At 35.3% G+C, this 72,089-nt stretch overlaps 7 protein-coding genes and 1 long non-coding RNA gene across 8 annotated transcripts in view; 1 reads left to right on the forward strand and 7 right to left on the reverse strand.

Moving 5' to 3' along the window:
- Nucleotides 1-3,735: 3,735 nt before the first annotated feature.
- On the reverse strand, nt 3,736-5,287 carry LOC110916647. Its single transcript, XR_002579898.2, has 2 exons — nt 5,018-5,287; nt 3,736-4,514 (listed from the first exon to the last, which is right to left on the reverse strand). It is a non-coding gene; the product is annotated as an uncharacterized LOC110916647 (long non-coding RNA).
- A 6,246-nt stretch (nt 5,288-11,533) lies between these two features.
- Nucleotides 11,534-14,060, forward strand: LOC110918536. Its single transcript, XM_022162839.2, has 2 exons — nt 11,534-11,912; nt 12,896-14,060. Exons 1-2 carry the CDS (start codon nt 11,657-11,659, stop codon nt 13,900-13,902), a joined length of 1,263 nt encoding a protein of 420 aa, XP_022018531.2. The 5' UTR covers nt 11,534-11,656; the 3' UTR covers nt 13,903-14,060.
- A 213-nt stretch (nt 14,061-14,273) lies between these two features.
- LOC110918537 (craniofacial development protein 1) lies at nt 14,274-16,994 on the reverse strand. The gene is made up of 4 exons (XM_022162841.2): nt 16,624-16,994; nt 15,568-15,707; nt 15,309-15,494; nt 14,274-14,791 (listed from the first exon to the last, which is right to left on the reverse strand). Exons 1-4 carry the CDS (start codon nt 16,688-16,690, stop codon nt 14,426-14,428), a joined length of 759 nt encoding a protein of 252 aa, XP_022018533.1. The 5' UTR covers nt 16,691-16,994; the 3' UTR covers nt 14,274-14,425.
- Nucleotides 16,995-26,031: 9,037 nt separating this feature from the next.
- LOC110918538 (ketol-acid reductoisomerase, chloroplastic) lies at nt 26,032-30,411 on the reverse strand. Its single transcript, XM_022162843.2, has 10 exons — nt 30,040-30,411; nt 29,873-29,965; nt 29,710-29,775; nt 28,628-28,768; nt 28,267-28,494; nt 28,068-28,185; nt 27,307-27,446; nt 27,029-27,196; nt 26,703-26,858; nt 26,032-26,607 (listed from the first exon to the last, which is right to left on the reverse strand). The coding sequence occupies exons 1-10, from the start codon at nt 30,325-30,327 to the stop codon at nt 26,239-26,241; spliced, it is 1,767 nt and encodes a 588-aa protein (XP_022018535.1). The 5' UTR covers nt 30,328-30,411; the 3' UTR covers nt 26,032-26,238.
- Nucleotides 30,412-33,200: 2,789 nt separating this feature from the next.
- On the reverse strand, nt 33,201-55,152 carry LOC110920156 (trigger factor). The gene is made up of 5 exons (XM_022164388.2): nt 54,946-55,152; nt 34,096-34,168; nt 33,882-33,990; nt 33,725-33,787; nt 33,201-33,421 (listed from the first exon to the last, which is right to left on the reverse strand). The coding sequence occupies exons 1-5, from the start codon at nt 55,150-55,152 to the stop codon at nt 33,349-33,351; spliced, it is 525 nt and encodes a 174-aa protein (XP_022020080.1). The 3' UTR covers nt 33,201-33,348.
- A 6,340-nt stretch (nt 55,153-61,492) lies between these two features.
- Nucleotides 61,493-62,089, reverse strand: LOC110918541 (signaling peptide TAXIMIN 1). The gene is made up of 2 exons (XM_022162847.2): nt 61,925-62,089; nt 61,493-61,790 (listed from the first exon to the last, which is right to left on the reverse strand). The coding sequence occupies exons 1-2, from the start codon at nt 62,032-62,034 to the stop codon at nt 61,667-61,669; spliced, it is 234 nt and encodes a 77-aa protein (XP_022018539.1). The 5' UTR covers nt 62,035-62,089; the 3' UTR covers nt 61,493-61,666.
- Nucleotides 62,090-64,724: 2,635 nt separating this feature from the next.
- On the reverse strand, nt 64,725-65,843 carry LOC110920157 (F-box protein At5g07610-like). Its single transcript, XM_022164389.2, has one exon. It carries the CDS (start codon nt 65,624-65,626, stop codon nt 64,949-64,951), a length of 678 nt encoding a protein of 225 aa, XP_022020081.2. The 5' UTR covers nt 65,627-65,843; the 3' UTR covers nt 64,725-64,948.
- A 5,382-nt stretch (nt 65,844-71,225) lies between these two features.
- The window catches only part of LOC110918539, a 1,242-nt gene continuing 378 nt past the window's right edge, over nt 71,226-72,089 (reverse strand). Inside the window, exon 2 of the mRNA XM_022162845.2 lies at nt 71,226-72,069. Within this exon, the coding sequence (XP_022018537.1) occupies nt 71,691-72,069 (379 nt within the window). The 3' untranslated portion in view covers nt 71,226-71,690. The remainder of the gene's footprint in view (nt 72,070-72,089) is intronic.

Raw genomic sequence — 72,089 nt, forward strand, 5'->3', positions numbered from 1 at the left:
ATTAATAGACCGAATTTCACAATATGATATATGTTCCCGACTTTTGATGCTACAATACTTTCAATTGAGTTTCATAGTCTAAAGTTCATATGATATTTATATGCTCCGAGCTTTACAAGTGATGTATAACCTGAGTTTATGATAAACACCAGTGTTAAAGCTTACTGTATGTTCTGTATATGACTGTATGCTATTGAATGTAACTGCATGATCCTGTATGTGTGAACAATCTCATCATATCATTCTGTACACAACTATCACACGAATCACAACTGCTTAGATATCAAAGACTTGTAAACCCTAATTGTTTGCAAACACTTACATCGAATCATGTGCAATGTATCCTAGGTCGTGTGTAACGGACTTAGACCTTTAATTAACCCTAGAAGCAATAACATACCGAGCAAACCAAGGTGATTTCACACTCTTACTAAGGCATGGGATTCCCGGGGTATAGGGAATGGGTTGAATGATGGAATTGAAAAATTACGCGTACATACACGGTTACTAGACTATCTACCATGGTCCTCGGATTAAGCAGGACACTTACGTAAAACCTACGTAAACAGGAATATGCTACTGTCTTCCGGAGTCAGGAAGGACACTTACGTAAAACCTACGTAAACAATAACATGCTACTGTCTTCCGGAGTCAGGAAGGACACTTACGTAAAACCTACGTAAACCCCACGCGTACCACTGTCCTCCGGTACAGAAGGACACTTACGTAAAACCTACGTAAAGCTTGTACGTACTACTGTTCTCGGTTGTGAAGAACACTTATGGTTACGAATAGTCTAGTGGATATACAACATGGGAAGCCCCCTTCAATAGAACATACTATCGGCCCAGTAGAGCCACGTGTTATAAACGAACTTACTATTACGCACTTACTTTCTGTAAACTCGCTCAACTAGTTGTTGGTCCTCTGTTACATGCCTTGCAGGTCGTTAGGTACATGGAGCTTGCACAGGGAGGAGCTGGTCGTTGTGGACACGAATCGTGAATGTTTCGTTAAACACTTTATGACATTTCATACTTTATTATGTTGGGTTTTATTTATACGCTCCGCTAAACAGTGATAACATACTTATATTTTGAACACCTTTCATATTGGTGGTTGAACGGCATTTACTTTTACGTATTAATTACATGTTCAATATGATTGGTGGGTTGATCCTGGTCAGTCACGCTCCCAAGCGGTGATACTCCGCAGGTGGATTTTGGGGGTGTGACAAAAACGAAGATTGAAAAGACAAAAAAGCCCCTCATACCCTGGTTATATCTCACGCCACGTGTTCAATCAGGATGCGTTATCACACTTTAGGGTGTTTTCTCCTGATCCCATTTCTATCTATATATATATATATATATATATATATATATATATATATATATATATATATAAAGTATATCGTACATTATGGCTTAACATACTTCACGTACAACAACGTGCGTGATTTGTTCTATAACATGCGTGATTAATGTTTTCAATATGCGTGATTATTGTGTTTCAACATGCGTGATTTTGGATTTATGAGTTATAACATGCGTGATTTTAAAATGAACGTGCGTAATTACCTGTCGTACGTGATGTACGTTAAGCCGTAATGTATGTTAACCTTCCCCCCCCCCCTCTCTCTCTCTCTCTCTCTCTCTCTCTCTCTATATATATATATATATATATATATATATATATATATATAAATCTTAAAACACACTGCCATCATCAACATATTCAGATGTCAAAAAAAGAACCCGATTCAATGATAGATAAAAAAAATTGAAACAGGTATGAAAAACAACAACCGATAGGGAAACATCACCGGCCGACCAACGATTAAAATCATCATCTTCCTCATAATATAATATAAAAGAAGAATGACAAAATTAATAACTTACAATCTTCCTTATTCACGTGATGATGATTAATACTTGATATGATGTTGCCGCTAATATGAATGATGATCATGTTTTTCTTCTCAAAAAAATCGTGCCCTCCAAAACCTGTTGTCGATGATGATGTATGATGTTGTCACAACATCTGGCTGACGTAAAAAACAAGTGTTGATGATGATTTTGTGATTGTTCCTAGAAATCCTGGCATTTTCGCAACACACATCGCCATCGAGAGAGAGAGAGAGAAAGAAAGAGGAAATCCCATGATTTAAGGGATTGGTTATTGATATGGCAGTTTCTTGATTTAAAACACTTACAATTACCAAAATACCCTCACTATATTAAAAGTCTCTAATTATATAACTAAGATATTACAAAAATGCCATCCATTTGATCTAAGCCATTAAAAACACCAATCGGAGTGCCCAGATCGCTTCCTAGACTTTCTAGGAAAAATGCACTTTCCGCACAACTCCTACTCTATATATATATATATGTGTGTGTGTGTGTGTGTGTGTGTGTGTGTGTGTGTGTGTGTGAGATGGATGATGAGAAAACTAGTTTAAATCAGAAAACAAAAAAACTGACTAAAAAAAACCCTAAAAACATACCGATTTTTTTAATAAAAATCGCTAATTTTTATGTATAAGAAAAGCTTTTTTTCAAAAAAAAAAAAAATTGTACTGCACATGTGCATTAATACGAAAAAACTTAAACCACCCCTCACCCCACCGACACCACCCAAAAACCTACCCCCCCCCCCACACACACACACACACACACAAAAAAAAAAAAAAAAAAAAAAAAAAAAAAAACTAAAACTAAACCCTAAACGTGAACCCCCTAAAAACCTAACCATGAAAGCTAAACTAAACTCAAAAGCTAAACCTAAGCATATAATGCATATGTGCAACATGTACATATAATGCACATGTGTAGTAAAACATTTATTTTTTTTTAAAAAAAAGGTTTTTTTATTCATAAAAAGTCGTGATTTTTGAAAGAAAAAATAAAATTTGTTATGTTTTTAAGCTTTTTAAGTTAGTTTTTTTAGTTTTCTCATTTATATGTAGTTTTCTTATGATCCTACCTCTATATATATTGTATCTAAATCTTCTTGTTTTACAAAAAAAAAAAAAAAAAAAAAAAAAAAAAAAAAATCTTAAAGGAACTAGATTTATAAACCATAAATGTTTTTGAGCCTTTTCAAAATTCTGGATTTGTGATTTTGCGGTCCAATTTGCCAGGATTTGAATGTATGGAGATCTGCGAATAGGGCCCAATTTTTTTATATTGCACAGAGCCATATTTTTGTGATTTTCGAAAACAGCTCTGTTTATAGACGTATAATCAACTCATTCAGAATTTTCAGGTAACTCATTTCATGATCTTCTAATTTTTAGAATTATCATGATTATAAACTATAATACACTCATTTAGAATTTTAGATTGCTTATTCCATGATCTTCTATTTTTTAGAATTATGTATTTATTTCTTAATACTCTTATTCACTTGTGATGGGAAATAACATCACCTATAATTACACGTTAAGGAATCATATCGATTTTCATGAGAAATGACAACACTAAATAAGTGTCCAAACAACAATGATTGCACGACACATTTTTCTTACCAAGTAGTACTACATCAAACTTTTAAATGCACCCATCTACCATTCACATGCATATCGTATTCCGCTCTTATTATCTCAAAACCTACATGTTACACCCTTATTTCACATTCGAACATAATAATAATAATGACATACTAATTTTAACAAAAATTGGGCATAACCCGTTCGTATTATAAGTGATTCCCTGTTTTTACCAATCATCATTCAAATAAATTCTACGACACGTTACAAAAGACATAAAAGTTGTAACCATTACATTATAACATAAACAAAAACATCCATTAACCAAAAGACCCTATCACCCTTTAGAACTTGACGAGCGAAAGCAATTAAACGGCGCGATGTGTGTTCGTTCCTCCGGTCCAAGATTTGCTCCAGAGGACTATTTACATATAACATTCTTAACAAGTCAACTAAATATGCAAAACAATAATCTAACATATTCATTCTTTTATTTCAACAATTATCATTCTTTTGTTTTTTTATCATATATACTTTTCCATCTAACGGGTCTTTATGATTAAACCAAGTTCGCACACTAAGACTTGATCAAAGACCTGTCTAACTTTATAACATTCTCCATTAATTCGACCCGTTCACACGGTTCGACTACGTGACATTCCAACATACATTATATTAGTACGAACCGTTCATATGGTTCGACTACATAACATTCCAACATACATTCCATTAGTACGACCCGTTCATACGGTTCGACTACATGACATTCCAACATACATTCCATTAATATGACCCGTTCATACGGTTCGACTACATGACATTCCAACATGCATTCAATTAGTACGACCCGTTCATACGGTTCGACTACATGACATTCCAACATACAATCCATATCACAAAAAAACATCAATGCTCAATCAAACTTTAATATCTATATTTTCTACTAGTTGAGTAAGTATTAAACTTACATTTGTCTTGTCTTGTTTGCGTCCCGGCTGACTCGAGCCGCCTTCTTTAAATCCTACAATTCCAAACCAACATTCTTAATTCATATCATTTTTATTCATCCATTTCATATGCTACACATTTTTGCAAAGCACTATGTATGGATAACTATTTCATCACTTTTTAGACATTTCATCGAACACATGGCGTGCGTACAAGGTTTCCAGCCATGGGGACAAGCAATTAAAGCATACTTTTTCCCAATTTATATCAAGAACCATTATAACCAACAAAATCGCTTTACCATTGCATCTACATCACGATTAAATACCAAAATCTACCATTTATCATACTATACATTAACCTAAACTAAGTTCTTGATAATTTCAAGTTCCATCATCATATCATCATGTTCATTCAAATGGGTTTTACCCCAAATCATCATTATAGACAATTTCAAGCATAATTTACATTCCTAAGTGTTCATAGCATCTAACATACATGTTTAATTTCATACATAATCATAACTTCCACAACCCACTTTATCAAAGTTTACCAAAAACATAAAATTAAACTTACTTGATACCAAATTCACTTAGAGGATGAACATTCCTAACTCATGCATTTAGAATTCAGTTCTTAACCTTCTCAATTTGGTCAATTTGTAGGATTTTTGGATGAAGGGTTTCTCCCCTGCCCCTTTCTTTCGATCGCACACACACACCCATATTCATATACTGATCAAATTTTTTTGTTAAGTGTTTTAATTCCAAAATTTTCATTTCCACCCCCTCATTCTTTTAGAACATGACACTTTCCTCAGATTTACATACTAACCTAGTTAACTTTCAAGTATACATAAGATTTAGATTTACTAAAACTTATAAAACTTTAGAAATGGTAAAAAACTATATTTACCATTTCTTATCATCAAAACCTTACAATTAAAATTTTATATTATGACATACGAAATTTGGGGTGTTACACTACAAGTTATAGCAATGAATCGAATAGAATGGTGATCGATCTTGAAGAGAAACCCTGCAGGCTCCTGTATCTTTCTCCCTCTCTCTCTGTTCACTCAGGCTCCCTTAAAAATAATTGATTTCACACAAAGAAGCAGACAAAGACACGCCCAGGGACAAGTGAGTAACATAAATTTTTGGTCCAATGATATAGTGGCAGATGGAAATGGGACCAATAAAAAGTAAACACATAGAAATCATCGCTTATTTCAATATCTCTATTAATAGATATAGATTATATTAGATTGATGAATAACATTTTACATGAATTAAGCATCTATTGTTTTTTTTTTCTAATGCGCTGATTATTCCATATATAAATTAGTAACTTTCTTGTGCATCATGACTTGTACATCATGCTTTGGAACTTTTTCAAACAAAAAAAAAACTTCATTTTCCACTTTAAACCTTAAAGTTTTTTCTTTTACATTTTAACCCATTTCAAATTTTTACTTTTAACTCAAACTTTTTTATCTTTTGTAATCTAACACAACACTTTATTATTTAAAACTTTGGTCCCCCATACTTTTTGTCTTTCGCAAGTTTTTTCGTTTTACGTTTCGTTCTAAATTTTGCGAGTTAACATGTCATAGCGTGCATGTGAGGTTCAATGTTTTTTGCTCTACTTTTCCATATTTGACAAACCCATCGCAACGCGTTCATTTTTTCCCTTTTGAAAAGTTCGTCGCAACGGGCGGGTCCAGATCAACTAAGTTATTATTTTCTACGTTTTACGTTTCCGATTAATTTCTTCGCATTAACACACTGTAACGGATGTGCGTAGTTCAACGAGTTTAGTCTGCTTTTCATTTAGTGTAATTTTTACCATTTTATCTACTTTTTTTACGATGTTAAGAGTCGATGTCGTTGTGGCATTGGTGCTATTTGGCACGGTTTTACGAACGTTTTTAACCTATTAAATTGTTTACTAATATTTTTTTTGGTTTACCCCTATACTTCCTTTTAAAAACTATTTTTTACATGCATATTTTATGTACGTGTATGTATAAATATGATTTGTTCTACATTCCAACGTAAACTTTGTTTATAGACGAGCCAGGTCAAATATAATACGTTTTCGTTTAAAGAAACCATTTTTACGTGCATATTTTTATGTACGTTTAGGTATAAATTCAAGTTGTTCTGCGTTTACGTAAACTTTTTTAGGAAATGATTCAGGTTAAATATAATATGTTTTTCATGTTTATTTTATGTATGTTTCGTAAAGTTTGTGTTCTTGTTTATTACATGTGCATATTTTCCTTCATATCCTTTACGTTTTCTATGTATGAGTGGGTCACATATAATACGTTATGATTGTTCGATATGAATTTGATTTACTTTACGTTTGATCCAATCACAATGCTTATACAGGTTACATTAAATTCAACTGGATACGTCGAAATGTGAGTTTTCATATGGTTATGTATCATATAACGTTTGGACTAATCCATTCAATGTTTACGATATACCCGCGCCGCAACGCGGGCGGGTCTTAACCCTAGTTATATATATATTGTTGTTGAGCAACGATGAATAGTAACTTAAATTTATAATAAAATATAGTTTTTTTAATATTTATTATTTTAATATTATACTTTAACATGTTTTCTTTTTTCTAATGATATTTTTTTCCAACGATATTTTCTTTTATCATTTACTTTTTGTTTTTCATAATTCTTTTTTCTGTTTTTCAAAAGATATTTCCTTAGTCAATTAATTTCATATTTCTTTAATTTGTTTTTGAGCAGTGATGAATAGTAACTTTAAATTTATAATAATATAGAGCTTTTTTAATATTTATTATTTTAATATTATACTACTTTATTATTATATTTACTATTAACATATTTTCTTTTTTTTTCTAGCTATATTTTTAATGATATTTTTTATCATTTAATTTTTATTTTTCATAATTCTTTTTTTTTTCAAAAGTAATTGCCTTAATCAATCAATTTAATATTTCTTTAATTTGTTGTTGAGCTGGTAACTTTAAATTTATAATAATATATAGTTTTTTAGTATTTTATTATTCTAATATTACACTACTTTTTTATTCTATTTACTTTTAACATATTATATTTTTTTTCTAACGATAATTTTTTTTCTAATGATATTTTGTTTCATCATTTAGTTTTTATTTTTCATAATTCTTTTTTCTCTTTTTCAGAAGATATTGCCTTAGTCAATTAATTCAATATTTCTTTATTAAAAACTTAAGTATGCTTATTTTTCCTCTGCACATTCCGATATAAGTATTGTTAAAAATGAAGTTGTATTCAGAATAGAGTATTTATTTTTTATCGTTTTTACTATACGATGATAAACTAAATCGATTCTGCTGGTTTGGCTTTTGAAACAACATGCTATATTTTCAAATAACGTTTGTTTAACATTATCATTGCTCTGTTTTGCAACAACGTGCGACATCAATATGTAACTAAATAAGTTTCCAAACAACAATGATTACGCGATACATTTTTCTTACCAAGTAGTACTACCTCAAACTTTTAAATGCACCCATCTACCATTCACATCCATATCGTATTCCATTCTTATTTTCCCAAAACCTACAAGGTATATCAATAAATCGAATAGAATGGTGATCGATCTTGAAGAGAAACCCTGTAGGCTCCTGTATCTATCTATCTCTCTCTCTCTCTCTCTCTCTCTCTCTTTCTCTCTCTCTCTCTCTCTCTCTCTCTCTCTCTCTGTTCACTTAGGCTCCCTTAAAAAGAATTGATTTCACACAAAGAAGCAGACAAAGACACGTAACACCCAGGGACACGTGGGTAACATAAGTTTTTAGTCCAATGATGTAGTGGCGGATGGAAATCGGACCAATAAGAAGTAAACACATAGAAATCATTGTTCATTTCAATTGCTCTATTAATAGATATAGATTATAGAGTTAATTGCCAAAATCGTCCCTGAGGTTTGGGCAGGTTTGCCATTTTTGTCCAAAATGACACTTTTGTACCAAATTGCCCCCAACGTTTGTAACTTTTTGCCATTTTCATCCAAACCACTAACTTAGTTTATTTTTTCTGTTAACTTGAGGATATTTGGATGAAAGTGGCAAATATAAAACCACAGCGACGATTTTGGCAATTTACTCAAACTCTTTTAAATTTCTTTTATTTAATTAATTTTGTTACATATATAATAAAAAAGAATATACATGCAATTTTTATATGAAAAAAATAATAGCTTTGTCACATATTTTTTTATAAATTTTCATCCAACCGCTAACTAAGTTAATTTTTCTATTAAGGCGAAGGATGTTTATAAACTAAGACAGAAATTAATTTTTAATTTTTTATATAGATCAGTTTTATAAAAATAAAATCTACTTAAATCTCTAAATTTTATAAAACTAAAATGCTGGTGACCTTATTGAAAAAGGTCAAATAAAAAAATCTTATCATATGTACTAAGTTCGTAATTCATCTTCTACTCTTTTAAATTCGCTCCTAAGGAAAAACAGAAGCCAGTGCCCCCCCCCCCCCTTTCTATCAAACAAAGTATCATTTTCAAACCTTAAAGTTACCCACCAAATTGTAATTATAATGCTATGAACCAAAAGTTTCTTTACTCAAGCCACTCAGAATAAGTATTAGTTAGTTACCCTCATAATTGTAATTAAATAAATATTAATTTCTACCAGCATATTTCTTAGGTGCTCAACACATTTAAAAAATATGTAACATTTTACAATTTTTTTCTATCTCTACAACTGATAAATACTAAAAGTTGTAATTGATTATGATGTGTTGCACACCAATGACGTTTTCTCTTTATAAAACTGATTTATATAAAGAAGCTGTAAATTAATTTCTGTCTTAATTTATAAAATTTAAAACATCCTTCACCTTAACAGAAAAAATAAACTGAGTTAATGATTTGGATGAAAATTTATAAAAATTATGTGACAAAACTATTAATTTTTTTTTCTAAAAACTCCACGTATATTCTTTTTTATTATATATGTAACAAAAAATAGTTAAATAAAAGAAATTAAAAAGGGTTTGAGTAAATTGTCAAAATCGTCCCTGTGGTTTTATATTTGCCAGTTTCATCCAAATATTCTCAACTTAACAGAAAAAATAAACTAAGTTAGTGGTTTGGATGAAAATGGCAAAAAGTTATAAACGTTGAGGGTAATTTGGTACAAAAGTGTTATTTTGAACGAAAATGACAAACATGCCCAAACCCCAGGGACGATTTTGGCAATTAACTCTAGATTATATTATATTGAAGAATAACACATTACATGAATTAAGCGTCTATTGTTTTTTTTTCTAATGCGCTGATATATATAATTTTTTAACTAGATTGGTATCCTTAAACTTGCTAGAGTGATGGTAGAAACAATGAAACATAGATTTTTTTTCCATGTCAATGAAGCTTGTGAAGTCATGTTTGTCCGATTGAATTGGTCATGATTGTTTGAACGTTTGTATTATTTGTGCTAAGAGTTTCTAAAAAGATGAAAAGACGCTTTAAAGTGCATTTTTTTGTCATATAATGAAGTATAACTTTAAAATTATATTAACTCGTTTTATGTTGTTTGATAGTTGTTTTTTATCCGTCTAAGTTTAGATCCTAACCATAATTCCTGATTCCGCGACTAGAAGTTCTAACATCACCTATGATCACACATTCATGTATGGTATGACATACGATAAGTGCATTCATGACGATAAGTGTTTTATGCTAGAAAAAAAAAATCCAAATTGAGTTTGGTGTGACTTGCCAACCCAATTATCATGACAACAAAGGTAACCTAATACGTCTTCTTAAGGGAAAATTAATTTATGATTTAGCATCAAAGATAAAAATAAACTTTTACCGATGTTACTAATTTTGATGTAACTTAATTAGGCTATAGGGCGTGGTCATGCCCCTTATGACTACCATGACCCTTTACGTCAGTGTCATATCACTCACCTTTAATCCACCATCCAAAACCAATACTCTAAGTGTGTGGTCATGACCCAAACCACTATCCCCTTATTTATTTTAACTTATCTTTGTCTAAAGAAAAAAGAAATGATCTATTGAAAAATGGAAAGGATGACCATGGTTGTCATAGTTTAATCCATGCAAACCATGGTAGATCATGCAAGGGGGTGGTCTAGTCTTTCATTCATGTCCTACGTGGCGAATCATGTCTCAACCATGACCCCACACACTTTAGCCTAAGTGTTTACAAAAAATTAATGGTGTTACTAATTTTGACCCCACACACTTTAGCCGAAGAGCCAGGGAAGCTAGAGCTCGGCTTGGTTTGGCTTGATTTTGAAATGAAAAATTAATACATAACTTTTAAAATTTAGTAGTCTAAAATATTTTTCAATAGTATAAAAGAAAATATCCAAAATAAGCTCAACTTAATAAATTACAAACCAAAATCAAGTTCAACAACACAAAATAAGTTCTAAATTTCAACGAAATGCAATATAAGTTCATTAGCATAATAATAAACATTCAAATATGCTACAAATATCAAATTACACTCTTAAATACATTAAAATAAAAATATTTTTTTGTGATATATTATAATGTATATGAAAATAAACTATATTAAAAGTAAAATAATCCGAACTAAGCTGAGCCGATCTAGCAAGCGAGCCAAACCCAGCCAAACCCAGCCAACCTGGCTCGTTACGAGCCAAACCGAGCTAAGTTCACTTTCTAACCGAGCCGGCTCGGCTCCGTTTCAAACCGAGCCGGCTCGGCTCCGTTTCAAACCGAGCCATATCAAATGAGCTTTTCCGAGCTAAATGATGTGAACTCCAAGCCGCGAGCTTTTTGTACAACCCTAAATAAAGTATACCTTTTAAGTTATATTAACTTATGTCATGTTATTTTATCATAATTTGTTACTCATTTTAACCCCTAATCAAAATTCCGTGTAAACACATTCATGAGTGTCATATGGTTGAAGAAAAATCCAAATTTAGTAAGGCATCACTTGACACACAATTGTCGAAACAAGAAACATTTGTTGACACGTTTTCATACCAAACGACACTAAATTGGATACATATAGATGCACTCATCTACCATTCACATGCATATCTTCTTCCATTCTTATATATCTTGATCCCAATCCCAAACCATAGTCACAGGAAACGCTAAAATACCTGCGTATCGCGTACCAGATCGGTCGTACCGAATCATCACAAACATGCCAACTTCATCATCTATCTCTCATGCCAACAACAAACACCTACATGATCTCATTGAATCATCTCGCCCGTTTCTCCGCGAAGACATCGAGTCAGTCGACAAAAACCTGCCAACCCTCTTGACCATCTTACGTTCAGCCGGTGCAGGCGAGTGCTGGCACCGGTTAGGAACCTTCTCTGACCACCTCTACCACGTCTACCGCATCCTCAAGCTCTGGAAGGCACCCGACTCCGTTTGTCTTTTCGGTCTTTTCCATTCGGTTCAGTGGCGGACCTAGAAATTTTTTTTATGGGGTGCGGAAATTTTTTGTATATCGTTATATATTAAAAAAATGCTCCGCTTCGGGTCGGGTCACATACTAAAACGATAAAATAAAATAAAATTTTAAATAAATAATAAAAATTCACCACTTTCATTAGAAATACACAGTGGAAGTACAATGTATACTTTCTACAGATTTTTTTTGGAAATCTACCCTGAAGGTAACATAAATTTAACTTCATTTAGGTAATAAAAGTAGGTGAATTGTCACAATACACACACATACAATATCCTTATAGTTGCTCTCTATGAGTTCCATGAAACATAAATATTACAGTAGTAAGACTACTAAATAACTCTTTTTGTAATATAACAAATAATCATATAAAATAATAAACCTTAAACTACATTGTATTGTCATTTACTTAATTTTATCTATCCCTCTTATTCTTTTATATTTCGGTTTGTCTAATAAAATAAGTTAGGTTTTTAAATTATTTAATAATAGCTAAAAATGCAACAATATACATAGTAAGTTAATATCCTAAAGTTAATAACCTAAAATAAGTTAGATTTTTAAATTATTTAATAGCTAAAGCACCACCCTATTTTGAATTCTTTACACCTATTCAACTGAAAACAACTAAAAAGTAAATAACTTCTTTTTTAAAAAAAGCCGGACTTCAAAAGATAATTAACAGGATTGGATAATCATTTAAATTGCTTTGACTTTTGGGTCATTCCCTTCATCTTCCTCTCGTTCCCAAGCTTCTGTGAGCAGAACAGGTTTGCGACTTGAGTCGGAATTTCTTTTCAACACTTTTCAAGCTGTTTTCACTTTAGTTTCTCAATTCAAGGGGTGCGATTACAAATTTTTAAGGGGTGCGTTTAGGATTTTTGCGTCCCTGTTACACTAATTTTTACTTTTTCAAGGGGTGCGGCCGCCCACCCAACCTATGCTTTCGGTCCGCCCCTGATTCGGTTTACTCCAACTCCTATCACAATCTTGCAATCTTTGACCCGGTTACAGACCGGGAAACTGTACGTAAACATGTCGGTACTGTCGCGGAGAGTTTAATCCACTTGTTTTGCATTGTACCTCGCCACACTCTCATTCATGATGATCTCGTGTTTCGGTACACTGATTCGGAGCTCAGAGAACACCTCCAAGCTTCCGAACATTCGTTGAAATGTTCATTGAAAGGCGGTGTGGGAAAAGAAGAGAACTGGAGGAAGAAGCTCCAGGAAATTGTTCCGGCCACCGGAATAATAGTGAAACACATCAGAACCGGCGAACCGGTGGTTCTTCCGAGAAGGGTGCTAGCTGTTTTTCTCCTCATGACCATAGCAGACTTTGGTGACCAGTATTATGGTTATCAGGACGAGTTATACGATAACACTGATGGACGTTTAGAGTTTACTGGAAACACCAACTTTGACGTGTTATGGCCCGGAAACGGGAAGCCAGGACTATGGATGAATCTGATATCGAAAATGGCAGCTATATACACTTTGTTGGTGCGAGAAGAAGAGGTCTTCACACAACAACAACCCGAGCGCCACGAAAACGGGTTCGAAGATCTCGAGCTAGTGATTCCGCCGGTTTTCGACCGGTGCACCAAGATTCTTGACCCGAGTGAGCAGATAGTGGCTAGAGACTTGTACTGGGAGGCTGTTTATGAGCATGGGTTGAATAAAGAGAAGGGTGAAGAGTTGTTGATCAAGTGTATTGAGAAGAACCCATTTGTGGGTGAACCACATGTGTTGTTGAGCCAGTTTTATGTGAGTAGAGGGAGGTTTGAGGAGGGTGAAACAGAGTGTGAGAAGGGTTTGAGGCTGTTGTTGGAGTGGGGGTGTCCATGGGACAAAAGGGTGTCATGGGAAGGGTGGGTTGCTTGGAGTAGGGTTCTGTTAAGCAAAGCAAAAGAGAGGTCTTGGCCACATACTTCATGGGGGATCATTAGTTTGGGTCTTGTTAAGTAGATTCTAATGTTTTGTTCTTTTGTTTTGTCACCTAAGGTTTGTACTTTGGTTAGCATATTTGCCAGTTGAAGGTTTAACCATTCAGCTTTATATAAAAGTTGTGTTTGGCTGAAATGGACCACTTTGCTCTAATGTAAGTTTGCAATACTTTGATAGCATATAGATATATTACTCTTATTAAAACTTATTTGGAAGGGTATAAAGCTGTTCATGATTCAGTTTTGACGGTTTTTAGGCCAAATCATAAGCAAAACTGTTGGTAACCGATGACAGATTCAGATAGTTTGACAAGTTTAGACCAAACCAAACCATGAACACCGTTACGCAAGGCCATTGGAAGTTTCATGTTTGGACCAGATTTGGATCTGGAGTGAACCAGAAACAAAGTCAATAGCAAATAACTAATCAAACAAAATGTCTATTGAAACAAAAAGGAAACACTAGAACATTTATAGTCCGAACAGCAAGATGAATAAATATTCGGTTATACAAAGAGGTGACACTTGCCAGGTTTGTTTTGGATTTAATCATCATCTTCTCGCATATCGGATTTCCTCTTAGCTTGCGCAGCCAAACGCACATCTCTTTCCCGTTCAAATTGACGATAATCCGCACGCTCCAAGAAAGAAACTTTATCTAGATACTGATTTCCACTCTTCTTGTAAGTTTCAAGCTCTTCATCCAAACGGTTTTCTTCCTTGAACTCGCCCCAATCTTTTTTCGTCTTATCAAGAACACTTAGTTTCGGTTTCTTTTTAATTTGCTCAAGAATTGCATCAACTGCAGAAGGCGCACCACTTTTATCTTTTTCTAATGCTTCTGACGTATTGGCGTCAACTAGCTTTTTAACTTCAATGGATTCCCCTGCAAAGTCTCTCACTTCCCTCACCTGCAAAATCAAAAAAGTTAAACTACATTCAAGATTTAGAAAAGAGTAAAATGCCATTGTTGTCCCTGAGGTTTGGCCAGTTTTGCGACTTTCGTCCAAAGATTTGTTTTTCCGCATCCAAAAGGTTTAAAATCTTGCCTTTTTCATCCAGCTCGTTAACTCCATCCATTTTTCTCCGTTAAGTCGGGGCTATTTTTCTCTTTTTTGTTAACTTAAAGGCAATTCGGTCTGTTTCATTTCAGGTATATTTAATCCTTTTACATAAAGTGAAAAAGACTGAATTGCCCTTTAAGTTATCAAAAAAGACGAAAATACCCTTGCCATAACGAAGAAAAATGGATGGAGCTAACGAGCTGGATGAAATGGCAAGGTTTTAAATCTTATGGATCCAGATGCGGAAAAACAAACCTTTGGATGAAAGTCGCAAAACTGGACATACCTCAGGGACAAAAATGGCATTATACTCTTTAAAAAATTTAAACTGCTATCTGAAAGACTGAACCAACAAGAACACTACCTCGATTTTTCCTCTTCCTGCAAGAGCAGCCATATTGGCAGCATCCTTGGCGGCAGAGAGAGCGGCTGCTGCAACCTTTAAGGCGTCTTCACCAACACCGTCTTGTTTATCTACTGGTTTTGAAATAGGTACCGGTTGGGTGGGTGAACTCGTCTTTGGACCGAGTCCAAGAACTGTCATCCAACTCTAGTGAAGATGTATATATGAATACGTTGAGTCGAAAATAGTTTCGTTATAAAGTATGTATTGGAAGACTTACAGAAGACGAAGGTTTTGAAGATGGTTTAGATGACTTTGTTTTTGGATTTGTAGTAGACCTTTTGAGAATAGAATTCAGCTTATCTGTAGAAATTCCTTTGTTCATCTGCTGCCATACAGCATCAACTCTAGCGTTTTTGTCTGGGATTATGGAATACGATTTTAACCAAATAAAAAAGTAAACTATTGGAATAAACATAGGTGAGACAAAAAGATATCTTGCAGAACAGAGAGAAGATTTATGAAGGCATTGCCTAGGTAACAAGAAGCTGACTAGAATGACAAGTGTCTAGATCGATGATCTACTTGAAGAAAACGGCATTTGTCCTTAAACAACCAAACAAATAAATATAACTTACTATCCTATAACTATCAAAACCTGAAAATTACTATTTACAGGAACCGCTGGATCCATTTTTTGAGTAATTCATTTACTTTTCATCACATAGAGCCAGCGACAATAGTTTGTATGAGCTCCCTGTATGTCAAATAAGCTCTTGATAATCCGCACTCATGCAGTGGTGACATCGTTTATTTCTTATGAGACAAAGCAGTTGATTACATCAAAGGCTTAAACTTGTGCATATGGTTATGTTGGTAGTGCAGCTGTTTTTTAACGACAATCTAATCAACTCCTACTTCTAAACCGTTACTCGAACCCTCGACTTCTTGGAGACGGGCACAATTTTACACACCTAAATACCGTCGTTCCGCTAGGCCAAAAACCCTTTAATGTGCAGCTGCTGTTCTATGTTTAAACAGTCACGTGCACTCATTCCATGTTTCCCCAAGTCATCTTACATTTCTTATACAAAAGAATGCGGCATTTCATCGAACACTTGGCGTGCAAACTTACAGACAAGAAAAAACCCCAAGAGTGTATACGAAAACTAAACACCATATAAAATTAATCACTAATTCTTTTCAATCATCTTCTCTAAAGCATCTTATATCACAAAGGTCATTGATTTCAAGCCCTAACCTGATTCTATCACAAAGATCATCAAAAACAGTGAAACCCAATATACAATTATGACAAACAAATCATTTAACATACCTGTAGTAGGCTGCGGCTGTTGATCTCCGGAAGAACCAACGGCCGTGATCTTCTCTTGTTCACTCATTGTTTTTGAAAATTTGAACAGAAATTGGAACCGAAAGAAGGTCGTTCGTCGTCGGATTCTTAAAGATTTCAAATTCGTTCGGGTATCCGTCTGTGAATCGGATCTTTTGTGTAGAGATGTTTGAAGATTTGCGGACAGTAAGTAGAGAATTTGAATGTGGGTGCGAGAAGTTGAGGGTTTCAGAAGTAGCTGTCAGTGAGGATGACAATAGCTTCAAACCTAATATATGTTAGCAAATCGATAAAACTAGTTTTTCTTGCGAGCCGCGCGTTGCGGCGGCGCACGACAGGACGAACGTGTAGTACACCGAGTGTAAAACACAATGTGTTACAGACGATTTGTTCAAGTGTTAGGTGATACGTAAATCATACGAAAACAGGTGTTTCGACATATCTGATTGAACTCAATGTAACCTATATAAGTATTGTGATTGGATCATAACGTAAAGTAAATTGAATTTATCTCCTACAATCATAACTTATTCTATAAGATTAATTAAAGTTTTGAAACAAAAGAAAGAAAAAAAAAGAAACGACAATTTGACTCCACTCTGTTAGGAACAAAATTTATGAAAACGTGCGTAAAATAAGTAAAAAATGTATCATATTAAAAAAAAAAACTATATCCAAATGTAGACCAACTCGAATTAATATAAACGCATACATAAAAATATGCACGTAAAAATGGTTTTTTAAATGGAAACATGTTATATTTGACCTAACTCGTTCCATTAAAAGTTTATGTATGTGAACAGATTGTTCGAAATTACTTGTGATTGAGAAATAATAATGCAATAAACAATACTAACGGCCATTAAGATGTAATCAAAAGCATTTTGATCCAGCTACAAACATTGCAAACCTTCTATATAAGACAAAAACGGAGATATTGTCGGTGGCAAAAGCCATCGAATTTGTCTTTTAAGTAAGTTTACTATTTTTTTATCCGTCGCGCGTTGTGGCGGCGTCATACGCGACGTGATAAATTATAGACTACAATCACCCTGACTCGTTTTTGGACTAAATTTATGTCGAAAGGTAGAGTAATTCTAATTCATATAGTTAAATGAAAATTTGTTATATTTAACTTGAGTTGTTTCCAAACAAAATTTATGTCGAAACATAGACTAACTCACAACGTACATAAAATAAACACGTGTGGTCGCATCGTATGTGTCGTGATAAAGTATAGACTACAATTGACCTGACTCATTTCCAAACTAAATTTACGTTAACGTATAATAACTCAAATTTATATTGTCGAATGAAAATGTATTATATTTGACCCGATTTGTTTCCAAACAAAATTTACGTCAAAACGTAGTCCAACTCAAAACTTACATAAAAATAAAACATCTTATAATTGACCTGACTCAAACGTAGGTGAACTCGAATTTATACCGAAACGTACATAAAAATAAAAACAAAAGAAATTGGTTTTAAGGTAAACTCGATTAACCCCCATCCATGGTAGGGACTATCCGAGAATGAATGTGCAAAACTTAAGGACTATAGCTGTAATTTTAAAACTATAAGGACTATAGGTAAAACCGAAGCAAATCAAAGGAACTATCTGGGTACTTTTCTATGACTTTTTCTCATCGTGTTAACTGTTACTACTTTTGAGTATTGGACAAAGAGTGTTCCGCCAACACAGTTCTCTGGTCCTAGCGGGCGCGAAAGATGAAAAGTATAAATGACAAAAGTTGTGAAGTTAAATTGCAAATAATGAAAAGTTTTGGGTTAAAGTCAAAAAATAAATTATCTAGGGTTAAAATTGTAAAAGGTAAAAACATTTGGGTTAAAAGTAAAAAATAAACTTTTTTTTTTTGAAAAACACCCATAGCACAATATACAACTAATGAAACATTTACAGAGTTAAAGGGTTACTTTTGCCATTATAGCAAAGTTTAGGGGTGGAATGGGTAGGTGGCTTTGCCACCGACCTTTCTTTTCAAATATATACCCGCGTATTCAACCTGCGCGTTGGCACCGACCTTTCTTTTCAAGTATATACTCGCGTATTCAACCTGCGCGTTGGCTTAAGGACACGGTGGGAGTTCTTTCGGTTTGGCTTAGGTCGTTATAATACCGGCACACGTCATAGTAAGCGAAAGAAAAAGCAAAAGAATATAGTCGTAATATGACCAAAGCCGATTTGTACGTGCATTCGGTTTGTTGTTTTTCCGATTCTCGTAACAGTACCTATTTTATTTAAAGCTGAATATACATTTTTTATTTGAAGCTGAAAAGAACATGAATCTGTACATACAAATCAAATCAAATAACTTATACATTTAAAACCTCATAACAATCTGATGTCTTAATTTGATATTGATCTAGCAAATTTGATAAAAGTATCACCTCGATGTACCAGCATCAAAATTAAATTCTGTTCATACAAAATAATATCCTATTTATAGGGTGGAGATACAATAGGAAGTTTATTTGGCTAGGAAGGATAGGAAGTGATCTTGACCATTCATTAAGTTAATCAAGGGCTAAGATTAAATCAGGGAAATTGAAAAGAATAAAAGAGGCGCGTGAGTTTGTTCAAGGGCATTCTAGTCAATCCAAGTCAATAGTTTCTCTCTCCTCCAATTCCCCCCCATTTTTTAAACGTTAATAACTCTTTCATACGACATTATTTTTTTATAAAAATTGCACCAAAAAAACGAGCGTTTTTTTTTCTTTAAAACGAGTATACTATTGCTATATTTTAAAAAAAAAAATTAAAACCCAGTTGCGTAAAACGCAATAGAAAAACCACCAGTTACGTAAAACGCAATGAAAAAAAAAACCTAAAAAATGACATTTTTCTAAAACGCAATGCACCAAAAACACAAAGAAATGACTTATTTGTAAAACGCAATGGCCAGAAAACACACAGAAATGTCTTATTTGTAAAACGCAATGGCCAGAAAACACATAAAAATGTGTTCTACCTAAAACGCAATGCACCAAAAACACAAAGAAATGACTTATTTGTAAAACGCAATGGCCAGAAAACACACAGAAATGTCTTATTTGTAAAACGCAATGGCCAGAAAACACATAAAAATGTGTTCTACCTAAAACGCAATGCACCAAAAACACAAAGAAATGTCTTATATGTAAAACGCAATGGCCAGAAAACACACAGAAATGTCTTATTTGTAAAACGCAATGGCCAGAAAACACATAAAAATGTGTTTTACCTAAAACGCAATGCACCAAAAACACAAAGAAATGTCTTATATGTAAAACGCAATGGCCAGAAAACACTTAAAAATGACTCATTCTAAAACGCAATGGACTGAAAACACCTAAAAAATGTGTCACTGTGAACTGTCTGAATTGTCTACGAATTACTGTCTTCGAAATGAGCCAATTTATGGAAAATTAATTTTTCTGATGCGTTTTTAGTACAGCAATTTAATCGAAAAAAAAAACCCCAGCCAGGGGCTCTGCCCCTTGGACCCCGCCAGGGGCTGCCGCCCCTGGGACCCCGCTACCGGGGGCTGCCGCCCCCGGACCCCCGCAAAGATTGTAAAACGCAATGACTAAATCAAAAACCCAGATCATGAAAATGAAATTAAAGAATTTCTTACATGGATCGAAGCCGATTTCTTCATCAATTGACAAATTTTGAATGATAGAAACACTTATCAACGCTCGAATCGAACGAATCGAGTGATTATCTCCAAAATCACCGGAAAAAACGAGATTTTTTTATGAAATTAAACTGGGTTTTCTTCAAAAAAAGCTAAAGAACACGTTGATCGGGTTCTGAATCATTGATTGGTGATGAAAATCGCACTATAATGTAGTGATTATTGAGATAGAAAGTGAAGAAATAGTTGAAGATGGTGGGTTTTGAAAATGGTGGGTTTTTGAATTTACTGGGTTTTGAAAAAGGAAGAAGAAGGAGTTGGATTGACTAAAATACCCTTTCTCTTTATTTTAAAATTTGCCACATGTCATAATCATATGGCTTCCTATCCTTCCTAGCGAAAATTAACTTCCTATTTGATCTTTTCCCCCTATTTATATACCAAAAGGTTTTTCATTTTTTTTTGTTTTGCCAGCGTTTTTCATTTTATTGATTGATGTAGAATAAAAAAGGTAAAAAAAATGTAATTAAACTATTAAAGTAATTTTTTATTTAATAATCAGATAATCTTCTTTATGCTTCGTTTCAAACTTCATTTTCTCAATTCCTCACACATTCTCTCTCTCATCTCACCTAACCACAATAACTCGTTCTTTTCCTCACCGAAACTCGCCGACAACCACCACAAATTGAGATGGATGTTTCTCCGGTGAGCCCTACTCTCGTCGCCGGTGAACCGTCATTGTCGGTTGGTCTAAGAATTAAGATCTACATAACCCTATTCTTCTACTCTCTATTTCCGGTCGCCGGTCACGACACACCGACTATCTCGATTTCATCAACGGCAACTGATTACATCTCCTCCTTCCTCGCTTCTTATCCCATCGGATCTCTGTTGGATGTTTTACCACCGTCATCATCGTCGCCGGTTGGCTTCCTCTTTCTCTCCAGCATTGCTTTTCTCATGTGCATCCCGTTGTACTTTGCGATCCATGGGTTGTGTACCAATCGCAGATCTCTTGTAATTCCCCTTGGCATTGCGGAAGAAATACACGGTGAAACCATGAAAAGAAGACGCGGGGGCAGTTTTGTCTTTTTGTCGGTGGCTATTTCTCCTTTAAGATTATAGATAATAAAGAAAATAATATTTACAGTATTAGGGAAAAATCACCAAAATTAGGAATAGCCGAATAGACATGTTAATTTTAAAAACTAGTAGACATACCAAGATAATAAAGAAAATAATATTTATTAAGGAAAAATCACCAAAATTAGGAATAGACATGTTAATTTTAAAAACTAGTAGACACACCCGTGTTATTCAGCGAGGTTTCGATTGGTATCGGTTCACTTTAGTTCGATACTAATGGTGGGCATAGAAACCGAAAGAACTATGCCAAAGAAGATATTGATATGTATTCTGCACCGATCAAAAATCATAAAAATAATTTTACATTTGAACGGTATCGTTGTGGCAAAGACAAATATGACCTGATTTACCCCTAAGGAAAATGACAAATGCAGGATTTTATAAGACAAATATGATCTGATTTCATTTTTGGACCAAAATGGCAATAAAACTGAAACCACATGGACCCAGATGCAAAAAGTTTGAGTTTTGGACTAAAGTGGCAAAAGTGACCAAACCACAGGTACCAAAATGGCAGTTTACTTTTTAAAAAATAATACTAATAAAGCATTCTTTAAAATAATATGTTTTTTTGAAATGCTAACATCTCTAGTGGTGCGAAGGTTGACGTTGGCTTCGAATCGATAGAATTGTTTGTGACGGGTTTTGAACTCGTAGCAAGAGCCACTTTAAATTTATTTGAATTTAGAAGCAATTTAGATATAATTTATATCTTTAAAAATTTGGGAAAAGTAAAAAAAAAATCTATTTAAATTCATATGTCCTAAGTCAATGCGTAGTGGGGCGGTATGCCCGTTCATGGCGCCGGCAAAACGCCGGGCACACCATAACGTGGGGCGCTAACAAAGAAAAAGAGGGGTGTGGCGCGATTAATTTAGCGGCATGATGAAATGGTTTTTTAAATTTTTGACCGTTAATAAACGGTCATATTCTTTAAAAAAATTCAATTTTTTTTATTTTCACACTATAAATAACTCCCAACTCTTCCATTTTTTTAACAAATCATACTCAAATATTCTCTCCTTCTCTATATATTTTTTAAAAAGTTTTGAAGCTACTCCCACCCTATTCAAAAAAATGGGTTCCCCGTCGGAAGACTCGTTCACCGATATTTACCGAAGATGTTTTTCACCCGAAGAAGACGCGGAGGAGGAAGAAGCGGTTACGATGCGACACCGGTTCACGGGCCCAATGTTTTTAGACGACGTTTTCGGATGAGCCAAAGGTTATTTTTGCGCATTAATAATGATTTGGAAAATAAGTATGATTTCTTTAAGCAAAGAATGGACGCGCGAGGATATTTAAGCTTTACCTCAATTCAAAAGGTCACATCCGCATTACGCATATTATAATACGGAAACACGTACGACATCAACGACGAGTACTTAAAGATGGCGGAGAAAACAACCCGAGATTGCTTGGAACATTTTTGCTATGGTATTATTTATTTACTTACTTTTATATATTTATTTTTTAGTAGCTTACTAGTAAAACGTTCATATATTAAATTATATTTTAGGTATATGCCAGTTATATGGAAAACGTTATTTGAGAAATCCCACTTGGAACGACCTTCAACAAATATATGAGGTGCATCTAGAAAAGCATGGAATACCCGGCATGATTGGTAGCTTGGATTGTCGTCAATGGCGTTGGTATAATTGTCCAACCGCATGGCGAGGTCAACATACACGGGGTGATCGATTATTTTTAAAACGTTTTCTGAAACGTTCGATGAGAAAAGAAAGTATTTTAAAAAATTACAAGAGTCTTCAAGAAAGGATATCGAGAGGTGTTTTGGGGTTATACAGCAACGATGGCATTTTATCAGAAATCTTTGTCGCATGTGGCATAAGGATAGAATACGAATGACCATGTATGCTTGCATCATTTTGCATAATATGATCATTAAGGATGATGGAAAAGCGATATGCCAAAACTATATTCCGGAAGATTTAGTCGAAGGAACCCAAGCAACAATGGAAGAGAGACTCGCAAATGCTCAACTATTGCGATCTAAGGAAATACATAACACGTTGAAGGCGGATTTGGTTGAGCATGCTTGGGCGATTCGCTCAATTCGATACAACAGTGACGACGAAGAAGATTCCGAGGAAGAAGAGGTTGAAGAATTCGAAGACGGGAACTTTGAAGACGTAGGTTTGGATGCTGGAGAAAACGAAGAGGAAGAAGGAGAGAACGAAAATGAAGCCGAAGAATAAATATATTTTTTTAGGTGTAATGTTTTTTTTTTTCTTTAACGTTTTTTTTTTATTTTAATGTATTGTTTTTTATTTAATGCAATGATTTTTAATTTTATAAAACTTAGAAATTAATTAAAAAAATGAAAATTAAATTAATTGAGTAATGATGACAAATGGGCTTTATGACTATGGCCTCAAGTTGCATAACGCCCCATAAAGCCCCTTGGTAACATGACATGTCACATGTCGCATAACGCCCTCAAAAGGGCCTTATGACTACGGATGACCTAATAACACAACTTTACTTTTACTGTACATTCTCGTTAATATAATATAATATATTAGGTATTGAATTTTACCCATCTAAAAAATACAAATATTTAAAAAAGTACAATGTGGTCCATAAAATAAACCAAATAGCGCTTAGATTTAGAAGGATGGCGTATTGTTTTGATTGGATGTTTTTTTTGATCCATACTACTTTTCATGGGTTTTTTGGCATTAAATTATAGTCTTGTTAACAGACTGAGCTTATGTGACATTTTCAGATTTATTTCTTTTTTATATATTTTTATGAGCTAAAAGTGAATGTTTATTTTAGTAAAAAGAAATGATCAAGATATCTAGTGATTTTTAATCAAGGGCTATCAACAAACATGACACAAAATTGATCAAGACCTAGATTTCAAATTCAAACAACACACATGTAGGGTTGTAAACGAACCGAACGAACACGAACAAAGCCATGTTCGTGTTCGTTCGTTAAGAAAATTAACATGTTCATGAACTGTTCACGAACGCATACCGAACATAAGTTTATGTTCGTGTTCGTTCGTTAAGGAAATTCAATTGTTCACGAACAGTTCGTGAACACTGGTCTCAAACACAAACGAACGTAAGCAAATAAAAACAAACGCAAACGAACATTTAACTTGAAAATAAAAAAATAAAAACATTGTTATCCTTAAACATTGGATACAAGTAGTTAAATACAACCGTCAAATGATAAATCAAAACACAAGAAGTCTACTAGACCACCAAACGATGAATCAAGTTTAACTAATTTAGACATAATTATTCCCAAAAATGTCTTGGAATGTCCAAATTTTAGCTAACTTAGAAAAAATAGGGTTTCAAGTTTTTAATATGTTTAGATAAAAGGTTTATTATTTATTAGTTTTTTGATATAATCAAACGGACACGAACGAACGTACATGAACATATTACCGAACGTTCACGAACGTAGTCGAACGAACGAGACCTGTGTTCGTGTTCGTTCACTAAGCTAACCGAACAGAATTTTTTGTTCGTGTTCGTTCGTTAAGCTAATCGAACGAACATAAACGAACTTCCCGCCGAACGGTTCACGAACTGTTCGCTGAACGTTCGGTTCGTTTACAGCCCTACACACATGACCTTAAAATCAATCAAAGCACACATGACCAGAAAATCAATAAAACCCGGAGTCAAACCGCAACAAAGCTTGTCTCACATAATCAATCAAACACACGACCATAATCAAAGTCGAATGACAAAATCAAAGGTATCATGTAATATCGAATCGAGAAATGGTAAAACAAAATTAGCTATGAAAGACCATGTAACCTCTGAAATAACAAGAATGAGCTAAATTCAAATACAAAGTGAAGTCCTTGATGATAGAGATGGAAGTAGATGATGACGCCGGACTGACCATCACCGCCACCATGATTCGTGTCATGTTAGAGCTGATATTTGCATCAATCGATCAATGAGTGCTTTAAGTTAGAAAAGGAGCGCTTCGATCTCAATCTAAGAGAATTTTTTTTTGAACGGTGACTTTCTTTCTGAGTGACCCAATGTCACACCGCCTAATTGGCGACCCTAGCCAAGTCTACCCAGACTTACGTTGTCTTAACCGGGCCCGCGCTGGGTTGGCCAGACTTGGTTACGGCGTTCCCCCGGAAACCGTACTGCCTCCACACGAGATGACTCGCTGAAGTAACAGCCGGATGAAAACCGGGGTGCGGCTCATGATCGAACCCCCCTCGGTGGGTTTGTCACCATCATTGCTCAATATCCACCCAAATATGACACAAGTGGGAATTGAACTTGAGTCTCCATTGGAAAACCCAAGTCTCCTACCACTAGGCCACAAGTGGGAATATGACACAAGTGGGGGATCTCAATCTAGGAGAATGGTTGATATAACTTACACGATACAAGTAAACATTATATGAACAAACACCTCATTTCATATAATCATAATTACATTTTATTAAAACAATTACATTTACCTTTATTTAACGAGTATATCCACTTAAGTCCATACAAACACAACAAAAACCGAATCAATGTTTTAACCATTGGTGCCAATAGTTATATCATAACCACCTTTATGTTATTTTAACATAATCTACACATTATGTTATTTTTTTTTTATATTTTAAGCTGTAACAAGCATAGAACTCTGAAAACAAGACCATACACCAACACCACCATTATTCCAAAATTACAAAATCCAACGAACCACCAAAAACGCATCCGTAACAAACACGCCATACATAACATAACTTTAAACACCACGGCAGGTGTATAACGTAAATAACTTAACTCATCCCATTTTAGTTATTCGATTGACGCAGCTCGGGTCTCACAAAATCAGCATCTGCAGGCACCGAGATATCGACGGTGGGTCTCAACTCTGCACACACTTTGACTGCATCATGAACCGGATCTTCAAAGAAGCTCTTAACCAGATCCTGGTTCACTGGCGCGCCATTGTCCACTGCAACTAAGGCCTGTTGGGTCAGATTGTAGTCGAACCGTGGAGCCCATTTTCTTGACCCTAACCTCGCAGTAGTGGAACAGTTGTCCACCATGAACGAAACACCTCGAGCATGCATGAAAGGGTTCAACGAATCCACAGATTCGATTAAACTTTCATTGATGATTTCAGAATAAGAGTGCCCTTTCTTCCTTAATACCTCAATCTATGTTGTTTAACAAGAAACCGACTTTTAGAAACATTCAATACTTCAAGTCGCAAATGACTAAAAGAGTAAAAGTTATGAATAAAATAGCTCACCTGGGCCATCATTAGTGCTACGTAGACACCTGCTGTAAAAGGATATAACGGGCCCAAATCACCGGCGGGTCGGGTAGCACGGACCCGTTCACCAACTTTCCACATCCGGGTTTGATCGATTTTGCCCATTGGGAACGCTGGAAGACCCTCTTTTTCCTGGATTATAAGAGCATTAAATCGTCATCATCATAATCCTATTCTAACCAATATCTCAAATGACAAATATTTATCATCTATAATTAAAAAACTTCATACAGGCCAAACAGAACGAAATGAACAAGCGTTTGCATCTTTTACAGAACCGTATTAATGCCGAAAAAACTTACATAAAAACGGCGACCAGCCAAAACAACGCTCCTAATCTCACTGCCACTAGCCACATCCTCGTAACACTCGTACAAGATTTCCATGCACGGATAATAAGAAGCACTGTATGCAATCAAGAAATCTTTTTTGCCTTCTTCTGAGAGTGACTCATAGACAGCCTTCATACCCTGTTAAAATGATAATTATCATTAAAAAAATGTACACACTTTGGCCAAACTGACAAGGGTATATAAGTAAATAAACCAAAAAAAGAGTTGGGAACAAAGGTGGAACTAACCTTAGTCGATATGGTCTTTGATATTACTCCGGTTATGCATTCTACAGTGTTCTTGTAAGCCAGATCTTCAGTCATACCTTGTTCTGTGTACCTTCTAAATAATGACTCCACGATACCGTGCACGGCACCAAGTAAAATACCTGATTTTTATCATGGGTAAATAAGCATTGGTGATACTTAACTATCTTGGAAAAATGATGAGGTGGCAATATGGTGTTTTGGGTCACGAGTTAAACCAAGTTCGAATTAGAATTGAATCCTTTTTCAATATGGGTCGAAACAGGATCAGAAATAACATAATACAATAAATTTGGGATCTTTAAATAAAACAATCTAGGAGGCTGTGTGCATCAAAAATCGACGTTTGATAAAATTTCAATCCATAGGCCTTTTAACTGTTTTTTTTTTTTTTGACTCGTCTGAGATTAAATAAAAAGCAAAGCAAAACAACCCAAATCAACAGAGAATCAGATTCAAAATATAACAGCCTTTTTCTTTAGTACGAGTCAAAACGTTTTTTTTATAAAAACCAGATTATTAGAATAATAAATGGAATCTTTTATAAGGCTGTATGCCTTAATAAAAAAACTCTGGGTGACTTTCAACCCGTTTGGCCCGATACCCTTTTAGATAATTTTATTATTTAACTCGTTTGAGATAGTAAAAAAAAAAAAAAAAAAAAAAAAAAAACCATGTCGACTTGTGCATAAAGGTCAAAAATTCCAATTATGGAGAAATGAAGGCTAAAAAGTGAGTATTACCTCTTTCTCCAAATATATCACTTTTATACTCCTGCTCTAGTGTAGTGGCAAATGTAAAAGGTGAACCAAGAGCAACTGACCATCCAAGTGCAACATCGGTGGCTCTACCGTCAACATCCTGCAACAAATGATTTAATAATCATCAATATCTAAAAAATATGATAAGGAATACACAAACAGCTGTTGAGTGTTGACCAACCTGATGGACAGCAAAACTAGCATTGATCCCGGCTCCATTGATCTCTTTTCCTTGAACGTATAGCCTTCTAACCGATGGGCCCATTCCCTTGGGGCATACAGCAACCACACTGAAATTTTTGGGGAAATCAAGACCTATTGATTGTAAATGACCAAGAAGGAAACCGTGTGAAAGTCCGAGAATGCTGTTTGGTTTCATGTGGGAGAAGATTTTCTCATAATTATCAGCCTGCGATAAAAAAGTACGCCAGAAACATTTGAAAAAAGAAACGATCAATAAATCGATCCAGTGATCCACATTTCACTGTTTGACATTCTTAAGCATTTGATACTAAAAATTCATTTTAGAACAACCAACCAACCTGAGCTGAATCAGATATCAATAGCAGGACCAAATCACTACCAGAAATAGTTTCATATATATCTCCAAGAGTCCCATTCTCTTCACTGAAACCAGCACCACGAGCCTCAGCAAACGAACTCGAACCCTTCCTCAGCCCAATCTAGTTTATAAAGCATAATAATAAATTCATCAGCAAAAAGCTTAAATAGGGTACTATCACTTAGGGGTGTACAATAACCGACCCGTTAACCGAAACAAAACTGAAAACCGACGAAACTGGACCGGAAGTTGGTTATCAGTTATTTTTTGTACCATCAGTTAACCGAAATTAACCGAACCAAACCGAACCATTTGTATTTTCATATATTTCTAGCTTTTATATCTCCATTTCATGTTTTATACTTTCATTTCATGTATTTATACCTCCATTTCATGTATTTATACTTCTATTGTATTTATGTATTTATACCTAAATTTCATTTATTTATACATCCATATCCATTTAGAGGTGTACAAATCGGGTTTTTTTCAAAAAACGGTTCCGGTTATTAACCGAACCAGTTTTTTTCATCAAAAACCGGTTTTTTTCATCAAAAACCGGTTTTTTTATAACCGGTTTCGGTTACTAACCGGTTTTTTTACTCAAAACAACAACCGGTCCAACCGGTTAGGGTCGGTTTTTAACCGGTTTATTCCAAAAAACGGTTTTTACCGTTTTTTATAACCGGTCTCAGTTTTAAAACCGGTTTTGAAGATAAATATCCCTAACCGGTCTACAACCGGCGGTTCGGTTCGGTTATAAAAAAAACGGTTTAAAAAAACCGGTTTTGGTTTTTTTCCTGATTTCTATTCTAAAACCGGTTTTTTTTACACATCTACATCCATTTCATGTATCTATACATCTTACATGTATTTCTAAGCAAAAATTTTACCCCTTGTTTGATTTGGTTATTAACCGAACAGAGAACAGACAAATTGACCGAACCGATTGACCAATGACTTCGGTTACGGTTAATGCTAATAACCGAACCATGCACACCCCTAGTGTCACTATTACACAAAACAAAAAACTACAAAATAATAAAAATAAAAAATAAACACCTTCACTACAATATCAGACTTTGCTTCTGCAAGTGAATCCCTTAAATTCTGAGCTTGTGCAGGACCCTAAACACAAATCAATAACAATTATAGCTTCTAAATGAAATTATCATATGCATGCAACATAGTGCTACATAAACTCAAAACAATAAAATATACAAACCTGAGAACCCCAACCAATGACACCAATCTGCTTAATCCCTTTAAATGCATCCGGCAATAGATGAAACAAATCTCTACCTCCTCTCACAATGTACTACACAAAAATCGTTTACAAAAGTCAGTTATAAAATATTTTAGAAAAAAAATAAATTAAAAAAGATATTGTACCTCTTCGTGACCAGCAAGGTTGACTTTCTCCTTTTTAAAAACAGAGGTTTCGAAATCGAGAGACGCCGGAGACTTGGTGATCGTCGGAGATGCAACCATACGAGCTCCCATAGCGGAGACAGAGGTCATGTTGGATGGAAACACGCGAGCGTGGAGTGATTTGAAGGAGGTTTTGGATGAGAGAAAGGCTGTGGTGAAACCTAGGGTTTTGAGTGTCGGAGATGGTGAAGAGGAGGTGGTAGGTACGACGGAGGAGAAGGTGGTTGCGGCGGCGGTCGTCATAATCATCAAGGGTTAAAAGAGTAATGAAATGCAGGGAGAGAGGGAGACGTGACTACTACTGACTAGTGGAGCCCTATTACGTGTCAGACTGTATCGAACTGTATTGTAATGTGATGCATATACGTCGATAATCATAGAGTTAGAGGTTGTATAATACTTAACTGTTCAGAGGCAATTTCTGAATAATTCATATTAGAGGTCTTACCCATTCAAACTTTGTATAAATCTTAACCATTCAGAGATGTCTGAACCATTCAGATATCTGCTTGTGAAACAAACAGTCTGAACCATTTAGTGCTGAATCAGTAAGAGGTCTGAACCATTAAGGTGCTGTTTGTTTTTTCTTCTTGAAAACCTCTTCTGCTGCAGGCCACATCTGCAGGCATCTGCAGGAGAAGAGGTGGACCAAATGTCTTCAGTCTGTAAGGAGAAGAGGGTTTGTTTTTTCTTTTGTATAAAACCTCTTCTTCTTCTAGGTTTTAACACAAACCTCTTCTTCTTCTAGGTTTTAACACAATCTGCACCTCCACTCTCTCTCTACTCTCTCTCTACTCTCTCTCTACAATCTGCACCACCGCCATCATCACCACCGCCACCACTTCACCACCGCCATCATCACAACCACCGTCACCACCTCCACCGCCATCATCACAACCACCGAGCCTGCAACGAATCGAACAAAACGACCGTCACCACCTCCGCCTTCACACCTGGCCGGAGTCGCTGAACATGAGGTAGACCGGACTCGCTGAACTTTGATCGATTTGGGGTGTTCGTTTCCGATCGATTTAGGGTTTTCGATTTTAGGGTTTTCGTTTTGGGGGTTTTGATGTGGGGGTTTTGTTTGTGATGTTGATGATGATGATGTCGGAGGTGGTGGCGGAGTGGAGGTGGAGCAGAGGTGATGGCGGAGTGGAGGCTGGAGCAGCAGAGGTGGTGATGATGATGATGATGGCGGAGCAGTGGTGGTGGTGGCGGAGCAGCGGAGGTGGTGGCGGAGTGGAGGTGGTGGTGGCGGAGCAGGGGTGGTGATGATGATGATGATGATGGTGGCGGAGCAGTGGTGGTGGTGGCGGAGCAGGGGCGGAGCATGGGTGGAGGTGGAGGTGGTGCCAAGAAGAGGTAAAGCTCTTCTTGGAGAAGCTTTGGTTTTATCACTTCCTCATGAAGAGGCTGGGGAGAGACAGGAAGCACTTCTCAAAAAAAAAAACAAACACTCTTTTGAGGCTAAACATCTTCCCGCGTCTGCACGGTGCAGACAGAAGAGGCAGGAAGCTCTTTTTGAAAAAAAACAAACACCACCTAAGAGTCTCATTAAGAGGTAAACAAACAGCCCCTTAGCCTCATGAATATACAGGGTTGGCCATTAGGTAAAGTAACCAAACACTAGAAAACATACCGACACGTGTTTATCTTATTTGTTTTTTTATACTTTTGGTTTTCTTACGGTAGAGACTGTGGACCTCTTAATGAGATTCTTAATGGTTCAGACCTCTTATTGATTCAGCACTTAATGGTTCAGACTGTTTATTTTACGAGCAAATGTCTGAATTGTTCAGACATTTGCATCTGAATGGTTAAGATTTATACAGAATCTGAATGGTTAAGACCTCTAATCTAAATTGGTCAGATATTTGCCTCTAAACTGTTAAACATTATACAGGCTCTTAATGGTTCAGACATCTTACTGGTTCAGCACTTAATGGTTCAGACCTCTTACTGGTTCAACACTTAACCATTCAAATGTTGCCAAACAGCCCCTTAGTTGAGTCTAAGGTGTTGTTTGTTTTTTTAGAAGTAAAATGTCTGCAGTCTGCGGACCACATCTGCAGACATCTAAAGCAGAAGAGGTGGACCAAACCTCTACAGTCTCCAAGAAGAAGACTGTTTATTTTTTAACTTCTACAAGCTGCTAAAATAAACTGAAATTATATTATATTATATATAACTACAAAAAAGTAACTTGGGTTACATATATTTCCTTCAAAAGTCACGTCTAATAGAAGAGTTAAAAACTAACTTAAATAAATTAACCACATTCCACGTTAAGAAAAAATTCATAGGCAACCACATCCGCATAAACTCCATTACGTAACCGTCACAAAATAAATCGTTGCGTAACCGTCAAAGTAACACACAGAAGCCATTTTACGGAAATTCCGTGGTGGCAATGGTTCCAAATCCGAAAAATGGAGGCCGCATCCAACACCCCGAAGACGTGCACCACCACACCTATGGCAACCCTTTGCCAGTTTGTCGTTGTTCAGTGTTTGTGGTTCAGATCTGATAGAATATCGAACAAAGAGAGGGAGGGGGTGTGTGATGATGATGTTACGATTCTTGGACTTTTGGCTTGACATCACAGTGGAAGGTGGCGGCGGGGTCAGGGTGTCGCTGGAGGGCAGGGTGTCGCCGGAGGGTAGGGTGGCGCCGCAGTGGAAGGTGGTGGCGGGGTCAGGGTGTCGCCGGAGTGGTAGGTGGCGGCGGTGGATGGAGGAGAAGGGGTGAAGAGGTGCTAGGGTTTTGTGAAGAAGAAGAGGTCTGCAGACCCATGAAGACATTAGTCTTCAGACCCAAAGGTCTGTGCACGGTCTGTGCGGCACAGACATAAGAGGTTCTGAAGACCTTTTCAGGAAAAACAAACACCACCTAAAGATTCATGCATAGTAATGTTATAACTCTGAAATATATGAATATAGTTTTTAAAATATTTGGTTTTGCTATTAAAAGGGGTTGCGCTTAAATTTATTTATTACTATAGTCTATAGATGTAAAAGTTTGTTTGGTTAAAACATACCATAAAAAGGGATATTTACATGTACACGATTTTCTTTTTTCGAAATTTATAAATATAAAATAGTAAATAGCTTGTTTTTGGGTGGACCATGTAATGTAACACTTCTCATACGCAAACGAGTACTAAGAAAACATCATAAGCAAACGAGTACTAAGAAAACACAAAGGATACTATACACATTTAAATAAGAGTAAAATGCACGGATAGTCTCTGTGGTTTTGCAAAATAACCTATACAGTCCCCAACTTTTGGAAATTACACCGGTGCTCCCTGTGGTTTGACAGTTTGTTACTCGGATAGTCCCTGGAGTGAATGACTATTAGTTTTCTACGTTAAGTAGATGTGAAATGACAAATTTACCCTTCATCTTCTCCACTCTATAAAAACAAAACAACCCCACCAACCCCTTCCCCTCCCCCCCCCCCCCCCCCCACACCCACCTTTCTCTCTATTTCCCCCACCATTAACCACATCTACCAAACACCACCACCATACCTTTCTGTTTTAAACCTCAATAACAATGCACATGAATCTCATTCAAATTGATGACTTTTTTTTTTTTTGTTCTAGATATCAAAATAATAACCAAATTAAGCCAAAACATACCACTTCTTGTGCCGTTTAGTCTTGGAATGTTCATCTCTCACAGCCACATTAGCAAAATACCGACTGAAACAAACATCAACATTTAATTTAAAAAAAATACAAACTGCAGATAATATTAAATGAAAACATATGAACCATATAAAATTGAATTACTTACTCGCAGTGTAAACAATAATATTGACCCATTCCAGGAAGATCTTCATCTAATGGTAACGGCGTCTTCTCATCATCTGGTTTCTTAAGCTCATCATAAACAGCATCATCACGTGAGAAAACACAGTTAAAGAAACAAAACACACAGAAAGTCTGGTAATTTGCAGTTAAATTCAAGAAAACCAACAGAAAATAAGAAAAAACGATAAAAAGGATATCTTTAACGAGGAATTTAGCCAAACGGAAGGCTTTGTGAGAGTATCGTCTCTTGTTCACCCTTCTGTGTGGACATTTTGTAAGATTAAATATTTATTTATTTATATTTAATCTAGTAGTCATCATTATCATTTATATAATACGGATCAAAATATATTAAAACCTATAATAAATTAGTTGGTAATTGTTGATGGGCCAGATTACCCTAATTAACTAATTGGGTTTCCCCTTGGGTGTATATAAGGAGATTACTAGAGAAGGATTAGGGTTAGACATTCATAACATCACACTCAACATCGCCCCTCCTCTCTCTCCATTACTACGAGTTCTTCAACCCTAAAGAACTCGGTACTACCATCAAGAAGATACATCCTAAAGGGGAACCAGACCAATCTGACGAACATAACGTCTACTTCCCTCTCTGGTGTGGTGACTGCTAATCAGGTACACACCTCTTATTTTATTGTTCATGATTGAATTTACATCATTAGGGTTTATGTTTTACCCATGTTCTTATGATATAATCAACATGTGGTATCAGAGCGTATGTTGATTATATCAGTTCAATCAAGGAATTCAATGAATCGATTTTAAAATTAAAATCAATCAAAATTTTTTTTTTATTTGATGATTACTAAATCGTTCTTCTTAAAATAATTGAAATCGCTTAAATCCTTTACGGTTTCAGTTTCCACCGCTAATTAATTATGATAGTACATATTGGTTTTGAAGTTTGTGAACATAATTAATTCAATGAATTCTTGTCAGTATTGCACTTCATTAATATTAAATTGAAGTCAATTATTTTATGTGTTCATGTAATTCGTTCACATATTCATTTTTTTTAATGTGCATTTAAATTAGAATGGTGGAATCAATTGCACTAAATTGTTATTGAATGATTCTTTCAAATCATAATCGGTTATTATGTTGAATATTAACTTGCCTTATTCACGCTATTGCCATGCTTGTTTCTTTTAAAATTACATAATTTTTGGTGATAAAATTAAGTTTGATTATAATTCCTAAAGTTGTGTAAATTTATCTCCAAGTTTCGAATAAAATATAATTTTAATTATAATCGAATAATTAACTCGGATAGATACACATGAGATTTTTAGAATTATGATCAAAATCCCTTAAAATTAGCTGATTCAAATTTATCACAATAACAGCTGTTAACAGTGGATTCGAGACCATCAGATTGCGACTCGAGACCATCATGTCTCGACTCGAAATCATAAGGGTTCTCAAAACTTTATGACTCGAGACAACAGTCTCGACTCGAGACCACTGAGGTTTCGACTAAGGGTCTTAAAATCTTCATAACTCGAGACCATAAGGTTGCGACTCGAGACCATAAGGCTACAACTCAAGACCAAGGTTGCGACTCGAGACCTCATAACTGACTCGAGATCTCATAACTCAGTCGAGACCTGACTCGAGACTTGACTCGAGACCTCACTCGAGATCTCATAACTGAGTCGAGATCTCACTCGAAACCTCATTATTTTAGGCTTTTTAATGTGAACTAAGACTTAGCTAATTAATAATTGGTTTTGTAAATACTTAGTTAATTAATAAGGATCAAATAATCTTTTACAAAACCAAAATGACTTAACTTGAATGAGCTTCTGATGTATCACTTCTGGCCAAAGCTGATTTGATGCATCTATTTATTGTTCAAGTATTATAAAAGCTATGTTAAGTATGCATTACAAACGTGAAATGTCTTAATTCTGGCCAAAGCTGATTTAATTCATTTATGTTTAGCATGCTTGACAAGTGCATAACTAAACTGATTGTCTCATTTATGGCCAAAGCTGATTTGTCACGATTACTTTGCACACATACTTAAATGATTACACTTCTGGCCAAAGCTGATTTGTCTTTGTTTAAGTAGGACTTTACTAAGTCTATTATTTTGATGTTAGTAATAGACATATCACAATCTCTTCACATAATGATCCTTATATTAATGATCCTTACTTAATTTTATGATCATTTCGTATGCCTTATTTTAAGTACCCATAATTTTACTCACTATAATTTACTTCTACATATATCTCATCCACTCTAATTCCCAAACCCAAAATGTTTGCTTTATTTAAAGTTTCTATTGGAATTAGCTCTTAAATTAAATCCTTGATTATTTCTTAAGACACGATAATCCTATTGCTCTCTTCTGATAAAGATTATAAAGAAGAAAATCAGAGCATGATGATCAGGACAAATCGAACACGATGTCTCTTATGATAATCAAGAACTCTCTAACATAATGCTATCACTAAAGTTATTTCAGATTAAGATTTTCCTAAGGCTAATCTCTTATATATGGAATAATCACTAGAACTCCAAAGATGCATGCCTTCTTTTAAAATTCTAAACTATAAAGTTAAGTGGTATATGTGAATACATAATAATGTACAATACCATGACCCATAAAGTTAAGGGCTTACGCATGGAAATAAGTACATTTTCCAGTACATTCCATATTAAGTTTTTCACTTGTACAATTTGATGCCTTATAAATCAACTATAACACTCAACAATACTAAAGTATAATGAGTGTGTTGATAAGCAACATATGTACAGAGAAATAAATGTTTGAAGCTGGAAAATAAATTGTTACTCACCCTACAACCACTTAAACTTTAAAAGAGGATTGTTCTAAGGTCCATTGACAAAATACAAGTACAAAATCCCAACTCCAAGTTTCTTCAAAGGAAAATCTCACTGCATAATTATGTCATTAGACTAAACATAAGCAGCGAGACTATCCATTATTCTAAAGAACAGTTGGATGAATTAATTAGATAGTCACTTATTTAAGATATTTAAGTCTACTAATTATAATATTCCTATTAACACATGATTACTTCACTCTAGTTTTAAACGTTTACTTACCAGAAGTTAACAAATAACTAAAATGAGAGTTAGTGACATGATTAAATGTTAAGGCTATAAGAACAATAATAAGCAATCTTCTAACAACGTTTTTCGATACCGTACATATATTCTGAGTATTAATCAGAATATAGTATCATAATTAAGCAATGTTATGAAGGTTGTGAGGTTTGCATAGTCAACATAAAGTCACACTTATCTTAAACTCTCATCTTATTTGTTCTAAATACCTGGATTGAAACATTATTAAGATAAAACTAGATGATACCTTACACTTTCACAACTTTTGTCATCATGCAAATGAAAAATTTGACAGAAGGAAAACGAGACTTACAAATTTCATCCATTATAACCAAAATTCATGAGAAATCATGACATGGTTAATGAGGATGATTTCTTATCTAATCTCATTCTAAGTGTTTTTAAATCATGACGTTATAGCCCTAAATATCACTTGGCTCAAGGAATAAGTATGGGTCCATCATAAGTCATTCATTGACATTCGTGGAACTTATTCCAAATGGAACATTCAGACATAATTCATTTATCATTTAAAGACTATCTACTTGTATCTAAATTTGTCGTATATGGCCCATAGTTTTTAAAAGAAATCTATTCATATATGTACTTAATAAGATTTCTATTAAATATGTCCCTAAAGTTTCTCATGATATCTGGACATTAAAGGAATCAAATAAAGTCTAACGTATATGTGATAGGTTTCCACGTCACGTAGCTCATTGAAACTTCTCTTGTAGCATTCTAGAGATATTAAAGATCAGTGGGAGCATTAAGTGTCTTAATAATAACTTGCAATAGTTGCAAGAGGTGGGGAGTGAAAACATTATATTAATTCAATTTACACACCTCTTGTACAAGACACTGCTCCATCTTGACACTGTTCTATCAGAACTTGTCTCCTTAAAATCTAAAGCTACCTTTACAAAAGTTTCATTGTTGCTTAATTGTGGGCACACTTAGATATCTTATCTAACCTAACATAATCCTCAACAAGAGAAACTACAATGACTAACGTCATTAATATGTTCATTAATATGTTTTCTCTATTAGAATTTGTTTGGCCGTTAAATATTGACCCTAAGCATGCTGAGTTCCTAAAGTTTCTAAGGTCAGTGGGAGCAGTCAAAGTCCTTATAATGACTTGCAAGGAATACAAGAGGCGGGGGGAAGAGTGTCATTAAATTTCACTCCAAATTTAACTCCGATTACACCTCTTGTACACCATACTGCACCAACTCTTACAAACTTAGAATCCTGAAAATGATAGAAACCTAATCAAGAGCTAATCCATAAAACTGAAACTTCTAACAAACCCAATAATCAACTCAGGAGGTCATCTAGGTTTAAAAACCTACTAACTTTGATGATTACATAACCTCCCTAATTTGGAGTTGAAATGGAGTTTGGAAAAGTTTACTGATCCTATCTCTTCAAATTAAGCCATTAGTGTTAATCAATCTTCTGAATATAATAAAACAGTTTTCTAGTAAAACTGATTTTATGTGTTCGCATAACGTTTGGGATTTGATAAAATTACCTAAGAGTGTTCATAACTAAACCAAATCCTGATATAAACGTTAAGACACAAAGAAGCATGATTGATTGTCAAAGGTTGTACTCAGGAAGAGATAAATTATTAAAGAATCGTTATTACATATCTAACAAAAGATTTCTTTTAGGATCATCACTGTTCTAGTAGCTTATAATAGTTTTAAGCTACATTAGACGAACATCAAAACAGTTTTCCCTTACAACTGGCTGACATATTTACATGTTCATAAAACAACCTGAAAGTTCTAAACTTAAGGTTAAAGAACAGTTTGTCTATAAGCCAATAAAATCCATGTATGGTTTAATGCAAACATCATAATGTGATGAAATCTTAACGAAATTATTTTCATCAACAACTAAGTGGAATAATGTACCTACCTCAAGATGAGTGGGAGCAACTAAGATAAACTTGTCTATATAGATGATATTCTTTTGACAAGTAGATGTTACATAAGTCAAAGCATTGTTAACACAAACTTTGATATACTAGATCTCAGAGATATCTCTTACATAATAGATATTATAACATGTTGAGATAGACCAAATGGGACATTACTTCCGTTCCATAAGTTTTAACATTAAATTGGTCCTTACATATGTAACAAACAGTACTGCTCTCCTTTAGAGGATAATAGGATAAATGAGATTATTTCTTACGCTTCATTAATTAGAAGCCTTATGTAAGTTTAAGTCTATACTCGTTTAAGTATTACTCACATTGCAACACACTAGATACGTCTAGATTAATGTGAAGCATTTAATAGAGTATTACAATATCTTTAAAAGAAACGAGAGACTATATTTTAAACAAGAAGTGAGAACTCAAACCGGTTGATTACTCTAACTTTGTGATATTAAAAGATGACAAAAATGTAATTTCGGGTATATCCTTATGTCAGCAGACAAACCTATCTTATGGAGGAGTCATAATGAACTGATAATAACAACCCAAGTTATAACGACATAATATAGTCACTAAATGTTGTTGGAAATTTATCAGTGGACTCATAAGTTTATTAACTCCATATGATTAATATATTGAAGACTTATTGTGATAAAGTCAGCTACCATGTCTCCTTGAACAATAACAGTTCGAGAGGTGCTGCATTAAATTTCGATACACAATTAATTATTCGTTTATGAACGAATTGAGGAAACTAAATCTTTGTATCGAATGCATTCATGATATGCTTAAGGATCCTATAACTAAAAGTCTATCACCCATAACTATTATGTAAGCGCTTATAATAATCACGGGTTTATTGATGACTATGTACAACTGCATATCGTACTATGAATGATTAACTTTTAATATTCCTCATCAGTTTGATTTTGTATGTCTCTTACATATGTTCTGCCGGTGTAATGACATATAGACAACTGTAAATACAAATCAAACGTTAAAGGGCTTACTTATTTTGATCATAACTATTAGGTTTTAAATTAAGGCTATAGTATGACTAATGGGGGTCCTGAGTCGCATAATGATTCAACGGCTGTATTTCTCTGCTATAGTACTTGTTTAAGGCTAAAATGAGTATTAACTTCTGATCAGACTTATCTAATACTCATGATAAATGATTATTCGGCTAAGTGGGAGAATGTAAGATTAAATATTTATTTATTTATATTTAATCTAGTAGCCATCATTATCATTTATATAATACGGATCAAAATATATTAAAACCTATAATAAATTAGTTGGTAATTGTTGATGGGTCAGATTACCCTAATTAACTAATTGGGTTTCCCCTTAGGTGTATATAAGGAGATTACTAGAGAGGGATTAAGGTTAGACATTCATAACATCACACTCAATATCGCCCCTCCTCTCTCTCCATTACTACGAGTTCTTCAACCCTAAAGAACTCGGTACTACCATCAAGAAGATACATCCTAAAGGGGAACCAGACCAATCTGACGAACATGACATCTACTTCCCTCTCTGGTGTGGTGACTGCTAATCAGGTACACACCTCTTATTTTATTGTTGATGATTGAATTTACATCATTAGGGTTTATGTTTTACCCATGTTCTTATGATATAATCAACACATTTGCCTCCCATCTTGCATTCTTGCCTTCAAACTTGGGATTTATGGTGGCGATGATTGGTAGATGTGATTAATGGTGGGGGAAAAAGAGAGAAAGGTGGAGGGTGGGTGAGGTTGGGGTGGGGTTGTTTTGTTTTGTTTTTACAGGTGGAGAAGATGAAGGGTAAATTTGTCATTTCACATCCATTTTACGGAGAAAACTAACCGTCATCCACTTCAGGGACTATCCGAGTAACAAACTGTCAAACCACAGGGAGCACCGGTGTAATTTCCAAAAGTTCGGGACTATACGTGTTATTTTGCAAAACCACAGGGATTATCCGTGCATTTTACTCTTTAGATAAATTATTGAGTAAACTGCCATTTTGGTCCCTGTGGTTTGGGCAGTTTTGTCATTTTAGTCCAAATCTCAAACTTTTTAAATCTGGGTCCCGGTGGTTTGCATTTTGTTGTCATTTTAGTCCAAAACTCAAAATCTCTCATTTTTTACTGTTTTAAGGCCCCTTTTTGTCTTTATCTGCAGGGGTAATTTGGTCATTTAATTTTTATTAAAGCAATTTATTTATTACAAAACCCACATAATATAAATACCCCCTATCCCAATTACATCAAAACCCTAAAATTAACTTCAGCCGAAAAACAATCAGACGACGATAGACAATCAGGAAGATGGAGGTCCGATACAGGAAGATGGAGGTGGTGGTCGCCGAGATGTTGCAGGTTACTGGATGGTGGTCAGTGGAGTGGGGTGGTGTTTGATGGTTGATGATAATGGTTTCTGGGGGCGGTGGTGGTAGATGGGGGCGGTAACGAAATCAGGGGAGGAGAGAGAGAGAGAGAGTGAGAACCGGCGGAGCAGGTAAAGGAGGTGGTGGTTCTCCGATAACCACACACCCACACCCAAATCAGACCTAGCACCAAGGAGGAACTACGGCGACATAGATCTCGGACAGTGGAATGTTAGTCACCGGATGGTGATGTGATGTAAGAGAGAGAGAGAGAGAGAGAGGGGGCGGTGGTTGCAGGGGGTGCGAGAGGGTGGTGGCAGGTGGTAGTGCTTGGCGGCGAGAGGGGGTGGTGGTGGTGGCAGGTGGTGGTGCTTGGCGAGATGGTGATGACGTGTCGTTTGTTGATTATGTTCAATCGAATCGGATTCAAGTTAAATTAGGTAATTTATCTTGTGTTTTTGGATTGGTTTTTGTTACTTGAATCTGGCGGTTACTTGAATCTGTTTTGCAAGGTTACTTGAATCTGAATGTGCTATGATTTATGCAAGGTTTACTTGAATCTGTTTTGGATTGGTTTTTGTTACTTGAATCTGGTGGTGCTATGATTTATGCAAGGTTACTTGAATCTGTGCTGCATCTAGGTCGAGGATGAAAGAGAGAGAGAGAGAGAGAGAGAGAGAGGGAGAGAGAGAGAGAGAGAGAGGAGGGAGACAAATCACATTATTTATGTTTAATCATAAATAGAAAAAGATTTAATTAATATTTAGTTATAATAATTCTAAAATGACCAAAATACCCCTGAGGGTAAGGACAAAACATGGGGTTTTAGTTTGGGGATTCTGGTCAAATTTCAGTTTTGGACCAAAATGGCAACAAAATGCAAACCACAGGGACCCAGATATAAAAAGTTTGAGATTTGAACTAAAATGGCAAAACTGCCTAAACCACAGGGACAAAATGGCAATTTACTCTAAATTATTTGTTAGAGAAAGTTTGAGTTGCTCACGATATGTACAATTTCTACATCAATAAAAAACAATTATGTGTACAACTATGAAAGCACCATTAATATAATTTGTTTTTGTGATCCACGATCGAAAATTCGATATGCATCTTTGAATCAAAGATTTTCCAACATGATGTAACACATCGGTTTAAATTTTGTAAACCTTTTTAAACATGAATATAGAGATGTTTATAACAACCCTCGGTAAAACAGACATCCTCATAATATTTCCGACGCCCTAATATATCTTTAAATATATCAACTTGTCTTTATATGCACCCCGTATGTGAAAACCGAGCCCCAAAATAGATTATACTATATAAAATAAATAAAAACAATAATTATCAAGTTGAGGCGGGCCGCGTAGGGCCTCACCTCAAGCTTAAGCGGGCCGCGCGAGGAGATAACCAGACTTAGCCAAATCCATTAGTTTAGGCGGGCCGCGTACATAATCGTTTAAGTCCATGCGGGCCGCGCGCGTCCTGATTTGTGGCATGATACGGAGCCGACACGTGTCAGCACCGTGTCCAGTCTAGTGGTGAGCGGGCCAAGCTACGCCGTTGACCCACTGTGACGCGGGCCGCGTAGACCCGGCCCAAACTTCACGCGGGCCGCGTGGGGACTCGAATTCAGCACTATAAATAGAAGGCAACGGCCTTCAGTCCATTTCGTTCATTTTCTTTCTGTCTCTCTACACTTTTAAATAGTGGGCATTATACCCGAGTTCAATATCCCCTAAAATAGCGAGGTTCTGCTACGATGTAAGTATTATAACCCCTGGAGACGTATTAGATACGCTGCCCGATTGATCTAGGGTTCCGTAACGGCTGTCGTGGTTCTGCCCGACGTAGTCGTTGGAATGCCGTCTCGGGGAGGGTATTACTAATGTTAAAATGGGTTATTATACTAACACACGTGCATTTGTGTAATTTATAGATTATCTCCAGGAAACCCTTACGAAAAACCTAAAACAGCAATGTGAGTAATCTCCTTTTTGTTAACTGTTTTTACAAAACCTCACTTAACTAAATACATACAAACCAGTTATTGAGTATTTGTAAAGAATACAATTATAGTGGGTATGTTGGGGTTTTGTATACAAAATTGGTTACTGGCGTGGTAACATCCCATAAGTTGAGTATGACCGTACCACTGATGTTAATTGTGATGTCTTGGATACAAATGTAATTGCGGATGTGCCCTCAATACTGCAAATTGGTTTTTACTTAAACTTGATTAAATTGGGATTCACTCACCAGTATTTCCCACTGACAAAATGTTTTTAAAACGCGTTTCAGGTAACAATATGTGAAAGCCAAATAGAAGCCAGCTGGACAGCACTGAAGGCTTGGAAAAGTGGCAATAAAGTTACCTAAGAATAAAATGGATGTTTTTATTAAATAAATAGGATTTATTCCTATGAAACGTGTGTATTGAAAACTTGGGTTTTTACCCATATGTTTAATATTATAAACGTGGTGGTTTACTCTGATTAAATATTTCCTAACTACGATCCTGATGAAAATTTCCGCTGCCAAATTGGATAAATAAACGTGATACCACCGAAACTGGCTCACGGCCGCCCGTTCCCGGGAGATAGGGATCGGGGGCTGTGACAGAAGGTGGTATCAGAGCTATGCCACTGATTCAGCCACAGAAGCGTTCTGCTGACATCAAAATTTAAAGTGTTAGGAAATAAATTATGGAAATACGTGTATAATTGTATTTCTTGCTATGTGTTATCTGACTATTTGTTAGTTTACAGTATGAGTGACCAAGGACCTTCTGACGCCTATCGTCAACTGTCTGGTTCGCCTAGGAGCGAAGGCACCTCCTCTTCTCAGCCTGCCCTTTCAGGGTATTCTGCTGACACAGAAGAAGGAATCTTTGTGTTTAAGGCTCAGTGTGAAGAGTCATTTCCTCAGAAAAAGAGGGGATGGTTCAGTAGGGGAGCGCACGAGCGTAGGAAAAGAATGAAAAAGTTGCAGGAACAGCGAGTGTTAGCCGCAGCAAAAAGAGAAACTGATGCTTATAATCAGGATATGCTCAATAGGGGTATCGCTAATATCCATATTTTAGCAACCAGTGCTGCCGACCCAAACCTGGAACAAATGCTAGCACCACAACCACAAAATCCTGACCAACCCATGGAAGTAGAAGACCAGATAGAAATGCCTAATTTCAACCCGGAGGAGATACCTAGGGTACCTGCACCTGATCCTCTAGACCCAAACAATTACGATCCCTGGTGGGACGATGTTAGGGACTACGTGCAACAAAACCCAATACAGGAAAATGTGCCAATACCCAACTTAGGAGCTTATCCAGGGTTAGATCCTCAAGATCCCTACAACATTAGTGATGCATACGTTAGGGAAATTTTAGAGAATCCATACCCGTACCAGGCCCCTATGCCTCCGTATCAGGAACCCATACCTCAGTTTCCAAACCCAGTCCTAGAACCTGCACCCCCAATGAGTGCAGAAAATGTCCAGGAACTTAGGACTTTTGGGGAGGAAATTTTAGAAAGCAGTGATAGAATGCGACAGGTGGGAGAACGCCTCGTATGGAAATACGATGAGCGTAATATGGATTTTTGGATGAATCCATATCAGTGAACGTGATGACAGTACGGTAGTAGTAATAATAATAAAATAATATATGTGTGTATGTGTTAGAAAAAAAAAAAAAAACTACGGATGCATACTATTAGTATTGTAGCTTTACATTTCAGTCGGTACTGTAATTTTTATTTCTGTACTGGTGTGTATTGATGCATACTATATAAAAAGAGTAAAAGTCGCAATGCTCGACGTTTTTGGTTAAACGTGTGTGTCATGTGATTTGCTATATATAAATATTATTTGTGATATTAATATTTGGTAAATGTCTAAAATTCAGATGGCCGACGCGGGAAATCAAGAAAATCTGAATAACGATAACCAGAGTAACATTAACGTGGTTAATGAGAATTCGGACAATAATAACAACGGAAACCAAATGGATAATAGTGCCGTTCAGCATATAGTGGCACAAGGAATTATAGATGCAATGCCATTTATTATTCAAACAGTTCAGGAAGCGAATAATAAAAGTAAGCATAGCAGTAAGCGACCAACTGAACTAGAAAACAGCGTGAACAATGGACCCATACTTCAAGCACCCGTTCCCAAAAGAAGAAGAACCATGCCACATGGTTGTTCTTACAAGGAATTCTGGTCCTGCAAACCAATAGAATTCTCGGGCAATGAAGGACCCATTGCAGCTTTACGCTGGATAGAGAAAACTGAGGCAGTTCTGAAAATAAGCAAGTGTGTTGAAGAAGATAAAATAATGTTTGCTTCAAATCTGTTTAAAAATGCAGCCTTAGAATGGTGGAACACTATCCTCCAGTCAAGAGGAAGTGATAGAATTTATAACATGGAATGGGAGGAATTTAAGAATATGGTAGAAAGGAAATTATGCCCTCCCAATGAAAAGGAACAGATAGCAAATAAGTTCCTAAATCTAAGAATGACCGGAGTAGACAGTAAGGGTTACACTACCACATTCTTTGAATATGCTAGGATAGTACCTACCCTTGCATCACCTGAACCGGTATTAATCTCCCGATATATCTGGGGATTAATTGGAGAGATTAGACATGTAGTCAAGGCAGCTAGACCCCAAACCATAGAGGAAGCTGTAGAACTAGCCAATACCTTGACAGATGAGTTAATCCGTACTAGAGAAGAAGACCAGAGGAGAAACCTAACCCAAAGGCTTACTCAAGAATTCCGTTCTGGGAATTCCAATCGTAGGAATGTAGGTTCTACCTCTGCACCCTACTGCAAAGCCTGCAGAAAGAAGCATTCTGGAAGATGCTCTACTTACTGTAATTTTTGCAAGGCCCCAGGACACAAGGAAGAGAATTGCAAGAAGAAATCCAGTAATGGAATGTGCTTCAATTGTGGAGAAAAAGGTCACATTAGGACAAACTGTCCGAAATTGGCTCCAGCTGCAACCAACAAAAATCCTAAAAATGCTAGAGCATTCGTTTTGACTGCAGACGAAGCCAAGATGATTCCAGACGTCATTGCTGGTACGTTTTTAGTTAATGGTATTTTTGCTAAAGTATTATTTGACTCTGGTGCCAACCAAAGTTTTATTAATACTTCATTTTGCAAACTCCTAAATCAATCATTAACTAAACTACCACAAGAATGTCTAGTAGAAACAACAAATGGAGAAACCGTTAGAATTTCTGAAATCTTGCAGGGAGCGAGAATAGAAATTTTTAATCAAAAATTTATTGCAAACCTTTACCCAATGAATCTGGTAGGATTTGATGTCGTATTAGGAATGGATTGGTTAATAGCCAACAAAGCAAATATCTTATGTGATCAAAAGTCAATTCAGATAAAATCACCAAGAGGTGAAAAGATCACAATTAAAGGAGATAAACCCTTTAGATCCACTAAATTCATCTCTGTAATGAAAACTGCAAGTTATATAAGAAAAGGATCTATAGTGTATTTGATTTCTATAATCACTAACACCAAAGGAAAAGAATTAAAAGACATTCCAGTAGTGTCTCAATTTTCAGATGTCTTTCCAGAAGAATTGCCAGGACTACCGCCAGACAGGGAAGTTGAATTCAGAATTCATCTGTTACCAGGAACAGCACCAATTGCTAAAGCACCTTACCGTTTGGCACCCGCAGAAATGCAAGAACTGAAGAAACAACTAGACGAGTTGTTAGAGAAGGGATTCATACAGCCAAGCTCATCGCCATGGGGAGCACCGATTTTATTTGTTAAAAAGAAGGACGGATCAATGCGTATGTGCATTGACTACCGGGAATTGAACAAAGTCACGATTAAGAATCGGTACCCATTACCGAGGATCGATGATTTGTTTGATCAACTTCAAGGAGCTCGATTTTTCTCTAAAATCGATTTAAGATCAGGATATCATCAATTAAAGGTACAGGAAGAGGATATTCCTAAAACCGCATTCAGAACAAGGTATGGCCATTATGAATTTACTGTCATGCCATTTGGTTTAACCAATGCCCCAGCCGCATTTATGGACATGATGAACCGAATATGTAAGCCATATTTGGATAAATTCATAATTGTCTTCATAGATGATATTCTAATTTACTCTAAAAGTAAGGAAGAGCATGCAAAGCACTTGCATTTACTTTTAAGTTTATTAAGAAAAGAAAAGCTTTATGCTAAGTTTTCAAAGTGCGAGTTTTGGTTAGAACAGGTACAATTTCTCGGACATTTAGTTAACCATGAAGGAATTCATGTAGATCCAACAAAAATCGAGGCAATTACCAAATGGAAAACCCCAGAGTCACCAACTGAAGTTAGAAGTTTCTTAGGATTGGCAGGTTATTATAGAAGATTTATTCGAGATTTTTCTAGAATAGCCATTCCTTTAACTAAGTTAACCTGTAAATCTGTTAAGTTTGAATGGGGACCAAAACAAGAAGAAGCCTTTAGAATTCTTAAGCAAAGATTAACCCATACACCAATACTAGCATTACCAGAAGGAACTGAAGACTTTGTAGTCTTTTGTGATGCTTCAAAATTAGGTTATGGATGCGTATTAATGCAACGTCAAAAGGTTATAGCTTATGCATCTAGACAGCTTAAGAGTCATGAAGGAAATTATTCGACTCATGATTTGGAATTAGGAGCCATAATTTTTGCCCTTAAGATTTGGAGACATTATCTTTATGGTAGTAAGTTTACCATATTCACTGATCATAAGAGTTTAAGATATGTCTTCGGGCAAAAAGAGTTGAATATGAGACAGAGACGCTGGATGGAATTACTTAGTGATTATGATTGTGATATCCAGTATCATGCAGGAAAAGCAAATGTGGTGGCTGATGCTTTAAGTCGAAAATATCACGAAAAGCCAAAAAGGGTACGTTCTCTTAAATTAAATCTACAAGTAGATTTAAACAATCAAATTAGAAAAGCACAAGAATCAGTAATCAAGGAGGATACTGAAAAATTAAAAGGAATGATTAAGGAATTAGAACAAGGAACAGATGGAATTTGGAGGTTCCATAAAAAGAGAATGTGGATACCTAAATTAGGAAAATTACGTCATCGTATATTAGAAGAAGCCCATAAGTCTAAATATACGATGCATCCAGGAAGTGATAAAATGTACCAGGATTTAAGGAAAAATTTCCGGTGGATAGGAATGAAAAAGGATATAGCAGCCTATGTTTCTAAATGTTTAACTTGCTCACAAGTTAAAGCTGAACATCAGAAACCCTCAGGATTGTTACAACAATTAGAAATACCAGTTTGGAAATGGGAATTGATAACAATGGATTTTGTTACCAAATTGCCTAAAACGAGAAAAGGTAATGATACAATCTGGGTGATTGTAGATAGATTAACCAAGTCAGCTCATTTCTTATCAATGAAGGAAACCTTTAGTATGGAACAATTAGCCAAATTGTATGTAAATGAAATTGTTTCATTACATGGCATTCCTTTATCAATTGTTTCTGATAAGGATAGCCGTTTTACCTCTCATTTTTGGTCAAGTTTCCAAAAAGCAATGGGAACCAGGTTAAATCTAAGCACAGCTTATCATCCTCAAACAGACGGACAAAGTGAAAGGACAATTCAGACAATGGAGGACATGCTTAGAGCTTGTGTAATTGATTTTGGAGGTAATTGGGACGAACACTTACCTTTAATAGAATTTTCTTATAATAACAGTTATCACACAAGTATCAATGCTGCACCATTCGAAGCACTTTATGGACGAAAGTGCAGAACCCCAGTCTGTTGGGCAGAAATTGGGGAAAAACAATTATCTGGACCTGAGATAGTACAAGAAACAACTGATAAAATTATTCAAGTCAAGGAACGACTGAAAACAGCACGTGATCGCCAAAAGAGCTATGCTGATAACAGACGCAAACCATTAGAATTTCAAGTGGGAGATAAAGTGTTATTGAAAGTCTCTCCCTGGAAAGGAGTGGTAAGATTCATCAAAAGAGGAAAGCTTAGTCCCAGATATATTGGACCTTTCAAAATTCTTAAAAGAATAGGACCTGTAGCCTATCAGCTACAACTGCCAGAAGAAATGGCAGGAATACATGATGTATTTCATGTATCCAATCTTAAAAAGTGTTTAGCTGATGAATCACTCGTAGTACCTCTTAAGGATATAGAGGTTAATGAGCAACTCAAGTTTGTGGAGAAGCCTCTGCAAATTGAAGATAGGAAAATTAAGAATCTCAAGCACAAGAGACTAGTTTTAGTCAAAGTAAAGTGGGACTCCAAAAGAGGACCTGAATATACGTGGGAACTAGAATCAGAAATGCAAAAGAAATATCCACACTTGTTCCAGTAGATCTCGAGGACGAGCTCTAAAACAAGGTGGGGAGGATATAACAACCCTCGGTAAAACAGACATCCTCATAATATTTCCGACGCCCTAATATATCTTTAAATATATCAACTTGTCTTTATATGCACCCCGTATGTGAAAACCGAGCCCCAAAATAGATTATACTATATAAAATAAATAAAAACAATAATTATCAAGTTGAGGCGGGCCGCGTAGGGCCTCACCTCAAGCTTAAGCGGGCCGCGCGAGGAGATAACCAGACTTAGCCAAATCCATTAGTTTAGGCGGGCCGCGTACATAATCGTTTAAGTCCATGCGGGCCGCGCGCGTCCTGATTTGTGGCATGATACGGAGCCGACACGTGTCAGCACCGTGTCCAGTCTAGTGGTGAGCGGGCCAAGCTACGCCGTTGACCCACTGTGACGCGGGCCGCGTAGACCCGGCCCAAACTTCACGCGGGCCGCGTGGGGACTCGAATTCAGCACTATAAATAGAAGGCAACGGCCTTCAGTCCATTTCGTTCATTTTCTTTCTGTCTCTCTACACTTTTAAATAGTGGGCATTATACCCGAGTTCAATATCCCCTAAAATAGCGAGGTTCTGCTACGATGTAAGTATTATAACCCCTGGAGACGTATTAGATACGCTGCCCGATTGATCTAGGGTTCCGTAACGGCTGTCGTGGTTCTGCCCGACGTAGTCGTTGGAATGCCGTCTCGGGGAGGGTATTACTAATGTTAAAATGGGTTATTATACTAACACACGTGCATTTGTGTAATTTATAGATTATCTCCAGGAAACCCTTACGAAAAACCTAAAACAGCAATGTGAGTAATCTCCTTTTTGTTAACTGTTTTTACAAAACCTCACTTAACTAAATACATACAAACCAGTTATTGAGTATTTGTAAAGAATACAATTATAGTGGGTATGTTGGGGTTTTGTATACAAAATTGGTTACTGGCGTGGTAACATCCCATAAGTTGAGTATGACCGTACCACTGATGTTAATTGTGATGTCTTGGATACAAATGTAATTGCGGATGTGCCCTCAATACTGCAAATTGGTTTTTACTTAAACTTGATTAAATTGGGATTCACTCACCAGTATTTCCCACTGACAAAATGTTTTTAAAACGCGTTTCAGGTAACAATATGTGAAAGCCAAATAGAAGCCAGCTGGACAGCACTGAAGGCTTGGAAAAGTGGCAATAAAGTTACCTAAGAATAAAATGGATGTTTTTATTAAATAAATAGGATTTATTCCTATGAAACGTGTGTATTGAAAACTTGGGTTTTTACCCATATGTTTAATATTATAAACGTGGTGGTTTACTCTGATTAAATATTTCCTAACTACGATCCTGATGAAAATTTCCGCTGCCAAATTGGATAAATAAACGTGATACCACCGAAACTGGCTCACGGCCGCCCGTTCCCGGGAGATAGGGATCGGGGGCTGTGACAATGTTAGGTTTTGTAAAGTGTTATATTGTTTCCTAGGAAATAAAAGGTCATTACCCCGTCAATACGACTAAAATGTTTTTATTAGCTTCGTTTGGTTTGCAACTTTGTATTTCTACATTTTTCGTTCAAATTGTTTGGTCTTGCATAATTGTTAAAACAAGTAGTTAGCCCTGCTGCGGTTTCTTTTCTATAGTTCGACGTTACGAATCATGATTTGGGCATGGAGATTAACAGTAGTCGGTAGCTTGTCATTTGTTAACTGTCAAATATTAAGCATAGTTAGCATGCAATATACAAACATAATATTAAGTGTGCAACAAAATATAAAATATAGATAATAGATCATACTAAAAATATAAAATATACAAAGGGGTGTATGAGCTTGAATAAAAAAAGATACTAAACTTTGAAAATACAAATGAAGAAAAGTAAGCAAAATATATAATTAAATAATTATCTTTGTAACATGTTTTGGCAATATAGTGTTGTACCATTAGCTTAAATGGTGTTCTTAGACCCCCCGTAGTGGGGCGTTTTTTTAATTAAAAAAAACCGCCTAAAAACGCCCAATAACCATTACACGGGGCGTTTTTTTTTAAATTCAAAAAAAGCCCCCTTGGCGTGGTTTTAAAAACGCCTTGCCCCATTTTCCTTGTCCAATCATCTTTCATCTCCCTTTTTGTTATCCAATAAGATTTTTAGGTGTTTTTTCTTTATTTTATTTAATGCCCCAATAATGCCCCATCCCCACTACACCCATTTTAGAAAACACTCAATAATGCCCCTTTGCTGACTGGACCGCCACATAACGTAAAATGCCCTAGGGTGGGGGCATTATCTTCCCCTTCCATTACACATGGTCTTACTATATTTGCACTTTTTCTCATAGTGCAATAGCAATTGTATAGGCAAACTTCAGTGCACTAGAGACCAAACTAGGGATGAACAAATAGTATCGGGTACCGGTACTAAATTTACCAAACCAGGTCAATTTTTTGTACCGACTCTTGACATTTCCGGTACTTGTCCGGTACCGATTCGGTACCGGTATTTATTGGGCTTTACCCTCAAATATCGGTATCGTACCGTACCGGACCGCGTATATTAGGTACCGATACCCACTTTTGGGGATTTTTGGTACCAAGCTTATCCCTAGACCAAACCGAAAACTTTCTTCTAAGTGTTATAGCCAGGGTTTGAACAGTTCATTAGGATATGTTGAATGAGAACATAGTTTAGAAGCTTTTGGAAATTAACGAGAGCGGTGGAGCTGAAGAAGATTGTTTATCACCATCAATTATCAACATTTTATACAGTAATGTTGTTTACTTTATGAAACATGTCTATATGTCTATATGTTTTTTTTTGAAATTCAACTTGATTGATGTTTTTTTAAGTTTTGAAATTTGGTAGGTTTTCATGGTTAATGTTTAATACTATCTAACATTGCACGTCGCAACGTTTGTCTACGTCGCGTCTTAATTTGTATGCCCCCGGTTGCAACGCGGCGAAGTTCCATCTAGCTATTGTTTCATGTGAAATAAACAATGTATCATGCGCTTGCATAACATGCTTAAAAATGGTATGAACTCTATAGTGTTTTCACCACACAACCCAAAGATGATTTTTAATATATAACTAGATGGAAGCCCCCGCCCGCGATGCGGTCGAGGGCTTAGAAATTAAGACGTCAAATACACAAATAAAGCATAAACGCTAGGTTCAAAACGCCCATAAAGTGTTATTCAACGGTACGGCGTTTTTGTGTATAAACAAACTCCATAATTTATGACATGTCAAATATACCATCTGTAGGATCGTGTACGGACCCGAACGAGTCGTTCAGAGGTATTCTAATCTGTTTCAGAGGCGGAAACTAAGAAACAGATGTGAAAAAACAGCTTAATTCACCTTAATATGCCTTCTATAATGATCAGAAACTGTTTACAATCAAACGGCGCTTCGGCAGCACTTCGGTACCGGAATTACACCAAGATACTAATGATTTCGCTCGAGATGACTATATATAGAGGACTGATTCCGCTTGAACAGTTCAAGCGGAAAAACATGATAACTGATTTCGCTTGAAAATGACCAAAGTCATTTCAAGCGGAATCACCTTCCCAAGCGAAATCACATCTAATTAACCCTTAAATCTCCTATTTTCTCGTACAACGTGCCCAGATCTAACAGTCTAGAGATAAGACTCGATACATGACGAAGTCGACAGATGTATGCATCAACACCATCTATATGAAATATGACAAAAGAACACAATTGGGAAGTCAGATTTGGCTAAGCATCACTATCATATGAATCAGAAAGTCGAGCTTCATTTGATGATTATGAAGCGGAGTATGACTTCTATCGTGATCTTGTGGAGGCGCCTGAGGCGATACCGTTTATCTCGCTTATCAAGTTCCCCTGTTGTCATTCATAGATCAAACACATTCGGGTGTATATTCTTCGCTACATACCCCTCAGCCTTATTACCACCGTGTCCGTCGTACACCCCAAAGAAGCCCTAATATCATAGCTAAAAAATCATTAGACAGGTCGAACGAACCCAACACATTTTATCAAGTGTCGGAAGCACCTAAACACGTTTTATCAAGTGTCAATACTGTTCAGAAAAGGAAAAAAATGAAGTATTAATGACAAAAAAAATGTCATTTTAGTCCTTGTGGTTTGGGCCATTTTGCCAGTTTAGTCCAAATGTTTTATTTTTAACCTGTGGGTCCAAAAAGGTTTCACAGTTGCCATTTTAGTCCACTTGGTTAACTTCATCCATTTTTTCTGTTAACGATAAGGCCAATTTGGTCATTTTGTATGTAATTCTGTTAACTAAAAGGGCAATTCAGCCATACAAAATGACCGAATTAGCCTTCTCGTTAACAGAAAAAATGGATGAAGTTAACCCAGTGGACTAAAATGGCAACTGTGAAACCTTTTTGGACCCACAGGTTAAAAATGAAACCTTTGGACTAAACTGGCAAAATGGCTCAAACCACAGGGACTAAAATGGCATTTAACTCTATAATGGCCAAATGAACCCAATCATATAAGATGAAAAAAAAAATAATAAGAATCAACTAATTTTTTGTTTTGGCTTGCTCTCCAAAGTATGATCTCAACTTACACTTTTAATAAGAGATTTTTTTCACTTCCATCAAACATTTACAATAAACTTCATTTTAATAAGAAAGTTTTTCACTTGGTGGGGGCAAGAACTACATAATCCAATTTTTTTTGAAAATTACCCAAAGCCAAAGATACAACTTACCTAAGCTAAAACTTGTTGCTTATTTATAATGTTTAATAAAGAGTAAACTGCCATTTTGGTCCCTGTGGTTTTGGCAGTTTTGCTATTTTAGTCCAAATCTCAAATTTTTTAAATCTGGGTCCCTGTGGTTTGCATTTTGTTGCCATTTTAGTCCAAATCTCAAAAACTCCCATCTTTGGCTGTTTCAACATCCCTTTTTTGTCTTTATCTGCAGGGGTAGTTTTGTCCTTTTAATTTTCATTAAAAAAATTCTTTATTAAAAAACCCTAAAAATATAAATACCCCTTCCCAATAATCTCTTTCTGACCATATAAAAGCTCAACATCATCTTCCCCCAAACCCTAATCATCAAATTCTCTAAACCATTGTCGATCTTCAGGGAGACCTCCAATCACCCTTTTATATCTATACCTTCACCTACACCGAAACAAATGGAAGCAGTTATGGGTTCCTCTTCATACCTCAAACTGGTTTCCAACAATAATTTGTTCTCCTCCGCCGCCGTCATCTCCGTCACCATCACCGTCGCCATCATCACTATCATCATCATCATCATCATCATCATCAGGTCTTTCATGTAACTGCTCTTCAACAGCATCATCCATCTCCTCATAGTTATCATCTTCAAAATCCACCTGTTCATCAACATCCCCGCTGCTATCTGCCATATTGTTTGCCCTGTTCTACAAGTGGATCTTTTGACACAAAGATTGAAACTTTAGCTAGCCAAATAACCTCTGAACAATCTGATAAACACCAGTATGTACACATGTCACGGTGAGGAAGCAAAGGGAATGGATTACCGGAACAAATTGTTCTAATTTTGATGAAGATATGAGAGGGGATAAGGTGAAATTGGGTATTTTTAGTGAATAATTTAACTAATAAATTTGGGGGAAATATGTGTGTATAAAGTTTGTTTGATTGTGTGTGAGATAGATTTGGGGGTATTTAGTTACCTTGACGGAGATTGTTCCACATATCAGATGTTGCAGATGATTGGTGGGGGCGCGCAGAGAGAGCGGTGGTGGTAAGTTAGGGTTCAGGGAGCGAAGGTGGAACAGAGAGATATGAAAAATCCGAATTGGCATCTAAAAATAAGTTGAAATCTGTTGGTGGTGGTCAAGGATAGAAGGATTCGGATCTGCCGATTGCGAGAAGAGCATCGCTGCACAAGTTTTTGGCCAAGAGAAAAGACCGGGCCACCGTCGAGCGCCTTATCAACTTGTGCATCGCTGCACAAGTTTTTAAACCAGAATTTGACTTCTATTTAGACTGTAATGTAACTCAAGCGATTGCAGGGGGAGAAGAGATGGATTAGGGACTAGGGTTCGGGTGTGGGAGAAGATGAAGAAGATGAATATATCTGCTTTTAATTAAAGGTAAAGGGATATTTAATTTAATTAATAATATGTTATAATAAATTAAGATGGACCATTTTGCCTCTGGGAAAAAGACAAAATAATCAGATTTTATAACCCAAATATCAGGTAATTTGATTTTTGGATTAAAATGGCAATAAAAGTGAAACCACAGGAACCCAAATTTAAAAAGTTTGAGATTTGGACTAAAATGGCAAAACTGTCCAAACCACAAGAACCAAAATGGCAGTTTACTCTTTAATAAATAAATAAATTTGTATCATGTATTTACCAGCTAGTATCTTATGCATTAATTTAATTTCATATTATATTTTTTTTTGTTTATTAAATATGTAGCTTTGAGGCTGATGAATATGACATTTGTGATTTGTCATAATATAAAGACGTTATGGGACCACTTTGACCAAAAATATGAAATTTATACTATATAATAAAAGGAACCATTTTTTAGACACTTGTCATCATATTAGGTCATTTTTATAGATAAGTATTATTTTAATTTAATTTTTCTAATTAATTATAGATAATTCTCCTACTAAATATTATTTAGTTTAATTTCATATGGATAATTATTATTTAGTTTAATCTCCTTCTCATTTATAATATATTTATTTAACTAATAGAGTAAATTACGATTTTGGCCCCTGTGGTTATATCACTTTTACTTTTTTAGCCAAAAAAGAATTTTTAACATCTGAGCCACCAACGTCTTTTTTTTTCTAATCTTTTTGGCATCTAACGTCTTTTTTTTAACCCTTTTGGTCCCTAACATTTAATGAATGAGGTTAGTGTTATGGGGTTAGAAAAAAAAAGATGTTGTGGGCTCATATGTTAAAAAATTCTTTTTTTGGGCTAAAAGGGTAAAAGTGATATAACCACATAGGCTAAAATCATAATTTACTCTAACTAATATTATTTATCATTTATACATTTACAGAGTTTTAAATAATGGGTTAAATTTATTGAGACTTCCTTAACAAATTTTGCTACAACAAAATAATCTATTTATATCAGCCTAAATTTTTATCTATACTACACTATATAATAAAACATTAATGTGTGACACATGTCGTTCATTGTAGGTATTTATTTTATGATTTTTTTCGCCTCACTTCCAAACTTATCTTATATTAATTAAATAAATAAATGAATAATGAGCTGATATTAAATTTTATCCTACTTTAAATTTCGAATATCATTCTTCTATTTTTCTAATAAAATATTATCCGAAATTGTAAATTGTTAATTTAAAACATTTTAAATAAAACAAATTATTTATCACGAAAATCAAACTTTGTATTAATATATTAAATATTTTTATTTTCACTATACAAAATTACATTTACTAACTTTTTTATTATTTGGTATACAAAATTACATTTATTTAACTCGTGTAATAAACGAGGTTTTTTAAAGATGTATTATTTTATTATTTGGTAAACAATATTATATTTATTCAACCCGTGTAATACATGTGGTTTTAAAGATATATTTTTTATTTGGTATATAAAATTACATTAATTCAACCCATACAATATGGTTCTTATATATATAACTTTTTATTATTTAATATATAAAATTATATTCAACCCGTGCAATAAAGGAAATTTGTAAAGATATAATGTTTTATTATTTAGTATATAAATTTATTTACTCAACCCGTGTAATACACGGGGTTATAACCTAGTCTATATAATAAAAGAAACTAATGGGAGGACACATGCCATTCATTGAAGCCATCTAATTTTATAGATAATTAAAATATCAATTAAAAGATAATTATAAAATTAAATTTAATTTTAAACTTTTTGTTTTTCTTATTTCATCAAAATTATAGAAGGATAATAATTTCATCACTTAGTTTTTAAAAAGATATCCGTATAAATAATTTGTGCATATAAATAACTGAGAAAATAGATTGCATATTGGTGATAAGTTTTAAATCCTATACCAATATTATAGAGGCATGGGATACACAACGATGAGCTAGAAGCAAATTTTGTTAAGTATATTGTATCCATCTAATTTTACAGATAATTAAAATATCAATTAAAAGATAATTATAAAATTAAATTTAATTTTAAACAAGGAGGACACATGTTATTCATTGAAGTTATCTATTTTTTATAGATAATTAAAATATCAATTAAAAATAATTATAAAATTTAATTTAATTTTAAGCAATTCATATAGGAGAGGGTAAACAAAAATATTAATCAATGTTTATTGGTTCTATACTTTTATTTTCATGTTCAACTCTCAACTCAAATACAGTAATCACTATGTTTACGTGACATTTATAAGAAATCATCACTGCAATCACCTCATCCATCGTATATCGAGCATATCCGTTAGTTTTTTTAAGATATAACTTTTTATTAGATTCATTCAACCCGTGTGATAAACGAGGTTTTTTTAAACATATAACATATTTATTTTTTACTATACAAAATTACATTTATGCAACTCGTGTAATACATGGGGTTTTTAAAAATATATATTTTTTTTATTATGTGGTATATGAAATTATATTTATTCAATCCATATAATACATAGGGTTTATAAATATATAACTTTTTATTGTTTGATACATAAAATTACATGTGCTTAACCCGTATAACACATGAGGTTCTTAAAAATGTAACTTTTTTTCATTATTTAATATATAAAATTAAATTTATTCAACTCATGTAATAAACGAGATTTATATATATATATATTGTTTTATTATTTGATATATAAAATTACATTTATTCAACCCGTGTAATAAACGAGATTTTTAAAGATATAAAAAAAAGTCGGAAGCTTTGAGTTTCCAGAGTTTCCTAAGAATATAAGGGTTTTCTGTCTAGCATTACCCTATATATATATATATATATATATATATATAGGGTAATGCTAGACAGAAAACCCTTATATTCTTAGGAAACTCTGGAAACTCAAAGCTCCCGACTTTTTTTTTTGAAAAAAATAACATATGTAATATACATGTTTTTAAGAGTTTTGGGCCAAAAAAAACAAAAAAGCGCCGAGTACTTTAAAAAAAAAAATAATAAACAAGTTTCAAAAACTTCGTTGACTAACATGTGTTAGACAAAAAATGTTGAAAGTTGCTGAAATTTGTTTTTTTTTTAAAAAAAAAAAACCCTTCGGCGCTTTTTTGATTTTTTGGCCCAAAACTCTTAAAAACATGTATATTACATGTGTTATTTTTTTCAAAAAAAAAAAAAAAAAAGTCGGGAGCTTTGAGTTTCCCGGGTTTCCTAAATATTTAGGGTTTTCTATATAGCCCAACCCTATATATATATATATATATATATAGGTAAAGAGTACTGTACAATATTGCTTATCGTACATTACGTACGCTTCAATCTCAGCCGTCAGATCATCTTCCCGCATTTTAAAATCGCATGTTGTTTTTTTTTATAACAATTTCGCATGTGATAATTTTTGATGAATTCGCATGTTGTTTTTTTTTGTACCAATTTCGCATGTGATAATTTTGATGAAATAGCATGTTGTTTTTTTATAACAATTTCGCATGTGATAATTTTTGATGAATTCGCATGTTGTTTTTTGTACCAATTTCGCATGTGATAATTTTGATGAAATAGCATGTTGTTTTTTTTGTAACAATTTCGCATGTGGTAATTTTGATGAAATCGCATATGTTAAAAAACCAACATGCGAAATTGTTACAAAAAACAACATGCGAATTCAATGCGGAAAGATGATCGGACGGCTGAGATTGTAGCGTACGTAATGTACGATAAGGGCATTTGTACGTTAACCTAACCCTATATATATATATATATATATATATATATATAGAAAGAGTATATCATACATTACGGCTTAACGTACTTCACGTACGACAACGTGCGTGATTTGTTATATAACATGCGTGATTAATGTTTTCAATATGCGTGATTATTGTGTTTCAACATGCGTGATTTTGGATTTTTGAGTTATAACGTGCGTGATTTTAAAATGAACGTTCGTAATTACATGTCGTACGTGATGTACGTTAACCTTCCTCTATATATATACACACATATATATATATATATATTATTTGATATATAAAATTACATTTATTCAACCCCTGTAATACACAGGGTTCTAACATAGTTGTAACATAAACAAATACATGACCAAATGTCATTTTTTATATCAATGAATATATAATAAGATAGTTACATGATGATTCATTAGTCAAACGTGTTGAAAAATGATTGATGAACTAAAATGAAAATGTTTAAGATGAAAACAACATATGCATAAACTGATAAACTTGTATAATATGGTAATAACATAACAAAATTATTTTAAATGGCAAGCAATATTGGAGGTATTGTTCCCGATTCTTTCTCATTCAACAAAACATGTGATGGGTTAGGCATTTTAAATAGTACATAAATTTAGGTAGTGAAAGGCACACATCTTGTGCAGAAAAACACATGTTCCGGACATAAAAACGAAATATTATAAATTAAAGCTATACATAACAAAGAACATAAGCCTTTGTTTGGCTTCTAGCTAAAAACCGGTTCGCCTATTTAACTTGTACCGGTTAAAGATGTTTTGTTTACCGGTTCATTTTGCCTCTAGCATCTTGATAAAAGTAAGTAATCGACTGCACCTAAACCGAGGCGTTCACTTGATTTAAAGATCATCTTGCGTATGTTCAAGGCATCTAGACCTCGACTTGCGTTAACCTTGGTTTAAAAAAGCGTGAAGCGCCCAAAAGCGACGAGGTCTAAAACCAAGGCGCAAAGCGTAAAATCAGTGAGCTTTTCGTACACAAGGCGCAAAGTGATTAAATAATTTATTTTATACATCCCATAGGTTTTTAGCATCTCCTCCCTATGATTTAGCTATAATTAAGTTTTATATATGTTTTAGAAATGAGAAAAAAAAAAAACTAAATGTACAACATAAAAAGCCTGTTGTACAACACTCACCTATACAAAAACAAGCCAAGTACAAAAGGTGCGCGTCTCATCTGCACCTCAGGTTAATTTTTAGCCTAAAAAGAGCGCCTCACCAACGCCTTTTGTACATTGCGCACCTTATGTCACACAATGCGCGCTTTTTTAAACCAAGGCGTTTATGCTTCAGCTTGTGTTTGAGGCGTTTATGCTTCAGCTTGTGTTTGAGCCATGTTTAAAAAAAATAGATAAGAAATGCATTTGTGAATAAAAAAAATTAACTATTAATGAATCTAAAGTGTACTAGGCTGGTGGTCATGTACCTGTGTTGTTTTATTGGCTTAAAAACTACCCCCACAAACATATCCAAGCTTCTCTCACTCACGCCGGTTACACCACTCACGCCCAAGCCTTGCCGCCTTGTTTTGGAGCAAAATGGTTAGGTAACGAGGGGGCATTAGTTTTCTCCACTAAGGACTGTTTGACAACTTCTCAATGGTTAAGTGTTAAATCAGCAAGAGGTCTGAACTATTAAGTATAGTTTAATATACTTTTGATATTCTTTTATTAAAAAATCAGACCGAGCAATAATAATGACAACCATTACTTGTGTATCATGCCGGTTGCTCTAAAGAAAAGGAAGCCGGTAAGATTTGGCCGGATAAATCACCGGACTTTCCACTAGAAAGTAATCACAACAAGCAACATACATCAATAAACAAATAATATCATAAATCAACCGATAACATACACAAAATAATTCAAAACCTCGATAAAACCCTATGAAATCGCCAAATTACCAACATCAACAGAAGCATCTAGAACTCACCGCTAAAAACACATTTACTAACACACACTTATAAGCAAAATCAACAAGGAATCTTCGACATAAACCACTCCATGACATGAATCGGAGCCTTGATCAACTCAATTGCGATTTCAACCAGCACCGTAACGCACAAACAGCACGGACATATGCATGTCAACAACAATCTGTTTCAGTTAAACGATCAGAAATTGAGATTCATCAGATCTCAAAATAAAACCTATGAGTGTTGAATCGAACCGATTGAAATTTGAACGAATAATCGAGAGAGAGAGAGAGTTAGTGACGGAGGTTAACATACCCGACGATCCAGACGACGATACCGATGATGGAGAGAAGAAGAGAGAGGAAAGCGAAGGGGAGACCGAGTAGGAAGCCCAAAGGTCTGCAATCGCCATCGCCGCAACACATTTTTGCTTGCTCAGTTGATCGGTTTCGGAGTAAAGCGAAAAGCCGTTTCAAATTAAGATACGCAATCTCTTTATTATTTTTTTTATTGTTTTTTTTTTTAATTATGAAAACGGTCCCTCAACTTTTTGTTGGTTTTCAGGTTTTAGTACGGGTGTCTTACGCTTGAGAGTTGAAACTCGCTTGATATTCATTCGGAAAATGCTTGTTTGATTTTTGGCTCAATTGTATATGAGTCGATCGGTTTGTAAACGAACCAAGTATAACACAGGTACGTTCGCTCATTTTGCTCGAATTATGTTTTTAGTATATTATTTGTATAGCCCACCGTATCAACTAAGTTTAGCTCAAATGCCGAATAAAGAATAAAAAATACAGGTAACATCGAACTCTCAAATTGATGAGGTCAGCAAACTTTGAACTTTGTATGTTTTTTATCGTATTGAACTTAAATATGACACTTTGTACCATACCTAGCAAAAATATCCGAATTGATCTGCTCGGCCAAGTTCGAGCAATAACACTTTGCTTAGTTATGTAAATTGGAATTGAACCGAGCTGCTTGGTTTACTAATGAACCGAGTTCGAGTGAGCCCTCGTTTTGTTCGATTCGATTCGTGTACAACCCTAGGTTTTAAAAAAGATTTCTTATTTTATTTTTAAATTTTGAAATTTTAATATATTATTCATTTAGTATCAAAGAATATCTACGCATGAAAGTGACAATAGGATAAGAAAAGTCGACTATGTAATAGAGAAAGAGTACCCTTGATATTTTCTCCCCTATTAACAGTCCTTATCATGCGAGATAAAGATATTTATCTTTTTTTGATGTGCTTACAAAGAAAGAGTAACCTAGATATTGTTTCTGATGTAAAGTTTTAGCACTTCTCTCTATGAATAGTCCTTTTTACGTGAGATAAATATATTTATCTTTTTTTGATGTGCTTTACATTACGTATTCCCGCATATTACATAACGCATAAACATGATACACAACGTATTCCCGCATGTTACATAACACATAAACATGATACACATGAATCATGATTGCACCCTTGCTCTGGTTGAGGATGGCAATAGACGAGAAACAAAAACCATAAACCATGTGTATGCAACTGACGAATCAAAGATTTTATGTTGTTTATGAGAGGTTAGTAATTGGGACCCAGATAGGAAAATACGTCTGGTCGATGAAAACAAAAAGAAATTTTTATAAAACAAATAATATATAGCTCCTAATAGCTGGTTCGTATTACACACTAACATATCAAATTGAAATCTAAAAGTTGAATCGAAAAAGATAAAATAGATACACAAACTTAATTAAAAAAAAAAAAAACTACTAAAATGTTAACATCAAACACCTTAAAATTTTAAATTAGAAAACTTAAACTAAAAATCATCAAACTAATAAAAATAAAAATAGCTAAAATTTACTAATTCTGCTCAACCACTTTTTTTTTTTCATTTTCAAAACTTTTGTCAGCTAGGTTTTCATCCTCTTATTCTACTCTTATGTATTTTTCCTCGAAGCTTTATGTCTAGTTAGGCTTTTTTCTTCTTTTTTTAGTATTAGACTATACACAGCGAGACATGGAGAGAGGAGGGCAAGCCCCTTCACGCCACCCTGCCTCCTTTTCACCTTGGAGCAGTGTTGCCCCTTTCTTCACGGAGATTTACATGGGCGTTGCCCCTTTGTTTGTTTGAGCTTGATTTTTTCTCAAAGCCCTTCATGCCCACAACATGACCCCTTCCTTTTTGCGTTGTGGGGGGCAAAGTCCCTAAGGCCTACGTGACAGACCCTTACCCTCATCCCCATGATTTCATGTAGTCTTAGACGTGGGGCTAACCTGTATCTTATTAAGATGTATGGTTTTTTTATTATTATTAATGTTAGCAAGATATGAATGGTGTGGTAGGGGCCTTTCTCCCCCTAGCATCATCATATAGAGCCGACCTTGATACATATATATTTTAAAATGTTACGCTAAACATACCTTCTTTCTATTGTTTTTATTATAAAATTTATTGAATGTAACTTCATCATATACGGATCATAATAGTATAAAAAGACGCTAGATCTCATTTTATTTGAAAGCTATGTTTGCAAATCAAATGATTTTTTGTTGTGAAAAAAGTCCTAAGATCTCAATTCCCTTTTCAAACATATTAAACTAGAAAGAGAAATATAGACAACGGTAGAGATGAACTTGGACAACGAAGACAATGATTTGGAATATACACTCATTATCTTTCAATCTTTATCACATTGCGTCCTTATCTTATCATAGTATACACCTTAAGCCCCTCAGTTATCCAGCTTCAGTACCTTAGGCTCACAACTCAATTTAATCAACATCCTGACATCAAAATACATGTTAATTTGGTTTTATCGCTACAAAACAACTGCAAACAAAGTAAAATTACAAAACATTAAAAATCATCGATAATAATAAGGGTGTTAAAAATGTGAAGAAACTCACCAACATTGATTTGCATGTGTTAAATTCAACTATAGGCCTGTATATTCTATCTACATTTCAAAAGATAATATAATGCAGAGCAATAAACTTATGCTCTTAAAAGCAGAACCAAGACAATCAAGTGAACAAACAAAATCAACAGCAGGGGCTGCAGGAGTAGTATGTAAGACATTAGATTTGAAAATAGGGGTGATGGGTTGGCGATTAACAAGATGAACGATGTGATTGCAATAACTGCGCATGTTAGAAGCATTGGTCTTAAATACCTAGGAACTGTCGGTTGAGTTAACCTTCCAGTTTGACATAAATCGGCCAAAACATAAACATTTGCAAGTAAATGAAATTCAATTTGTTGATAAACAAAGTTTTCAACCAAGACAAACCTTTACTAAATCAATCTAGTACGAGATATAAACATTCCGAAATGTCTTTTAGAAAGAAGACAAGGTTTCGGTGTAACGATAAAAACTTGAACTACAATATTTGGTAAAACTATATATCTGTTTAAAACTCCTGTCATGAAAATTGTATGTTATAATCTTTTCAAGAGTTTCCAGCACCAGGAATGTATCTTCTTCTTCTTCGCCTCTAACCACATCCATGACTTGGAACTCATAATCGGGAACGTACCCAACGATCCTACTTGGGAAAGCAGCAGCGGGAAGTTCATCAAGCTGTAGTTGATACTTGACAAACCAGCCAGAATGATCGCTCAACATCTCATACACATTCAGGCGTAACATACCTCCTTGGAAATTCTTGTATGCAATTAAATGTAGATGACCTCTGGATTCTCCCAAGTACTTTGTCACCACTTCAGAATCAGAAGGGATCAAGCCAAGAGGCAAGGGTAACGTGTGCAGCTGTTGATCATCTATTTTGAAGTACCAGTAATTTCTATTGTCAAATAAAGAAGCCCAATAAACAGCTCCATTCCAGTAAACCCCGTCACGGATGATGGGTATAGAGGCAGGGAAAGATTCGATAGATATCTTCCATTCCTTTGTGTCAGACGAGTAGACTTGAATCTGATACGAATCCACATCAACAGAAAGAACACAGATAACTTTGTAGCGAACACAATCTGTTTGATGAAATGCCAGACCCATAAACCATATAGAGCTAGGATCTCCGGGAACGGGTGGGACGAGTGCCAACTGCTTGGTGGTGGGATTAAATACATAATATTTATAAGCGCCTTTGAGGCCGTTGGTAGAGCAAAGTAGTAACCCATTACAAGATTGCACGATTTCAACATCACAACGATCAAAGTATAAATCAAGACAGCGAAAAGGGGGAGTGCTTGGGTTTGAAGTGGTGGTGGTTTGGAATGATGTGACAAGCTAAATAGACCGTCGTTGGATGAACTAGGTTTAACTGTTCTCGATGATCTTAGAAACACACATCCAAACACCTTCTCAATTCAAATCCTCACAAATAACAATCAAATTCTAAAGAAATATCATTATGTTTATGTAATATATACATACATGTAGACACACACTGGCACACACATACCCAGTGAAAACTGCAAACGTTCACTAAAGGGACATTTTTGAGAAAGAAGAGCACACAACTACTCAAGGTTGATTAGTTACTTTTACTTTGATGGGGTTATGTTGGTTTTGCAAAAATCGTTAAACTTCGTACTTCTTTAAGTACCTTCCTTTACCCATTTTGGTGATCTCTTTAATCTTTATACATTAAGAACAGTGGTAACGTATGAAATTGCGTGTTCTTGGATGCTTATAGTTTTGGTGTTTATTGAATAAAATGTTCTTACAGGGAACACCAACTCATGTGGATATAGCTTGTGACAAGCATTTGGTCAAAGCTAGTCACCGGATATATAACCAAAAGTTCTTCCAAATGTGCCTATTTTTTTTGGTGAAGTTATATTTCAAATTCTTCTTCATTGCCTTCTTTCTTGTAAGTTCATGTTTTGAATCATATGTTTCTGTCTTTGTAATGCATTGTGCAGGTTTGTGTCATCAATAGATCCATCTGCTTTTCTAGCTGCCATACAAGCCGGAGATTAATAGTGTCTCCTCAACTTTCACTTAACAGCAATTTCTAGTTTTTTTTTAACCACAGCCTGCATCCTGCAGGATATATATATATATATATATATATATATATATATATATATATATATATATATATATATATATATATGTATATATATATATTTTAACAGCAATGCTTTATATGTGCTGACTCCTTTGACCTGCAACTTGACCCGAGTTAACAGCTCATTAGCAACACTTCAAGCCCAGTTCATTAGCCCACTGTCTCAACCCAATATCAGCTCAGCCCATTGCCATATTTAACAAAGCACAAAACAATTAATTAAAAACAAATAAAACAACTAATAAAAAGGTAAAGGAATTGAAGAATGTTAACAATATATATTTTAATTTAAAACATTGTATTGGTTTCTGGTCAACTACTTTTGATTATCTTAAAACTTAGGCAAGTCCAACACTGGCAACAACATATTCAATTTCACGGGCTTTTAATGTGATTAAGTGAAGTTACCGCACCTTTAAAGGTTGCCTTAGTAAATTTGGGAACTTCCCTCACTTGGCTTGCATCTTTACACTTTTCTCATATTACTCTTGAAAATAGGGTGTTGGGTCAACGATTAACAAGCTGAACGATGTGGCTGCGATGATTACGGAAGCTAAAAGCATTGCTGATTCGTTAGGGCTGTTGATTTACATGGCCTCTTGGGATGGGATAAAGATATGGGATCAATAGGTCCTGGGTTCGATTCCCTTACAGAGTTACAGTGGTCCGTTAGTAATCTAAATCTATCGTTAAAAAAAGAATAATTGAAAATAAAATAAAAATGTAGATGGAAAGTATTTAGAATAAGGTAAAAAAAACAGTAAATATTACTTTCCATTTTTTAACTTGCAGGGGGTAAGGAAAATATACAGAATAAGTTTATAGTTTATCCAAACACGAAAAACTGATTATTACGACTTCAAGTCACAATAATCACATAATCATTTCATATGATATCATACATCCAAACACCATAATCAAAATAACCATAACGACAGCCAAACCACAAACGACAATAAAAATAATGTTAATGATTCTGAAAAAAGTCATGTTACCATTAAGTTGCTAGCCAAATAAACTTCTAAGCACAAGGGCAAAGTCTCATTCTCTCCTTGTATGCTGATGAGACCCATGACAAGAAAAGCAGATGGTCTTCGAGATCCGCATCCACATCAGCAGGTTGGTCAGCACCAATGCTTGACGGACACGATCCTCTAGATCTCAACACTTTTTTATAGTTCTACATTCATTAATAAATGCAAATTACTCGCCACACACGCCAGCCCAAACGATCTACAAACAGTTGTTTACCAACCATAACATTAATGCCAATTAACCTGATATGTGCCTCCCCCACATAACGCATGCACCACCCACGCATAGGCGGATCTTAGAAGGGTTGTGGCAGGGTCACGGCCCGGGCGAGTTTTTTCGGTCGTAGTGCTAATTTTCCGCATTTCGATCGAAATTTTTTATATATACTATGTTTTGCCCGGGCTTTTTTTAGTGCCCGTATCTTTCGGCCCTGGCACGTTCAACGGGCAAGATCCGCCACTGCACTCACGTCTCTGTTTATTTTAATTTGAGAAAAATTCCCGGATAGTCCCTGTGGTTTCGCATTTTTTCACCTATAGTCCCCAACTTTCTAAAGTTACCTGAATAGTCCCCAACTTTTCATTTTTTGTTCCCGGATAGTCCCTGGGTCTAACTTCAGTTTGTTTTCTCTGTTAAGTGGGTGTGAAATGACCAGTTTACCCTTTCCTTTAAAAGGCCAAACCACAGGGACTATCCGGGCATCTTCTACATTTTTAGAGAAAAACCCCACCACCACACTTCATCTTCAACCTCCACCCACCATCACCCTTCTCCACCCTCCACCATCACCTTCTTCTCTGCAATTTTCTTTGAAGAAACCCTAAAACACCCAAGTCACCTCACCCCCCCCCCCCCTCATCTTGATCCAGCAATTTGTACTTCATAACTTGCTTGCATGAACCCTAGAGTTCATTTGCAAATTAATAGGATACAAATCATCAAATTTATTCATTCAGTGACGTTTTCTTCATATATACCGTCTTTTCGAGCATACAAAAACCGTAGTTTATTTTTTTTAATGGCTGATTTTAGTGCTGGTTATGGATTCGAGATTCTTTCCTCATCTGTAAATTAGTAATACGTTTAGTTACATTGTATAGTTTTGTATAATTATTCATCTAATCAAATTTTTCATGTAAGCTGCACAATTTTGTACGGGCAAATTGCTTGAAGTGTCACTTTAGTGTTTTTCATCTTTCAGTTGTCTCAGATGAACCTTGATCTTTGTGTTTACGAGTATTTATAGTGTCGAGATTTGATCATTATCAACGGCGTGAGCCTCGCTGTGTCAGGCGGGTGGATCAGATCAAGATCCTATAGTCCTATCAAGATTGGTAGGTTAGATCAAGACGGTTTCACCCAACAGAATTGCCAAGTTATGACACTTTAAACAACATTTCGGACCATTTTTAAACTGCTTAGGCTATTCTTTGAATCATTTGATTGTTATACATAAAACATAACTAGAATCTGACATTAGTATAAAGAATTTGCTGTTCTTACCATTTGCCCATCTCTTGGGTGTTTTAGGGTTTCTTCAAAGAAAATTACAGAGAAGCAGGTGATGGTGGAGGGTGGAGGATGGTGATGGTGGGTGGAGGTTGAAGATGAAGTGTGGTGGTGGGGTTTTTCTCTAAAAATGTAGAAGATTCCCGGATAGTCCCTGTGGTTTGGCCTTTTAAAGGAAAGGGTAAATTGGTCATTTCACACCCACTTAACAGAGAAAACAAACTGAAGTTAGACCTAGGGACTATCCGGGAACAAAAAATGAAAAGTTGGGGACTATTCAGGTAATTTTAGAAAGTTGGGGACTATAGGTGAAAAAATGCGAAACCACAGGGACTATCCAGACATTTTTCTCTTTTAATTTCATGCATCTCTCTTTATTTTAATTTATGTTATTTAATGTTAGTGGGTTAGTGTAGTAGTGGTCTAGTTAGTTAAGTCTTTCAGTTTCTTTTGTTAGCCTATAAAAGGCATGTGATGATTTGGTTTAATGTTATGTGAGAAAATTACTTGGAAACCTCCTTCTTTATCTTCTATTACTAATTTCTATCTCATTTCTTGCTTATCTATCTTCGATACATATAATAACCTAACTTCTATTTGTGTATCATTAATTCCAACCGAATTGTTGGATGATAAAGTTCACTCAAACAAGTGTTTTCATGAACCACAGCTGTGATCATATCAAGATTCGAGTGCAATGAGCGCCACAACGTCGTGACCACCAATTACCTTTCTTGTATGATTTCCTTGTATTTGTTATGTTTATGGTGCAACTAGTTTGCTTTGTTTTGGACGTTTGTTTAATCATGTATCTGCTTAAAACTCTTGTCATGAACATTGAACATAATCAACTTCCAGGGAATTCTCAGCATTGCTGCTTTTTTAGGACTGTTGATTTACAAGGGAAGTGAGCTAGAAAATAGAAGTTTGAGACTATAGATAGTTGTTTAAATTCGTCTAAAAAATTGAAATACATAGGATGGATCTGTTGTTTGACTTTTGACTTTAATGGTCAAACATGTAACAAAACCATGTAGAACAAAAAGGCAGACAATTTACTTACTAGAGTTATTTATCTGCTTAATTCTTTTTGTGGAAACAATTTAGAACATGTAATTTCAAACTATTAGATACTTAGATAACAATCTGAGCCAGCACTTTAAAAGTTTAAATAACGCATATAGTTGAATAAAAATTTATAATGGGATTAACAAGATCATATTACCCCATTTACTTCTTTTATTTTATAAACTAGTAAATTTGTTTTATAGAAGCTATTTATGAATTAAATTGTCCATAAATATAATTTAACGCCTTTTCTAAACACTGCCCGTTGTGACCCGTATTCAACTTTTTAAAACCCGTTTTGACCCACCCATTTTGCCAAGTATAAGTGGTTAGTCTTAATATTCCCTACCACATTAAGAGTCCCTTGTCATTTTCCCATCATTAACAGACTGACCACCAAAACGGGTGGGAAATTTTGGAGGCATCAAACCTGTCAATCCTCCATTCCAAATACAGAAACAAGACCCATATCCTTAATGACTACCCGTTTCCGGGTCTTTTTACCCCTCATCAAGAATGTGATATGCTTGAATGATTGCTATGGTTTCTGAATAAGGTTATGACAAAAGTTAGGGAAGTCTTAAAATTAGCCGCAGCGTATTCGGTTTCACAGGCTGTTAACCCGTGGCGTGTGCATATGGATTAAGTGCAGTTACTGCACCATCGACCATCACAGCAGGGGCTGTAGGAGTAGTATGTAAGCATATTAGATTTGAAATTATGGGTGCTGGGTCGGCGATTAACAAGATGAACGATGTGTTTGCAATAATTGTGCAAGTTAGAAGCATTTCTAGTGATTTGTTAGGGCTGTTGATTGACATGGGAAGTTTGACTTTTTTAGATTGGTCTGAAATACCTAGGAACTGTCGGTTGACTTAACCTTCCAGTTTGACCCGAATCAGCCAAAACATATAAATTTGCTAGTAAATGAAATTCCATTTGTTGATAAACAAAGTTTCCAACTAAGACAAAACTTTACTAAATCAATTTAGTACGAGATATAAACATTCTGAAATGTCTTTTAGAAAGAAGACAAGGTTTCGGTGTAACGATAAAAACTTGAACTACAATATTTGGTTAAACTACATATCTGTTTAAAACTCCTGTCATGAACATTGTATGTTATAATCTTATCAAGAGTTTCCAGCACCAGGAATGTATCTTCTTCTTCTTTGCCTCTAACCACATCGACGACTTGGAGCACATAACCGGGACCGTACCTAGTGATCGCATCAAGCTGTAGTTGATACTTGACAAACCAGCCAGAATGATCGCTCAACATCTCATACACATTCACGCGTACCATACCTCCTTGGAATTTATTGTATGCAATTAAATGTAGATGACCTCTGGATTCTCCCAAGTACTCTGTCACCACTTTAGAAGGGATCAAGCCAAGAGGCAAGGGTAACGTGTGCAGCTGTTGATCATCTATTTTGAAGAACCAGTAATTTCTATTGTCAAATAAAGAAGCCCAATAAACAGCTCCATTCCAGTAAACCCCGTGGCGAATGATGGGTATAGACGCAGAGAAAGATTCGATAGATATCTTCCATTCCTTTGTGTCAGACGAGTAGACCTGAATCTGATACGAATCCACACCAGGCCATACATAAAGAACACAAATAACTTTGTAGCGAACACAATCTGTTTGATGAAATGCCAGACCCATAAACCATATAGCGCTACGATCTCTGGGAACGGGTGGGATGAGTGCCAACTGCTTGGTGGTGGGATTAAATACATAATATTTATTAGCACCATTGCGGCCTTTGGGCCGGGTAACGCAAAGTAGTAACCCATTACAAGACTGCACGATTTCAACATCAC

This window comes from Helianthus annuus, chromosome 16, assembly GCF_002127325.2.
Source record: "Helianthus annuus cultivar XRQ/B chromosome 16, HanXRQr2.0-SUNRISE, whole genome shotgun sequence".
Classification (NCBI taxonomy): domain Eukaryota; kingdom Viridiplantae; phylum Streptophyta; class Magnoliopsida; order Asterales; family Asteraceae; genus Helianthus; species Helianthus annuus.

Coding starts and splice junctions, on each gene's coding strand:
- LOC110918536 (XM_022162839.2), top strand. CDS start 11,657: ATGCCAACTTCATCATCTATCTCTCATGCCAACAACAAACACCTACAT. Junction 11,913..12,895: donor TTGTCTTTTCGGTCTTTTCC/ATTCGGTTCAGT, acceptor GGTCCGCCCCTG/ATTCGGTTTACTCCAACTCC.
- LOC110918538 (XM_022162843.2), bottom strand. CDS start 30,327: ATGATTATGACGACCGCCGCCGCAACCACCTTCTCCTCCGTCGTACCT. Junction 29,966..30,039: donor ACCTTGCTGGTCACGAAGAG/GTACAATATCTT, acceptor ATTTTTGTGTAG/TACATTGTGAGAGGAGGTAG. Junction 28,186..28,266: donor CTAGTTTTGCTGTCCATCAG/GTTGGTCAACAC, acceptor CATTTGTTGCAG/GATGTTGACGGTAGAGCCAC.
- LOC110920157 (XM_022164389.2), bottom strand. CDS start 65,626: ATGGGTCTGGCATTTCATCAAACAGATTGTGTTCGCTACAAAGTTATC.
- LOC110918537 (XM_022162841.2), bottom strand. CDS start 16,690: ATGAGTGAACAAGAGAAGATCACGGCCGTTGGTTCTTCCGGAGATCAA. Junction 15,495..15,567: donor CTTCAAAACCTTCGTCTTCT/GTAAGTCTTCCA, acceptor CATCTTCACTAG/AGTTGGATGACAGTTCTTGG. Junction 14,792..15,308: donor CAGGAAGAGGAAAAATCGAG/GTAGTGTTCTTG, acceptor TTGATTTTGCAG/GTGAGGGAAGTGAGAGACTT.
- LOC110920156 (XM_022164388.2), bottom strand. CDS start 55,152: ATGGCAGATAGCAGCGGGGATGTTGATGAACAGGTGGATTTTGAAGAT. Junction 34,169..54,945: donor TTGTTGGAAACCAGTTTGAG/GTATGAAGAGGA, acceptor AATCTTACAAAA/TGTCCACACAGAAGGGTGAA. Junction 33,422..33,724: donor ACTAAACGGCACAAGAAGTG/GTATGTTTTGGC, acceptor CATTCACTCCAG/GGACTATCCGAGTAACAAAC.
- LOC110918541 (XM_022162847.2), bottom strand. CDS start 62,034: ATGTGTTGCGGCGATGGCGATTGCAGACCTTTGGGCTTCCTACTCGGT. Junction 61,791..61,924: donor ATCGTCGTCTGGATCGTCGG/GTATGTTAACCT, acceptor TAACTGAAACAG/ATTGTTGTTGACATGCATAT.